The sequence below is a fragment of the Adiantum capillus-veneris genome, chromosome 9, assembly GCF_014529385.1.
Source record: "Adiantum capillus-veneris isolate H3 chromosome 9, ASM1452938v2, whole genome shotgun sequence".
Classification (NCBI taxonomy): Eukaryota; Viridiplantae; Streptophyta; class Polypodiopsida; order Polypodiales; family Pteridaceae; genus Adiantum; species Adiantum capillus-veneris.
Genome location: NC_140939.1, coordinates 97381018 through 97453106, shown reverse-complemented (window position 1 = coordinate 97453106; position 72089 = coordinate 97381018). Strand labels below are relative to the sequence as shown.

At 40.1% G+C, this 72089-nt stretch overlaps 2 protein-coding genes and 1 pseudogene across 2 annotated transcripts; 1 reads left to right on the top strand and 2 right to left on the bottom strand.

Moving 5' to 3' along the window:
• Positions 1-29509: 29509 nt before the first annotated feature.
• LOC147450859 (uncharacterized) lies at positions 29510-30949 on the bottom strand. The gene is made up of 4 exons (XM_086520820.1): positions 30883-30949; positions 30349-30377; positions 30224-30248; positions 29510-29694 (listed from the first exon to the last, which is right to left on the bottom strand). Exons 1-4 carry the CDS (start codon positions 30947-30949, stop codon positions 29510-29512), a joined length of 306 nt encoding a protein of 101 aa, XP_086376946.1.
• Positions 30950-35236: 4287 nt separating this feature from the next.
• LOC147450858 (uncharacterized) lies at positions 35237-36342 on the bottom strand. Its single transcript, XM_086520541.1, has 3 exons — positions 36143-36342; positions 35812-36056; positions 35237-35577 (listed from the first exon to the last, which is right to left on the bottom strand). The coding sequence occupies exons 1-3, from the start codon at positions 36340-36342 to the stop codon at positions 35237-35239; spliced, it is 786 nt and encodes a 261-aa protein (XP_086376667.1).
• An 8542-nt stretch (positions 36343-44884) lies between these two features.
• Positions 44885-58154, top strand: LOC147450857 (phospho-2-dehydro-3-deoxyheptonate aldolase 1, chloroplastic-like; annotated as a pseudogene).
• The last annotated feature ends 13935 nt before the right edge of the window (positions 58155-72089 follow it).

The window sequence follows — 72089 nt, the reverse complement described above, 5'->3', positions numbered from 1 at the left end:
TTTGGTGGTAACAAAAAAATGGACTTTTTACATCTCACGGACTGTTTTTTTTCTATGTAGATGTTTTCCCTTCTAGCTTTGTGGAGGAGCAACCACTCTCGTGCCTTTCAGGCACATTTGCGGCCATGCATGCAAGTCTTGGGGATATGCTCTTCTCTAACACAACTTCATCAAACCTTGCATGACAAAGGGTGTTCTTCTACACCCACAAGTACATTGTACCTACAGATGAGGAAGGCTACGGAGAGCTACAACCTTTGGAGGCTACACCCTTGCATAGCATGGAGTGGCCAAAGCCAGATGCATTCACTGTAATGTCTTTGAAAGTCAAGATTGTAGCTGATGTGAGAGCATCATTAAAATTTGGAAAAGTCTCGCGTTCCGTTGGGCTTGGATGGTGTTGTCCTGCTCATGTCTTCACTAGCATCTTTGGATCTTTGCTTTTCCATCATACAAATACTATGTATGTTTGCAAAGATCTACAATACGATACATTGGAAGCCATCCTTGGCGAGAAGTGGGGGTATCTTGAAGGACTTCACAACGGAGATCAATTTCGGTGTCAGGTTGGAAGTTTCGGCATTGCTATCTGTTTCATCAAGGTACGCTCCACCCTTTACGTGCGGTACTTCTATGAAAGATGGATGTGCAAGCTTGGTGAATGGATTCCATTGCAATCCACCGATGCTACAATTGAGGTATTTGATATTGCAATCAAATTGTCGAGTGGTGCCGTTGAAACCATCCAAGTGAACAAGCATTGGACATTGGCCAATGTGAGGGAGCACTTAGTGATAATGGGTTTAGAGCATGGAGAAGATACAAAGTTTTGCATCGGACGACGTAAGGTGAATGATTTTTCTCTCTTAATTATGTTATATTTATGTTCTTTTGATTATTCCTTGCTCTAAGTTGGGTATGCTATTTCTTTTTTTTTTTTTCTAGATTGGTAGCCGCATGGAGAGCACGATTCAAATTGAAAAGGCGCGGACGACGGAAGAGAATTTGATTTTATCATTAGAGTAGTTATGTTTTGTACTTAAATTTCTTATAATATCACAATTGTAAGTTCAAGCAGATGGTTGTATCAAATTTTGGCAATGCACGTTATCTTAAAGTCGTAGTGATGTGTTTTTAGAGTTAAATGATTGTAATTTAGTTTGTAAGTTTTTTATAACTTCTTGTTATTTGTGTTACTTTATGAAAATTGTTTAATATTTTAATTATTGTTATTATTATATTTTTTTTTGGGAGGGGGGGGACGAGTGCTATATAAAGCCTCCTAAACCCTACCATTTTCACACTCTTTGCCTGTTCACACTCTCATTTGAGCTCCAACACTCTTTGTATTCCTACCTTAAGAGCTAGCATTATGGCATCCTCCTCCACCCCTCCCAAAGCCACGGTGTTACAACGCTTCCAAGCGTTTTTACAAACAACCGAGTGAAAAAATCGTGACGATCTTCATAATTTCTTCACCCAATTCCCTGATGTGAACGCAACTATTCACCTAAACAACCAATCTTTTCAGCCTATCTTGGAATTTTTGAATTTTACATCGACAAGTATGCTGTACCAATTGTCGGACAAGGGGAATTGTGGATTCCATGCGATTTGCTTCGCTACATACACAAAGGCGATCGTCCTTTCACCCAGCGACTTCCGCGATTTTGTGTAATTGCGAGTGAGGGAGGTCAGTACATTGAAGATTCACATTTGAAAAAGAAGAAGGTCGGCACCCAGTTTCTAAGTCGCTTGGCGACTTTTGTGTTTCTTCTTGCGGAGGAGCCTGAAAGATCTCAGGTGAGTTTGCCTCATTTGCGCCTTGGGGGTGTCGTCAAGGACACAAAGGAGCCCATTATAGCGCCCTAGGATGCAAGCAAAGAGGGCAATATTCTTTCCCTAACCTACCCAGGAGGTGTCATGGATGCCGCCAAATCCATGGGTGATGAGGGTGCAGAAGCATCCTTTAAGCCCGCTGCAGATGCGCTGGAGGAGACATTAACTCCGGAGGTTTTTTTTGAACACCTCTCCCCAATTGTGATAAATGGGGAGGAATATTTGTTTTTACATGATCTTGAAAAGACTTTTGACATCCGCATGGATGAGTGTCTGTCCATCCTCTGTGCCACTTTAGAGTCCTCTGCCATTGACCCCTCTTCCGATCCTTTGGATCGAAGCCTCCTTCCCCTTGGAGAGAGTGTAGTAGATACAGTGGAGTTGGCAATGGTGGCGGTGACAGATGCACCGCACTCATCTGTGTCGAGCTACACGCGTATTGCTTGAAGCCCAATGCACTCCTATGCCTGTTCATATAGATGAACTTGAGAGTGTCGCTATGGCTCCCAATTCATCTATTTCTCTTGACAGCAAAGGCATAAACGATGAGGACGACGAAAAACAGGAGGTATTAATTAATTTTTGTATTGTGATTACGTTAATTCTCATTGTTGCATTCTGAAATCTTATTTACCTATTGATTTCTTTGTAGAATGTTGTGGAGCTAGATGAGCATGCAGGTCGGGGAGGAGATGGTAGGCTCCAAGCTTTTGGATGGCAGTCGTATCTTGCGCATTACCTTGGAAAGCTCCCCCAGGACAGCTTTGCGATATCCACAAGGAGTACACTCCTTGTGGTCAATTTTGGGTGTCAATGATGAAAGCAATGAGCCGCATCCTATGCCTGTCAACCATATCTCAAGCCTCCCAAGTTATATATCTTGTAAATAGATCTCTGGCCAGTGCTGCATTTGCGACACACATTCGTGGTCGTGTGCTTTGTAACGTGGCCTTAAGCCAAGCTGTAGGTCTAAGCAATGTGGAACAAATTGCTTGGGATGTGCTGCACAAACAGCTTCCCTGCGCCCAAGAGCGCCGAGAAAACATTGCTCGCCATATCTTAGATGGCTCAAGCACTCAATAGCTGCATAAATCTTTTAGTTAACTCCTTCAAATATGTAATGAGATATATCACATCTTTGTACTTTGTTATTTCAAAATTCGAAAAGGAATTGACTTTTAACTAGTACTTTCCAACTTTTGTATTGAGTTTATGGTACGATAGACAGTACGTGATTGGTTCTATCTCGTGATACGATTGTGCAATTCTCTGAATCAAAATATAGAGTTTTTTTAATATAAATAACATTAAAAAAGCATAATATCATAAAATTCTTATAGTTTTAGCCTAAAAAAGGTTTAAAAATGTTGTCTAGAAGCCTGCCACAAAGGCGCACGAGAAAGCAAAAGTAACTTCTACTTTTGCCTTCTCGCGCGTCTCTGCGGCGGCGGTAGGCCTCTAGACAACCTTTTTAAACCTTTTTTAGGCTAATATTATAAGAATACAATGCCTTTTTTGGTTATTCAATCAACCACACTTGGTTGATAGCTCTTCTATCCACATCTCTCTCTCTCTCTCTCTCTCTCTCTCTCTCTCTCTCTCTCTCTCTCTCTCTCTCTCTACTTAGTTTTTTTTATATCGCTTAAACCTCAAATGTACACGACTCGTTATATTTGAAAAAGCCACGACTCGTTATATTTCAAAAAGATATCTTTACATTGGCAAAATTGCATAAAAGTCAAATTCAATCTCTTTCTCCTCTGATTCGACGCGCAAGAGCTAAATCCTTGGGCATTATTGTCACCCGTTTTGCATGAATAGCACACAAGTTGGTGTTTTCAAAAATAGAAATTAGATGATATTCTGCCGCTTCTTGCAGAGCTTCTACGGCGATACCTTGAACTCGAAACGCCATTCGATAACTTTGCATGATCTCTTTCACCAAAGGTGCGAATGGTGCCTTGCGGATGAGAAGGTCTGAAGTTTTTTGATAGTGACAAATCTCTTGCAACGCCTTTGGAATGCGTCGCTTCACAGCACGAGCCCGTTGTTGAGGGATGGTAGGATCTGGGACATGGGCCTTGCGAGGACGAACCTTGAAAAACTTTTTCTTTTTACGAGAGGGCTTGCGAGGAGGAGCTTGCGTATCTTCAAGGATACCATGTGCTCTGACTGGCTCTTCAACTCCACCCTCCGCTCCAACTGGCTCGTCTGCTACATCCTCAAAATCCTCTTCATTTAGTAACCCATGATCACCTCTAGGCTGATCTGACGGCAGAGCGCCGAAGCCACTTGGCAACGTCTTCCCAGCCGGAGATGTCACTACCCGTTTCTTCTTGCGTGAAGGTTGTCCATCTTGTTGCTCTTCACCTGACCATTCTCTCTCCATCTCTTCTAAGAGCTCTTGTTCGTGTATCCAAGGTGGTTTTTGAGCACCTTGGACGGTTGAGTGAGGGTGAGAAAAAAAAGGTTGATCTTTTCTTGCTGTTTGCTTTGTGCGTGCCATGGTGTAAGAAGGGGCAAGATTGAAAATGAGACTCCCTCTTCTCTAAAAGCCCTCTATTTTTTTAAAAAAAGTCTCTTCACACTTAACCAGGCCACTTAAAAAAACTCTTAATATCATCAAAATATAAAAAACAAAAAATGGATAAATGGAGAAGTATTATATGCAACTCAACAAAGACATCTACAAACATAAACATTACATTGCATAGCATCATTTGTTTTACATGTTGGGTAACCAACGTTTGCCCACTCTATGGCGATTTTCACGCCACCTAGCATGATTAAGGGGTCCGGTGGAGTTTCTCCATTTCTCTTTAGCAGTAAGTCGAGATTGTCTCCTAACCTCCTTGGCAAGACTTGACTTTCGGGCTCGCTCTATGGCATGACATCTCCCCAAAGAACAACGAAAGAACCAATCAAACATCTCCTTCATGTAGTTGGATCTCGTAGTTCCACCACGGTGACATGTATTTTTAAAGTAAACACCTTTGGCTCGATAATGTGATTTTTTCATTCCTTGAGTGCTCCACATGTCTAATGAACCACATGTATTTTTAAAGTAAACACCTTTGGCTCGATAATGTGATTTTTTCATTCCTTGAGTGCTCCACATGTCTAATGAACCATATTTTGACATAAATAATGCTCCATGCGCATACAAAATATGATGCATAAAAAAAATGCTTAGATCAAATAAATATTTATGTATAGCATTAAAATTTGAACTGAACAAAGTAACTTACCATGTAGTGTGTGATATTTCTCTCTCCCCACGCTTGCAAAAATGCTTTACTGAAATTCGAAATGTGATCTTTAAACAAATTTTATTGCTCGCTCGTGGTTTGGGGTTTCCACATGATTTGAAGCACTAACTCCAAGTGGTGCCACACTTGCCTACGCAGATTTATAAGCACGGGATTTGAATCTTGATCGGTCGTACACTTGCAAAGCGCTTTCCATAGCTCCCATGGAGCATCCTCTTCACCCCTCTCCTTTCGCATCTCTGGTTTCTTGAAAAACCTACGTGCTTTCACACCATTCATAGATACTTTTTGTGGCACTTCATGCATATTTTCCACCTCACCGATGATAGAAACATTGCCACCATAATATCCAATCGAATTTAGAATTGTTTCAACTATTCCAATGGCTTCCACGGATCTGGAAAGTGGTTTCATTGTGAAAGCGTACTCTATGTGAAGCTTTAACAAGCGATCAAATATACGCATAAAGGCATGCAAAGTGCAAAAGTGTACATTTGTAAGTGGAAAATTGATAATGGGATGCCATGTTTTATCTTTTGTCGACCGATTGGGGACCTCCATGATAGGACACTTCAACAGTGAGCACACCCAATCCCTTGCATCATCATCCATTGACCCTGTTGCCTGACTTCCCTTGACATTTTTCTTTGAAGATGTGGAGCCACGAGTACTCTCCTTGTATCCTCGTACACAATATGGACAAGGAAGAAGTGATGAGGCACCTTGTTTACACCCAAGTATACATTTGATTGTTTTTAGATCACCTCCTAAGTGCCACTCGACATCAAATGTACCTACTCCATCTACTTCTAGCTTTTCTCCCTCTAGTTGTGCCTTAATAACCTCTGTGATCCACAGGATCATAGAGAAGACCCATCCAACACCTCATGAGTTTCTTTCGGAACTTCAAAAGCTCCTAACCACCATATTTATTTTTCTGATTGTACACTAAATGATGGTTTCTGAGAATGATCACCGATAGCATCGACTTTTGCAAAAAACATTGCCTCATTCATGAGTGTCACACTCATACATTCCAATCTCCGTCCTTTGACAATTTGACATTCATCTAACTTAAGAATAAATATGAGCTTCTCTCCAAGTACTGAAACAACATAGGAATTGAATTGTTATACTAAATGATATTCAATACAAATAAAAAATGACATTACAATTTGTATTACCTTGTGGAGACAAAGCATAAAATTTAACCATAGCTCGTTGTAGTCGTTTGAAGTCAACAAAAATATTGTTGAATTGATAATAACTAAAAGACTTTTCTCCATTAGGAATAGTATTGCCTCCCTTTATATTACCACGTGACTTGGCACTTGTGGAAGAGTACACCATGGATCCTTCAATGTGTTTTTATTCGCCAAGGGATTCCCGAACGAGATCATTGTTTGCTTTTTTTGCAAGTCGGACCCTATGTGGAATAGGAAATAAATTTTCGGTGATGCCTTGCTCTCGTAATGCATCTTTCATCAATCCATGAAGTGCATGGTATGCATTTGTGCTGATCCCAACCTCATTACAAGCTCTCTAGACATCATCCTCAGACATAAGGTTAGAGATCTTTTTTAGGATCTCCTTTGTGATGGCATCTTTCATGTGTTTGGCCTTTTCACAACCTATGATGTAAAGTATATCTTCCTTTGAGATTCATCCTAGGAGAAGATTGCAACGGTCCTCTTGTCTAAAACTTCCACACACATCTTGTATATATGTCCTATTTCAAAAGGTGAACCGAGTTACAAATTGAATAAAATTATTTGAGAGTTATGAACATTGTGAATTTAAAAACATACCTAGTTGCCGTGATCCGCTTCTTACGTACCCCTCCATTAGAGGCTAAGTTTTCATGGAAGAGAACTCCCTCTTACGCTCACGCATGCCAAATGGAGTGTCTTTAAGGTGCATCATTGCAATCTGTAGCTTAGTAACCTCTGTTTCTATAGCTTTCATCTCCTCTTTAAGATCTTTGAGTTGTTTCTCTGTGGAATGTAGTTGTTGTTGGAGATTTGTGGAATGAATGTGTAACACTTGACATTGTTGTCGAAAATATGCCGACGCACCTGCGTGATTGGAGTCCAATCTCTTACAATACCCAAGAAGACCATGTTCTCCTTCTCCCACATATTTGATTAAGCTTGGGAGTGTACGGAATGTCGGATGACATCCCACGAGCGGATCTTTTGGATACAACCCTCCATCAAGCCACAAGCCAACATTGGTTTCTCCTCGAAACCATCGTACGGATGCTGGTTGAGATTCTTTCTCGTCATTTTGTTTGTGGGAGAAAATTCGATCGGTAGACGCAGACTGACATTAGTTGACCTAGTAGATGACGACGCAGGTGATTCATTGGTTATGTCGCGAAGAGACATGGTGAAAAGTTATGATGGGGAAAAAATTTGATAAGATATACTTTTTAGGATAAACAGACAATTTTTGGGATAAAAAGACTTAAAAATATATTTTTTCATATATAGGTTCAATTTTTGAGCTCAAAGGAGGGAAATTTTTAAATTTTAAAAATTTCAATTTTTAGGCTTTATTAGATGGACGTTTTGATGATGTGGCATTATCTATTTATTCTTGGAGTTAATGTAGAGAGGGACCCAAGGAATTTTAGATTTGGAGCTTATAAAAGTTAGTACTGTTATATATATATATATATATATATATATATATATATATATAGGGACCTTTTGAAAGCTTAAAAGATCCATTTTGAAGATTTTATAAAAAATTCAATTTTTTGGGGTGAATTGATGCACGAACTGAAAAGTGGATTTTGTAATAACTACTTATTCTCTTTGTTTGGTGATAGGTAGAGAGAGAATGGTTCTTCTCTCTACTTTTACTCCTCTCTCTCTCTTTTTACTCCCCTCTCTCTCCTACTTTATCCCCCCTCTTCCTCCTACTTTACCACCCTCATTCCCTACTTTCCCCCCTTCTCCTATCTAGAGAGAAGTTAGAGAGAGAGCTACAAAAGTAGCCCTATTTATTGTCTTTGTTCCCTCCACCCCCTACAAAATTAGCTTTAATCCCTTAAAATTAGGAATCCTTACATGGCTCCAAGGGGGTCCAATTTTTTCCTTGTGTGTGTGTGTGTGTGTGTGTGTGTGAGAGAGAGAGAGAGAGAGAGAGAGAGAGAGAGAGAGAGAGAGAAGAAAAGAAGTTTTAGGAGCAATCTCGAGACCTCAAATATCTACCTAATGAGTTTTGAACTCAAGAACTATTATAATAACCTATATATATATATATATATATATATATAGAGAGAGAGAGAGAGAGAGAGAGAGAGAGTCGTGTTCATGCACAACATTATACTGGGGCGGTCCGGGGCGGGCAACAAGAGAGGCGACCTCTAAACACCCCTCAAGGCTCCCGTGCTGCTCAATTGGGGCCGGGGCAACCACAAGCACAACACAACAACAAACCCACAGCCAAACCAAAACAAGATAGGGGCACCACCTAGTTATGGTATGCGAACTAGGACGCAAGAGAGATTTTGGCACAACCAAGAAGATGCACCACACAACACACACAAACAACCTCACACCAAGACACACATGAAATGGACCAGAGAGAGCTAGAGTAAAGGGAAGAGAGAGAGGGAAGGATCTTGCGTAATACCTTATTTGTGACTTGCAAATGGAGATGGTTCGTTATGATGCTATCGTAGAACTTGTACAAAACTCACTCAATGCTTAGTGATTGCTAATCATTGCCAAAACACACACACACTGTCTTAGGGTGTGGGAGACCTCTCACCACAATACCCTCTTACAATGGACACAAAACTGGCAATGGAAAACACACTAAAACACTTTCTCAAATCAAGATCAACCGATAAAACTCAAAATACACAAGTCACCTTGAATTTACCAAACCGTATTGCACAAATGGAAGGACGAAGATTTAAACGTCGAATCACGCCTTTGATGCACCAAACCTCAATTTATTGATGATGAAGGAGCATGTAAAATAGTGGTTTTGAGATTTGTGGAACTCACGCTCTCTCACTTGCAATGTGTAGCTTGAAGGCTTCTCTCACACCAAGAGTGAAGCTCACAAGTGGTTGCTACACCTAAGTCTCTCCTCACGCATAGAGTGTTGGGGTGCTATGTGAGATGTTGGAGGTTGTTTTACAAGAAGGAGAGGGGCCTATTTATAGGTTGGAGACCCCTCATAAAGATTATTGGAAATCCTAATTTACAAGCTAACAAATCAGGATTATGAATTTTTTGAATATCAAAACATTGCGGGCCTTCTTTGTCTGCTTGAGTCATGGGTGTGGGCTCAAAAGAGAGCATTATTGATGGTAAATAAGGTGGAAGTCAGTAAGGAGAGAGAAAGAGAGAGAGAGAGTGTGTGTTACTATACACATGTCTTGAGGTGAGGTGTCTTTTATGGTTAGGTCAATGCTATTTTGTGTTAGCATGTTAGTCGTTAGTAATCACTAGAAAGTTAATGTTACATTTACAATGGGTAGAGTGATTTGATTTGATGAAGGAAGAGGGGTGAATTAAAAGAGAATCATTGAGATGGTGAAGCTTTGAAGAAGCTTGAACTCACCCTTGTGTAGATTGTGGAAAAAATGACCGCTGGTCTTCTTCTTCTTCTTCGCTTCTTTACGCCGCCGCTGCCAAGGTTGATCATCGTGATGAAAATGGTAATTCCGTTGATGAGATCTTTTGATTTGCAGAGGTTAAGCATGGTACACATGCTGAATTTATGTATATATATAAGGAGTAAGATGGAATTGTACTTTGGAGATAATAGAGAGAGGCATAGAGATGGTGTATGTACATGGAGAGCTCATATGAGAGCTATGGAAGTAAGTGGGGAGGTTAATGGTGAAGAAGGTGAGAGAAACCATTGAAGGTGCAGGTTTGAGTGAGGGATTGAGAGAAATGTGTGTGTGTGTGTGTGTGTGGAAGTGTGGAAAGAGGTGAGAGAAGACTAGGGGCTACTTGTGAAAAAAGTGGACAGACTGGGGTCCACTCAAAAAATCATAGCTCACCGCTGGTAGCTCCAAAAATCATGAAAAAATTTGAGGTGATTATTCAGAGCGTGGGCTACATTTTCTCTTTTGACCACTGCTCCAAATTCGGAGTGGAGATAGGTGCCAAAATTCTCACCAAAAAGCCTGTTTTTATGCTTGCAAAAGTCTTTTAGTGGACCCCTCCTTTGTTGAATTTGTACAATGCATCCAAGAGTGAGCCCCTCCTTTGTCATATCATAATACAAAGCATCCAAGTTGCCCTTGACACATGCATGGAGGAGGATTATTGGTGAATAAAGAAATATATACATGGTGGGACTAGTGTATGGACTATTCATGGACTTTAGCTCAATGAGCACATGGTGTTAGAATAATGAGTAAAAATAATAATAAAAATATGGAGGAGTTATGGATATGGAAAGATATTGGAATCATAAGATATGATCCCTCCTTGAATTATTTTGGGTGAAAGAGGAAAAGGTATGCAAGTAAATAATATAATAAAAGTAACCAATGAGTAGAAATCAATTTTTTGTTTTCACGAGGGTGAGGGTGAAAATGTGGGAGTGATTTGTATAAAGGAAAAATATGAGGTTAGAGTATGTACATATTGGCAAAAAATATAATTATGGTGTAAGAGGATGAAAGAAGGTGTACATAGGTTTAATAAAACACACACCTAAGTAGAAATATTTAAATAAAATACCAAAATAATTATAAAAAATCCCTATATTTAGGCCATATATACAATGAAATATTTACACACAAAGAGGCCATAATATACTTTTATTTTTTATTTTTTTTATTTTTTTTGGCTCACCTAGCCCAGTGACTAGCTAGCTGAGGGTTTTTTAAGAAAATATAGGAAAAGCCCCCTAACTCACACACGCCTATTTGCAGTGAAATGGTAGGGATAGCCATAGTGTTTGGGTGATTTTGGTAGGGTGGAGTAACTTAGTATAGCAATTATGGAGAGCCGAAAAACGGCTATCATTAGCCCTCCCCCAGGATGATGGTATATTCATGTACCATCATAGAGCATCTTTTCCAAAGAGAGTGCTTTAGAGTCCTTGACGAGATCTTCATTGTTTGGCCCCTCAGAATTTTGGCTGGAGTTACACTCATGCTTCATGTAACAATACTTACATGAGACAGAGGCCTTTGGACAGATCTTTGGTAGATCCTTTGGTAGAAGGCGACTCAAATAGGGCTTCAAGCGATACCCGTTTACCTTCCTGGAGTGCTCTTTACCATTCAAGTCCATAAGCTGATAGTAACTAGAATTGAAAGCCTTCTTGACTATGTATGGCCCTTGCCATCTAGTTTCAAACTTGGCATCAAAACGATTGTCAAGTCGATTGTCATACCTTAGCACAAGCTCTCCTTCCTTGATGCCTTTGTCCTTCAGTTTCTTGTCGTGCGATTCTTTCGCTTGTGTGGCTTTCCTCTTGTAGCACTCGTATGCTGCTTCTCTTTTCCACTCAAGCTCCACTAACGTAAGAAGTCGATCCATCCATACCTCTTGATCATCTTGTGCTCCTTTGCCATGAAGTCGCATTGTTGGAATGTTGAGCTCGATAGGCTGCAAAGCCTCTTGACCATAGACCAAGTGAAATGGTGTGAACTCCGTGGCTTCCCTATATGTGGTTCGATATGCCCACAAGGCACCATCCAAGAAGTCATCCCATAATTTTGTCTTGTTTTGCACCATCTTTCTAATGATTCCTGCAATGACACCATTAGCCTTCTCCACCAAACCATTTGACTGTGGGTAGTATGGTGTGCTATGACGATGTAGAATGTGAAGCTCTTCACAAACTTCTGTGAGCAAGCCCTTCCTAAACCCTGGGCCATTATCAGAAACAATCTCCAAAGGTGTGCCAAATCTGCAACAAATGTGAGTGTACACAAACTTGCTAACCGTCCTCTCATTCACTCTTGCCACACTTTGAGCTTCCACCCACCTAGTCATATAGTCTACAGCCACTAGAATGTAGAGTTTACCATTTTTTGTCCTAGGCAGAGGACCCATAGCATCAATGCCCCACTTTTCAAAGGGTCCATTTGCAAGCACTATTTGCCTCGGGCCATGCACCAACCTTCTATTTCCATTTATCTGACAATTGTGACAGCTTTTACACCAATGTTGAACATCCACATGCAAGCTTGGCCAAACATACCCCGCAAGCAAAATCTTCTTCACAGTTGATTCTTGGGCAAAATGACCACCACATGCCTCTTCATGCAAACCTTTTAGAATGGCTGGAATTTCCTCATTCGTTGGTACTCTTCTGCATACTTGATCCTTCCCTTTTTGATAGAGGGAGCCTTCTAGGAAGAGATATACGCTTGCCTTCTTCATGAGTCTCCTCTTCTGAGCTTTTGTGAAGTCTGGTGGAAACTCACCCTCCAAAATGTAGCCAATGATGGGAGCCAATGACTCCAATCCCTGGTACCTCGGTTGCTTCACAGCAGCCGCCACCATGATGACCTGCACTTCTTTCTTTACACATGCAACGGCTTGTTGTGCAAGTAAATCAGCATCTTCATTTTGTTTCCTAGGAATATGATATAGTTGCACTTCTTCAAATTGATTAAACAATCTACGAATGGCATGAACTTTTGTCCGTAAGCTCTCATTCTTGCATGCCCAAATGCCTAAAATCTGTTTAACAATGAGAAGTGCATCTCCCTTTACCATGAGGCGTTGTATCCCTTGGCCAATGCACATCTTCAAACCTTGAAGTAGAGTGTCATATTCTGCTTCATTGTTGCTAGCTGAACTTGGTAGATTGAACTTTTCTTTCATGACCACCTCTCCACTTGGGTTGAGCAACACTAGCCCTCCCCCTGCTTTTCCTGTGGCTCGTCGAAAAGCTCCATCAAAGAACAAGGTAAAAGCATTGGGAATACTTTTTGGTGGTGGCAATGGTAGGGTCTTTACTTGAGGCACCTTAATTTCCTTCTTATGTACCCTATAAGTGAGAATCCCTGCCAATTGTGCACGCACACTATCTTCTACCTTGAAAGAGTATTGGAACTCTTGCAACTCCATAATCCACTTTGAGATCCTAGTACTAAGATTCATTTGAGATGACACCCAAGGGAACAAATTTTCTGCAGTGAGAATTACAAAAGGTTTTGGTAGTAGGTAGGATCTAAACTTTCTCACCGCAAACATGAGAGAAAGCATCATGAGTTCTGCTTCTGTGTAGTCTCTCTCCAAAGCATTCATGACCCTACTAGCAAAGTAGATGGGTCGCATCCTTGTACTGTGGGGATCTTGTTGTAGCAACACAGCACCAATTGTTTCCCTTCCAACACTAGAGCTAACAAAGAATGTGTACTCCCAACAAGGAGGCATGAGTGTTGGTAGCTCTGACAAAATGACTTTAATGTTACAAAAATACTCTTCAAGCTCATCAGACCATGCAAATTCTACTTGTTGTGTCAACTTTTGCAAAGGATGAAGCAACTCCGAGGCTAAGTGAATGAAGCGTGACATATACTTCACCTTCTGAATGAAAGAGATGACCTCCTTAAGACTCTTCGGTGATGGGAGCTCAATAAGAGCCTTTTCCTTTGAAGGATCCACCTCAATGCCTTTATAGGAAACCTTGTGACCGAGCAAGATCACTTCATCCTCACCTATGTGGCACTTGTCGGGGTTGAGTTGACCTCCCATGTCGTAGAGCTTCTTTAAACCTTCTTCTACCCTTTGTAGATGCAATGATTCTGAGCTATAAATGCAAAAATCATCAATGAACACCCTAATTGACTTTCCAAAGAATGCTTGAAACACCATGTTCATGAAACGTTGGAATGTTGCAGGAGCATTTGTCAGACCAAATGGCATGACTCTAAAAGCATAACAACCCCAAGGAGTGATAAAGGTTGTTTTCAATTGATCTTCCAATGCGATACCTATTTGAAAGTAGCCTGAGTAGCCATCACACACAGTGTACTTCTCATGACCAGCTACTTCATTTAGTATCTCATCCTGAAATGGGAGGGGAAAGTGATCTCTTTTTGTTGCCTCATTGAGTGGACGGTAATCCACACACACCCTCCACTTTCCGTTCTTCTTAGGAGTGACAACAACAGGAGAGACCCACTCTGAATTCTCCACTGGATAAATGAACCCTGCTGCTAGAAGCTTTCTTACCTCCTTGAGTAAAGCCTGCTCCTTGATGACTCCTAGCCTTCGTAGCTTCTGAGCCTTAGGTGTGGCCTCTGGCTTCAACTCAATTTTGTGTTGAACAGCATCTACTCCACGCACATCGGTGTAGTCTTTAGCAAAAAGCCTAGGAAACTTCCTTAGCACACATTTGAACTCCTCTCTTTCATCCTTTGTAAGTGTTGTTGATAGCATACCTTCCAGCATCCCTTCATCTTGATATTCACCTTCGTTCTCTTGAGGACCTACCTCCTCCAAGCCTTGACAAGAGGTCTCTTGGTTGCTTGGCTTAAACCTTACCCCCATGACTTCGATGGAAGACTCCTCTTCAGTAATGCTGCCGCTACTTTCTTCTTCTGAAGTGCTATCGGTCCAACCTTCTTCCGTCTCACTTTGAGATGATTCTTCATGGAGCTCCTCTTGGCGTTGCTCCTTCATGTCAAAGACAACCTTCTTATGATTGTCATTCCTGCAAATTAATTTCCCACTTTCCCAATCGTGCAAAGCTCGCATTTTCATTAGCCATGGTCTCCCTAGGATAAATGGGTAACCATTTCCTTTGGTAGACATGACATAGAAATCCACTGCCTTCTTAATGCCAAAGGCCTCCACAAAAACATTTTTACAAATGCCTACGCACCTAGCCTTGCTATTGTTTGCCATCTTGACCTTAATTTCCGGTGTCTCATGGATGTGCATGCCTAGTTTTTGGATGAGTCCCTCTGTCATGATGCAAATTTGTGCACCCCCATCCACTAGACCTTTCCTAACCAATCTTCCTTTGATGTAACAGTCTAGCACCTGTGTAATGTCCTCATTCATTTCAGCTTGTGCAATTTTTACAACAGGCACACTCTCTTTTACCTTTCTCCTAGTGCTAACTGCCCTTGTTAAATCCCTCCTAACTTGTGGACATAATGCAAGAAATTGAGGCCATGAAATATCAGGACCCTTACCTCTCATGTCTTCCAACAAGTTGTACGGAGCCATACCATGTCCAAGAGGGAAGTCTTGGAGGTTGATACGACGTCGAGTCCTCTTGGTTTCCTTGGTTTCCTTTGCCTTCTTGCCTTGTCCATGGTCACTCTGTGATGTGACTCCTTCTTTCTCTTTACCTTTTCGTCGGCCACGCTTAATTCCATTGGCTTCCATGTCAACCTTATTTGAATTTGTCACCTCTACCACATGCACATTTGGATCTGGCAAAGGTGGAACTCCTTCTACCCCTTGTGGAGGTGGTCTTGGTCCATTTGGCCTTTGTAGAAGCCTTGGTTGTTGACCAGCTCCTTCTCCTGCATTCATCACTGGGTAATTCAAGCTAGGCCTCCCTGGCTCCCCACGGGGCCAAGGACAATTATACATCCCATGTCCAGACTCTCCGCAATTCCAACATTGCAAGACTCTCCTAGGTCGTGGATCTCGCTCTTCAGACTTCTTTGCTTGTCCCTTTGGACCTACAGCTTGTGCAAGGTGAATTGACAGGCTGCTTAAAGATTCGTTTAACTTCTCAATTACTTCCGCCGTTACCTCAGGAATCTCCCTCAATGTTGATGCTTGTGACTTACCTTTGGGTCTAAGACCTTCTATTGGAACCTCTCCCCTTAAGCACTTGAGTTTCCTATACTTCTCAGCAGCCCTAGTTTCAGCTGCATCAAAAGTAGCAGGTGCACCCGCCTCAACTTTTACCTTAAGGTCAGGAAAGAGTCCGGCTATGAACCTCTCCTTCTTTAAAAATTCTGCACCATCACCAGGGTTAGTAACATTTCGTATCCATAGAGCCCAAAGACGTAGAAACTCTTGCTTGTACAAGTAGTAGTCATCTAAGTCTTTTTGCTTTTGAGAAACAATGTCTTGCCATAGTTTTTGAGTGTTTTGGGGATCAAAGAAGTATCTCTTAAAACGATTTAAAACTTCTGTGTAATTCCCCTTAACTTCCTCAGGCAAAGAGTCAAACCAAGTACTAGCATCTTTCCTAAGGACCACCTCAAACATTTCTACACGTTCTTGATCAGTTACTATCCTCTTGATACGGCAAGACATCTTGAAATTCGCTAGAAATAATTCTGCATCCTCTCCAGGCTCTCCAAAGAAAAGAGGATATCCATACATTTGGCGTTGGCTCTCCATTGAATTAATTTCAAAGTGACGCGTTTTTGTTTTTTCTTTCTTTAAAAGATTTACACAATAATATTTTCTAAATTGCAATCTATTCTACAACAAAATAAAAATATTCACATCAAATGACCTATGATAATCAATAAGAGGTAGAATGACAGGGTTTGGTGATTCGAGAATTTCTCCTACTCTTTGGGCACCAAACATGAATACCATACGTTGTTGAAAATGGATTTTTCTACTAATTGCAATGTTTATTCTAATGTGTGGAGTGAAATGGAAGGGGAAAACCTCTATTCCTGGGCCATTATCCATGGTCTATGCATGACCTAATACTCAAAACAAAACAAAAATATAGACGTCCAAACTAAGGTCGTACCTAATCAGAGGCAAAATAAAAGGGTTTACTGAAGCGTTTATCTCGGCCAACCTAAGAGGACCTAAAATCCTACGAATTACTCGCTGAAATTGCAACTTAGTACTAACAATTATGTGTACCTTTTGCCTTGCAATGGGAATGAAAGGATCATACAAATTCTCGTGATTCATGCAACCTACTTGACTATGCTAAAGGTTGAACCTACACAAAAAGATACACAAGCCTTTCCTCAGTGGGGGCACCAAAATTGGGGCGGTCCGGGGCGGGCAACAAGAGAGGCGACCTCTAAACACCCCTCAAGGCTCCCGTGCTGCTCAATTGGGGCCGGGGCAACCACAAGCACAACACAACAACAAACCCACAGCCAAACCAAAACAAGATAGGGGCACCACCTAGTTATGGTATGCGAACTAGGACGCAAGAGAGATTTTGGCACAACCAAGAAGATGCACCACACAACACACACAAACAACCTCACACCAAGACACACATGAAATGGACCAGAGAGAGCTAGAGCAAAGGGAAGAGAGAGAGGGAAGGATCTTGCGTAATACCTTATTTGTGACTTGCAAATGGAGATGGTTCGTTATGATGCTATCGTAGAACTTGTACAAAACTCACTCAATGCTTAGTGATTGCTAATCATTGCCAAAACACACACACACTGTCTTAGGGTGTGGGAGACCTCTCACCACAATACCCTCTTACAATGGACACAAAACTGGCAATGGAAAACACACTAAAACACTTTCTCAAATCAAGATCAACCGATAAAACTCAAAATACACAAGTCACCTTGAATTTACCAAACCGTATTGCACAAATGGAAGGACGAAGATTTAAACGTCGAATCACGCCTTTGATGCACCAAACCTCAATTTATTGATGATGAAGGAGCATGTAAAATAGTGGTTTTGAGATTTGTGGAACTCACGCTCTCTCACTTGCAATGTGTAGCTTGAAGGCTTCTCTCACACCAAGAGTGAAGCTCACAAGTGGTTGCTACACCTAAGTCTCTCCTCACGCATAGAGTGTTGGGGTGCTATGTGAGATGTTGGAGGTTGTTTTACAAGAAGGAGAGGGGCCTATTTATAGGTTGGAGACCCCTCATAAAGATTATTGGAAATCCTAATTTACAAGCTAACAAATCAGGATTATGAATTTTTTGAATATCAAAACATTGCGGGCCTTCTTTGTCTGCTTGAGTCATGGGTGTGGGCTCAAAAGAGAGCATTATTGATGGTAAATAAGGTGGAAGTCAGTAAGGAGAGAGAAAGAGAGAGAGAGAGTGTGTGTTACTATACACATGTCTTGAGGTGAGGTGTCTTTTATGGTTAGGTCAATGCTATTTTGTGTTTGCATGTTAGTCGTTAGTAATCACTAGAAAGTTAATGTTACATTTACAATGGGTAGAGTGATTTGATTTGATGAAAGAAGAGGGGTGAATTAAAAGAGAATCATTGAGATGGTGAAGCTTTGAAGAAGCTTGAACTCACCCTTGTGTAGATTGTGGAAAAAATGACCGCTGGTCTTCTTCTTCTTCTTCGCTTCTTTACGCCGCCGCTGTCAAGGTTGATCATCGTGATGAAAATGGTAATTCCGTTGATGAGATCTTTTGATTTGCAGAGGTTAAGCATGGTACACATGCTGAATTTATGTATATATATAAGGAGTAAGATGGAATTGTACTTTGGAGATAATAGAGAGAGGCATAGAGATGGTGTATGTACATGGAGAGCTCATATGAGAGCTATGGAAGTAAGTGGGGAGGTTAATGGTGAAGAAGGTGAGAGAAACCATTGAAGGTGCAGGTTTGAGTGAGGGATTGAGAGAAATGTGTGTGTGTGTGTGTGTGTGGAAGTGTGGAAAGAGGTGAGAGAAGACTAGGGGCTACTTGTGAAAAAAGTGGGCAGACTGGGGTCCACTCAAAAAATCATAGCTCACCGCTGGTAGCTCCAAAAATCATGAAAAAATTTGAGGTGATTATTCAGAGCGTGGGCTACATTTTCTCTTTTGACCACTGCTCCAAATTCGGAGTGGAGATAGGTGCCAAAATTCTCACCAAAAAGCCTGTTTTTATGCTTGCAAAAGTCTTTTAGTGGACCCCTCCTTTGTTGAATTTGTACAATGCATCCAAGAGTGAGCCCCTCCTTTGTCATATCATAATACAAAGCATCCAAGTTGCCCTTGACACATGCATGGAGGAGGATTATTGGTGAATAAAGAAATATATACATGGTGGGACTAGTGTATGGACTATTCATGGACTTTAGCTCAATGAGCACATGTGTTAGAATAATGAGTAAAAATAATAATAAAAATATGGAGGAGTTATGGATATGGAAAGATATTGGAATCATATGATATGATCCCTCCTTGAATTATTCTGGGTGAAAGAGGAAAAGGTATGCAAGTAAATAATATAATAAAAGTAACCAATGAGTAGAAATCAATTTTTTGTTTTCACGAGGGTGAGGGTAAAAATGTGGGAGTGATTTGTATAAAGGAAAAATATGAGGTTAGAGTATGTACATATTGGCAAAAAATATAATTATGGTGTAAGAGGATGAAAGAAGGTGTACATAGGTTTAATAAAACACACACCTAAGTAGAAATATTTAAATAAAATACCAAAATAATTATAAAAAATCCCTATATTTAGGCCATATATACAATGAAATATTTACACACAAAGAGGCCATAATATACTTTTATTTTTTATTTTTTTTATTTTTTTTGGCTCACCTAGCCCAGTGACTAGCTGGCTGAGGGTTTTTTAAGAAAATATAGGAAAAGCCCCCTAACTCACACACGCCTATTTGCAGTGAAATGGTAGGGATAGCCATAGTGTTTGGGTGATTTTGGTAGGGTGGAGTAACTTAGTATAGCAATTATGGAGAGCCGAAAAACGGCTATCAATACCTAACTTATATTCTTTGCACTTGTGGCGTGAATTCAATGAGAGGGACTAGTATGTCGTACACATTCCAAACTAGTCTTGCTTGGTGGGCCTTACTATATAACATCTATAGAATATATCAGGACGTATGTAAATTGACATTTAGCATCTAGCACTGAAGGGAACAAGAGAATGACCAATTTGGCAAGTGTGGCACTGACTGAAAGGGATATAAATTTGAAAAATGCTACAATGTTTATGAAATGAGACAAAGTTAAGTGCATCAAATTTTAGAGATTATAAAGATGGTTACAATTGAGATTATATCCAAGCGAGGTTGTACTACTATGTCTACTAATGAATGTTTTTTCTAGTATACGTGATACATGTAAATTCTTGCAAACCAAAATATTTCAAAAAAAACAAATCATCGAGTGGTTGGTAGCACAGAATGTTGGCTCGCATTTTGAAGGTGGATGTCGAGTGTGTTTTCTCTTTCTTTTTTGTAGTTATTTGTCCTTTTTGTTCTTTTTTTTGTAGTTATTCTCAGTACAATGAATGAGAATAGTGATACAGCCCAACAATAATACAAAAGTGAGAGCAGCAGGAGTGTCTATTTTTATTTTTCTGTCAACCTTGTTCATTGCTATATATGTGAGGTATGCCGTCGTGCATGAGGGACATATTTTTAGATTGTGAGAAAAGATGTTACATCATGCTCCAATCTTTATACAATGCATGATGTGACATTGTATAAAGTTTCAAACCATGATCTAGCATATGGACGATAAGTTAGTTTCAAGCTGGCTGTAGTTTTCTCCCTAGCTTATGACGCTTGGACTATAATCTTCTAGGTCTTGAGAACTTCATACTGATACCTAGTAAGGGAGAAACAAGGTCATATATAGTATGGTATCAATTATTTAGACACCTAGTATGGTATCCACTTATTTAGAGCTAAAGTAAATGTGCACATGGTGAATTCATAATTGAGATACACCACATGCATTCACTACTTGTGTATTTACTATTGTAGTACATCACATGCATTGGCTAGAAATCATATGCAAAGAGTTGCATGTGTAACTAACATGTGCAGATGTTGATCGACATCAAGTGTATAGTTCTAAAAACGAGATCCAAATAAATCGAAGCAAAGGAAGTAATACCAAAATTCTATAACAAGCAAAGAGACAATGATGGATGAAATGCAACAATAGATGAAGTGCTTACTGACCTGAAATGTTGTACTGACGCTTTTTGATTGTCCAACCAACAGGCCGATATTTGAGTTAAGCTTCAAAAAACCAATCTGAATAGTTAAACATATCATCTTGCAATGAAACCACAGACTGAAAGTACAAAGTATACAATGCACATCATACAGAGGTGCCATACAAAAGTATGGTGGAGAGCTGGCACTGTGGTCTCTCCAAAAAATTATAAGAAACGGAAGCCGTGCCCTGCCCCGTAGTGGTTATGTGTTGCGCCAAGCAAACGCATGCGCATGGGAAATTGGATGCAGATAACAAACCTTGCAATGTTGTTGAGTTGGAGTCACGCTTGTGCAATTGGAACGTTCAGTGTTGTGAATATATGTCCTCCCTGCCATACACAAAACACGTAGATGTAACTTCATGTTCTATGGCCTCTGATCAATATTACCTTCTCTCTCTCTCTCTCTCTCTCTCTCTCTCTCTTTGTGTGTGTGTGTATCTCTTTGTATGTGTGTGTGTGTGTTGTAAGTTGCTTCGGTCATCAATTATGTCTTCTTGTCTCCTTGTTGATTAACTCGGCTTCCTAACTACACATGATAATAAGCATGTTGAGGTCGGCATCTCCATAGCGGAAGGCACTATATTTAGTCTGTTCATCAATAATCCGCATCTGGCAAACTACTATTACGTGACACTTATTACGGGTGGCATTCCACTCGATATCATTCACCTTCAAAATAGAGCCAAAAGGTGTACGTGGCAGGGACGTTCTCATTTTTAGCAGTATGAAGCCCATACTACCTTGCATTTAGCTGCCTACTAGGCGTTGTGGCAAGCTATGACCAACTAGGACTTGTAAATGCCCCACGTTATACTTCTCAACACATCAACATGCGGTTTAAGGCAACACTACGTCACATTTGTCGGTCCGTTTGACGTATGTTATTTCCAAGGGGTTTTAATCAAGGTCTCAATCCAGTAGAAATTTTCGTGAGGGTGTAATAAGTGTGTTTTTGTGGCCATAGAGACGGTATACTCAAGCTCAATAGCAACAACTGTAAAATATCTATTGATGCCTTTTTTTTTTCACCATCAGCACGGGGAAGGTAGTAGGTAGAAACTATACTGTAAAGTTTCTGCTATCCTACCCAATTGTTGAATGGCCAGCACTGAAGTGCTGCTAAGGCTAATAGGTATTGACATAATGGTAGGCATGTCTTCAAAAATTCCAGTACTCTGCAGTCAATGTTCTTCGTCTTCTCCAACATCAAATCTTTGTGTGGAAAAAGAATTAGCTCCCACTTCTGTGTAAAGAATGAGGATGCAAGAGAGCTACACAAGACAAGCACAAAGCACACAGAGATGGAAAGCTTCTTCTTCTTCTTTACAGAAAAGAGAGTACAAAATGACTAAGTGCTAAAGCTGAAAAGTAGCACATATGTACATGCGATCACTAAGTGTGAACTCGCTAGAAGCGTACTAGGCTGGCACTATAAGTGTAGTCCAGCTGTAGAATCACTGGCAGAGTTCCTCCGTGTCAGTCACCTAGCGCGCCAGTGAGTAAATGCCGTAAGCGGCCAAGACCCGTAGTGGATGCCAACTCAAGGCGTAGAGCTCGACATCTCAACACTCCCCCTCGAGCTCTGCATGTCGCAGAGTCCAAGCATAGTCCGGAAACGTCGAAGCTTCTCAGCTCCGAGGGCCTTAGTAAAGATATCAGCTATCTGCTCCTCTGTGCTGACGTAGACCAAGTCGATGTCGCCCGCCAACACTCGCTCTCGAACGTAGTGGTAATGGACCTCTATGTGTTTGGTCCTGGCATGGAACACTGGGTTCCTAGCCAACTACATGCTGCTGAGGTTGTCACAATGAATGACAATCTGCTGGTCCACCTGCACTCCCAAGTCCTCAAGTAATGTGCGTAGCCAAGCTACCTCGCACGCCGCAACTGCTGCACCTCTGTACTCGGCCTGTGTGCTCGATAAAGCAACCGTTGGCTGCTTTTTGCTGTTCCAAGTAACAGTAACACTCCCAAAAGAGAACATGAAGCCACTCGTAGATCTCCTATCAACAATGCTACTTGCCCAATCTGCATCTGTATACCCATACAATGCTAATGGTGCATCTGCTGCATAGAACAATGCGTAGTCAAGAGTACCTTGCACATACCTAAGTGTGCGTCGTACTCCATCCAAATGTGGCTTCCTCGGAAGCTGCATGAACTGACTCTCCAAGCCTACTGTGTAGCTCAAGTCTGGCCTCGTGATAGTCAAGTAGATTAGACTACCCACAATCTTCCTGTACATGTTGACATCCTCAACAACATCACCCTTCTCTGCACTCAGCTTTGCATTCACATCCAAGGGAATAGAAATTGGCTTACAATCATCCATACCATACTTTGATAACATGTCCAAAGCATACTGTCTCTGTGACAACCATACACCCTCTGGAGTCCTGATCACCTCAATGCCAAGAAAGTAGCGCAACTCGCCCAAATCTTTCATTTCAAACTCCTGTTTGAGAAGACCCTTCACATGGTCAATCTCCATAGCATTGTCACCCACAATAATAAGGTCATCTACATATATGGTAATGACCACAATCCCCACATCACTCTCACGTACATAGAGTGAATGATCAGCATGAGCTCTCCTAAAACCAATACTGACAAGATACTTGGCAATCCTGTCATACCATGCTCTAGAGCCCTGCTTCAAACCATACAAAGCTTTGAGAAGTCTGCATACATAATCTGGGTAACCTGGATCAACATAACCAGGTGGCTGATCCATATACACTTCCTCTTGCAACTCACCATTCAAGAAGGCATTCTTTACATTCATTTGATGCATAATCCATCCTCTAGATGCAGCCACTGCTATGACAGCTCTCACAGTCGTCATCTTTGCCACTGGAGCAAAGGTCTCCTCATAGTCTATGCCATACGTTTGTGCATAACCCTTTGCGACCAGCCTTGCCTTGTGACGCTCAATGTTACCATCAGCCTTATGCTTGGTTTTATACACCCATTTACAGCCAATAGCTTTCTTGCCACTTGGCAATGGCACCAACTCCCATGTGTCGTTTGCTTCCAATGCAGCCATCTCTTCATTCATTGCATCATCCCAATGCACATTTCCAACTGCATCCTCAAAACATGTGGGCTCCACATCCTGTATCACCTTAGCCATGTAGGCTTGGTGATGCGCTAGATACCCATCATAAGTCAATTTCTGAACTGGATTTTTGACTCTATTAGATCTACGTGGTCCTGGGTCACTCCTTTGCCCTCTAGCATCTTCTTGTACTTTCCTTACACCAGGTGTCCTGATAGCCGGAATTCCAAATTCCTCATCATTTGTTCAGAACCATCTGAATCCATGTCTACATGTGAAAAACCTGATGATGCATCAGCCATAAGATCAACCTTTTCCTTTCCTTTTCATGATACATTCCCTGTACCTGTTGGTGGAGTAACCAGCGTACATAGTCTACCATTCCATGGTTTCTCAACAGAGCCACGAGAAGAGGACTCTTGTGGTCCACTCAAAACCTGTGACTGTGGCCTCACATTTTGTACAACCACATCATCTTTTACATCAGCCCCAATAGTGCCATGTGCATTACTGTACCAGCTGCTCATCTCATCAAAGACTACATCTCTGCTCACTCGTAACTCTCGTGTAGTAGGACTGTAGCACCTGTACCCCTTTTGTTCAAGGGAATATCCCACAAGAATACATTTCTCTGCTTTAGGATCCAATTTCCTACGCAACTCGTCTGGTACATGCACGTAAGTTATGCAGCCAAACACTTTCAAGTGTGCCAAATCAGGCTCCAATTTCTTACGCAACTCGTCTGGTACATGCACGTAAGTTATGCAGCCAAACACTTTCAAGTGTGCCAAATCAGGCTTTGTACCTGTAAACTTTTCCTCAGGTGTTACATCATGCACCGCAGCTGTAGGTGTCCTGTTCATAATGTACACAACTGTATTTACGGCTTCAGCCCAGAAATGATGAGGCATGTTCTTCTCATTCATCAATGCACGTGCAACCTCTGCAATGTGCCTGTTTTTCCTTTCTGCGACCCCATTCTGCTGTGGAGTATATCTGCATGTAAACTGCCTGTGTATACCATGCATTCGCAGAAAATCTGAAAAATCATTGGAGAAGTACTCTCCCCCTCCATCTGACCTCAATGTCTTGATTTGCATATCTGTCTCCTTCTCAATCATGACTTTGAAGTCTTGAAAGTGACCAAACACTTCACTTTTGTTACGCATGAAGTAGACCCATACTTTCCTTGTATGGTCATCAATGAAAGAGACATAATACCTGCAACCATGTATACTTGCAGTATCGGTTGGACCCCAAACATCTGTGTGCACCACCTCAAGTGGCCTTTTACATACATTGCGCTCATGTGGAAATGAGCCCTTTGACTGTTTTCCAAACTGGCATGCTGCACACACTTTATGCATACCATCCACCTTGAATTTGGGCAAACCTTTTACAATCTGTTTTGATTGCATGCTGCGCAATCTCTGCTCATTGACATGGCCAATGCGTTTGTGACAAATGTCAACATCAGCCACAACACCTGTGCCCTATGCAAATAATGCAGCTTTTACCTCAAGCATGTCTACATTCAGCGTAAACATTCTGCCCACACATTTGCCCTCTGTGATCAGCTTACAGCCATTCTGGAAATCTTCTACATAACAGCCATTTCGATTGAAGCGAACCTGCAAACCCTGCTCAACCATTTGTCCAACAGAAACAAGATTCTTTGTAATGTTTGGGACATGAAGTACATCTGCTAAGTACTTTGATTTCCCACTCTTCGTATTTAGAGGTATGTCCCCTACATGAGCAATGGGGTGAGCTGTGTCATCTCCTGTCTGCACATAGCCTGACACATCTGGTTTGCGCATATCTCTAAACCACTCTCCACGAGACGTCATGTGATTAGAGGCACTTGAATCCACATACCAAACATCATCTTGGGTGGAATTCTCTGCAGTCATTGTATTCATTACATGCTGCATAACAAACATGCGCTCGTTTTTGCTGTCATTTGCATCTCTGCTAGTAGATGCATAGTTGCCCTGTTCTCTCTTTCTACTTGCTTTTCCCTTTGGACAGTCACGTGACATGTGACCTCTTTCACCACAAGTCCAACATTCTCTACTATCTGGAGTATGTTGCTGCCTGCTTGATCCTGCACCACGACCTCTTTGACTCCCCCTTCCTTGAGACTGGTTTCCCCTGCCACCTGTATTGTTTTGATTTGATTGCCATTCCAGAAATTGGCCCCTGCAACCCCTTGGGCCTCGACCACGACCTCTACCTCTACCTCTGTTGGAGTTAGAATAGAAGGCCTGTTCAGAATTAGTTTTGCCATGAGAAGAATATGTGTCAAGGTTCTTCTCCTCAAGAATAAGCATAGAAATCAAATCTTGGAACACGGGGATGTCGTCTCTTGTATTCATGGAAGACCTAAAATGTACATACTCATCTCCTATACCATCCAAGCATGCACGGACAATGTCATCGTCTTCCACTGAGACTTTAATAGATCCAAGAGCCTCAATGATACTCTTGATCTTCAAGGCATAATCATTGATTGAGAGGTTGTTCCTCTTAACCTGATTTAGCTCCGACTTTAGTTGAAGCTTCCTGGCCTTGGTGTTCACCTCGAACACTCTGCCTAAGTTTCTCCATGCAATGGCGAGGGTTTCAGCATCCTGTAGATAACCCATCATGCCATCTGTGATACTCATAGACAGCCAATACATCACTTTGCTCTAGCCTTGTTGCCAGTCCCTCAAAGCTTTCCTTTGTTCTGCTGTAGCATTTGCCTCGGGAATCTCTGGCTCCTTTCCATTGTCTCCTTCTACATAGTCCCAATAACCTTTTCCTTTTAGGAAATTTGTTATTCTGAACTTCCATGCAGGGTAGTTATTTTTCTCAAGCTTCTCAGTAACAATCTGACTGAAACCGTCAGACATCTTGAAGCACTAAGACAAAATAGCCTCAATCTGCAAAAACCTGCAAATCTGCTGAACCTGCTATCGTGGTACCTGTAACGCTTTCTACACTCAACGAGTGTCCACAATCAAGCGTACATACAACCACTGTACTTGTACAGTAAATCTCTGTATACTGCACTTTGGAGACCTGTTCAGAAACTTGGCATCTGGTCGTGGATTGCGAACGAAGGGATTGTGATGCTCTTGCTCTCTTAGCCTCTCTTGCCTGCACCAGGCTCTGATACCATGTAAAGAATGAGGATGCAAGAGAGCTACACAAGACAAGCACAAAGCACACAGAGATAGAAAGCTTCTTCTTCTTCTTTACAGAAAAGAGAGTACAAAATGGCTAAGTGCTAAAGCTGAAAAGTAGCACATATGTACATGCGATCACTAAGTGTGAACTCGCTAGAAGCGTACTAGGCTGGCACTATAAGTGTAGTCCAACTGTAGAATCACTGGCAGAGATCCTCCGTGTCGGTCACCTAACGCGCCAGTGAGTAAATGCCATAAGCGGCCAAGACCCGTAGTGGATGCCAACTCAAGGCGTAGAGCTCGACATCTCAACATTCTGCTCTTTGACTTTCTTTTGATCCTGGTTGGCAGTGTGGGTGCTGCATGATTGACTACTTGACTTTTGTTGCAATGCTGAGGCATCTCCTTGGAGCTACACATTAACCAACCCTCGCGAACACCATATTCTACGTTGAATTGATCATGAGAGATTTTTTTGATTTTTTGCAGATCGTTTTGAAATGATTGTCTCATCAAATTTTTGGATTGGCTATCGATAGAGCTAGATGAGGAGTGCGATTGAAGCCAACGGCTCATCAAATCATGACTTGCACTAGTGAGGATATTCCTCCATGCCTTTCTCTCGACATTGAGGTGTCTGCTATTAATCTCCTCACACTCTCTGCAAAAAGCCTAAGTAGCTAACCATCATAAGCTTGAGGATAACAATAATAAGATTTGTGTGTGATCGATCTTGCTAAGCTTTTATGCCCTCATGTCCACTTCGACGTTTACTCTTTCCTCTGCCGTCTGCATCGTCAACAACCATATAGCATCAATAGAAAAATGTGTTGAACGGGCCTGTGAAGGCAATGAGTTTTGGCGATCGACTCTAGATTAGGCCAACTAATCATCGATTGATATCTGACATCTTTTGTTTCAATATCACTAGAACAAACCTCTACCATGGGTTGATCACACGAAATATCTGATCTTTGAGAGTGCTCATCACCGCGGCAAGCATCCGAAGTACCCTCAAGCTTGATGGTTCACGAAATATAACTAGGATTTGAAAGCTCTACATTACTCTTTTTTGGTTCTTTCCGGATTGCTTTTGCACGAATAAACAACGCGGAAAAGAATTGGTGTGAATCTTGAGAATTAGGCATGGCTCATGGGGACTTGCTGCAATATATCTACATTGGAGGATGAATCCACATGAGCTATACTTGAAGCGACATATATAATGCTGGTCATAACTAGTTGCGCCTTCAGAAACGAGCAGAGTATATTAGTTGAAGCTGGACATACTGGGTCTTGGCCGATTCCAATATGCTACATCTCTCTCTCTCTCTCTCTCTCTCTCTCTCTCTCTCTCTCTCTCTCTCTCTCTCTCTTGAAAAGAGTGTACAAGGACAAACCTGCAGTCAAAGCTCCGAGCTGCTTCTTTGCGAACTGCGCCTTCTGAGGTAAATTAAGCAGCGCAGAGTGCTTTTTTTATTTTAATCACTTCGTAGCTTTTTACGCAGCGTTTTCTTTTCTTTAGAGCTTTCATGTTTTAAAAAATAAATAAATCTAATGCCACATGGTGGATTTTGCGTTCAGATACTAGAAAAAGAGCCTTTGGCTCACCAAGTAAAAACAATCTATTTATAGGAATCTACACAGCAGATACTCTTTCTGATGACGAGCGAAAAGAAGTATTTTGGGGGGGGGGGGGGGGTGGCTCTGGGATTGGTAAGTCATCCCTTCCGTCCATGATCACTGCAACCCTAAGAGAAGGCGAGTGGCTGGCCATGCCTGAATGCTCAGGAGTCAGAACGAGAGAGAGAGAGAGAGAGAGAGAGAGAGAGAGAGAGAGAGAGAGAGAGAGAGAGAGAGAGAGAGAGAGAGAGAGAGAGAGAGAGAGAGAGAGAGAGAGAGAGCTTACGAGAAGTTGAGTAGTGACAGCATCGGTGTGTGCATGTCTGATTTGGAGGCTTTGTGAACGAGAGCAAGATGAGCGATCGAGAGTTGGGAGGGGTTGCGCAGATATTCTATTTAATATCTAGGGGAATGAAGCTACAACATGAAAGCCTCTCGATGAGGCTCCATGGACCTCACTTTTGTGCGTCTGAGTTCAAACCGGGTTCGCGACCGAGGACTTTTGTTGCTTTCTGCGTCTCTGCAAGTAGATGCAAGATAGAATCTCGAAAGATTCTATCCAATAAAATATGAAAGTCACCAGTATCAAGAATTATTCTCAATTCCAACTAAGTCACGGTTGCCATGACTCGCAAGAGTAGTTATTGACAATTATTGATACACATTTCTTCTAAAAAATCAGGTTTTAGAAGGGGCAAGCAACAGTGCCTTGATCATCTTTGAGGTGAAGAGTGCAACCTGACGTATTAGGCTGGCAACTTTGCAAGACACAACAATTGGAATAGGCAGGTAATGTTTCTCCCGGGTTCGAGTCGCATGTCACGTATTCTGTGTTGTAAAACTCCAAAGTGCAAGTTGCACCATTGCAAGTTGTAATTGAGCATGCAATTTCTTCTTTTGGTGAGCATACATCTTATTATAACCACAACAAGTTTTGGACAGTGTCTCACAATAATTCTCACATTGTGACTTACCTCAACATCATGAGCTTCGGCGAGGGAGGCACCGCATACCTAGCTAGGTACGATTGGGGGCAGGGGACCCCTGGCCCGGTGGGGGGGGCGGGTGTCCCCTGCCCCCGATCATACCTAGCTAGGTATGCGGTGCCTCTCAAGCAGAAGCTCATGATGTTATGCATTGTATGAAAAACACCGAGAAAGACTCCGTTTTCCTACATGAGAAAATTTCTAAATCTTCTTGTGAACAACTTGGAAACTAGAGCACAAAGATTCATAGCAAAACTCTCCATTAATTAATGGTCAAAAGTGCTATGCTTGCACGAAGCGCTCTCTCTCTCTCACACACACACATAAAAGTATGTACTAGTGTGGGTGTGCATGCATGTGCTTGTTGTGGAGAGAGAGAGAGAGAGAGAGAGAGAGAGAGAGAGAGATGCTACCTTGCAGCATTCTTCTCATTCCTCCCTGCCACAAATATGATCCACATTTATAAGAACACATGCAAGTATAGACTATAAAAGCCTATAAAATTCAAAATGGAATTACAAAGGCTTCATGTACTCACAGATTCCGCCCCTGCATAAGCTATGGGACCTGTTTCATACACATGCCAAGTAAGATATTAGCAACATATGTGTGTGTGTGTGTGTGTGTGTGTGTGTGTGTGTGTGTGTGAGAGAGAGAGAGAGAGAGAGAGAGAGAGAGAGGAAAAGAGATGGGAAGCTTTTAACGTTGTAGGAACAACCCCAAGAGACCTCATAGATCCATCCGACGAGTCTTGAACTCAAGACCTGAACGACACTCCATAGGGAACTTGGATAACTAATCGACCATAGACGAGTGACAGAAAGGTTATTCCAATTTCCTCTCTCTCTTACACACACACACACACACACACACACACACACACACACACACAAGAAGATAAATTTTTAATGGCATGAGAACCCAAAGGTCTATCCGACAAGTCTTGAACTCCAAAGCTATGAGTATAGAAGTATAGTTGGCTAGTGTGAGCTGAAAATGTTGATTAAAAGGATTGATAATTCACAATATATGACATCCACCAATGAAATTAAGGATCAGGGTCATCACATACCTTGAAGAAAGGAGGTGGCAACAAGAGCCAATACCAAGAAGCTAATTACTCCTGTAGCCTTTGCCATTCTTCTCGTGTATGTGAGTGTATAGAGAGAAGGGTTAACATTTCCCCTCTCTCTCTCTCTCTCTCTCTCTCTCTCTCTCTCCCCCCAAAGAGATAATGCCAACACAATCCCACATTTCCTTCATTCTTGACTTTTAAAGGCCTTTTTTCACACACATTGGAGTTTGGCGCATGCCTTGCTTGGTCAAAAACGTGACCCATTGGACCACATCCCTTATTAGAGCGCTTACTTGTCCGACCCCATTACTCAGCAAGAACACTTTTTTTAGCCAATGGGAAAAACGACGAGTCGAAATTTCCTATGTAGTTTTTTAGCCAATGGGAAAAAAAAAAGAAAAAAGTCAAAATTCCCTATGTAATTTTTTGTCATTTTCAACAAAATATGCTAACATTTTGCCAAGCATGTTGCTCTGAGTAGCGAGATGTTTCAAGTCAAATTTAACAATGATGGTCGCTTATTTTTTCCTTTTTTTAAAAAGTGAACGTTGTCCGAGGATCTAGTCCTCGTCGATGCTTTGCTAAAACAAAAGTAAAATGTGCACCTTTCCTTTCCTAAACTAGAAAAGTTCTCAATGTGCTCACAGAAAACCGGTCTTTAGTGTATTTTTAAAGGACAAAACTTAAAATTATCGGCTAGTTTGGAGGGTTATCTTGATAGAAACCGGTATAATTTGGAGGATTTTAGTGTAAAAACTAGCAAAAACCCTAAAAATTTCACTAAAAACCAAGAGATTTCCAATGCTCTCCTTGTTTTCATTGGTTGCAAAAAAAGGTTTTGGTGAACATTGGTTCTCATATATTGTTGGTTTTTTCACGCATAGAAGCCTTGAACAAAAGCAAAGCAAACAACTCGACAAGTGAGTGATTACTACCTCAACGCTTGACACGTGCTGAATCGTGAATCTCCAAACTTTAACCTACTAGCTCGCGCGCCCCGCCTACCGGCAAGCCTTGCTCGCTCTTACCACCTCACTCTGTATGTGTTTGTGTGTGTGTGTGTGCATCTTTATACATCTCTCCATGACACTCACACGATCGACACTTTCTGTCTTTGGCCCCTTTAGACTAGGTACATTTAACCCCTTTTGCGCAGAGAGAGAGAGAGAGAGAGAGAGAGAGAGAGAGAGAGAGAGAGAGAGAGAGATTACATAAAAGCACATGACTAAAGAGTTATATTTCAAAATAAAAAATAGTTTACATTATTGCCAAAAAGGCTCATGAACATATCTGCATAGCACTTTTAGTCGTGCTATTTCAACAGGATCCAGATATTGAGCTGGAGCTCTACAAACTTCTCTTAAAACCCAGCTCAAGTAAATCTTGTAATGACGAATCAAACCAAGCTCTTGCTTTAAGAGCATGAGCCTAATGTTGGGAAATAAATAGGGATCAAGCAACTTGATGTAAATCATGTCCAATTCTTCATCTACATATGACCCCCAAACAGTGTAGTTTTTCTCAATCACTTCCCATGCCCATTGTCATCCCCGTTCAACAGGTAAGAAATTTTCTTCAAAAGCATCAATAATAAGATTTTTTACACTTGGAAAAATATTCACAATTTCGTGGGCCATTTAATTGGCTGCAAGAAAAGAAGACAACATTAGTACTCAAAGCTTAAAATTAGAGAGAGAGAGAGAGAGAGAGAGAGAGAGAGAGAGATGATCAACATGGCCACTTAAACACTTTAAAAAAGTATAAGCGCAATACGAACACTTCAGTTACTAATTGTCATGCCAAAAAGTGTCAAGAGGTTCATTAGGTCAAAGTATTTACAACAACCTCAATTATTTTGTTTACAACGACTCATATTCTACTCTATAATTGGACGGTTGAGGATCGCTCCAATACACCCCATTGATAAACTTCACAATTAATTTCAAACTTTCAAACTCTTCATCCGAAATGTAAGATTTGTGATTGTGATATATCTTTCGCAATTGAATATCACAACCACAAACATTGACATAATAAATATCAACCATATGTAGTTCTTGTAGGACTCTCATCAATTTTATTTCACTCAATATTTGTGACACTTTGCATAGTGAAATGCTTAACCATCCACAATTTCCATACCACCCATCAGCATATGAATACACCCAATGATGCCACCAACATCATGTACCATTTCCTTGACAAAATGTACTCTTCCTTAACTTTCAAATATATAATCATCCTTATATGTATTGGGAGAATAGCCAATACATCATGACCCATGTTAACATACATTAGCAATTCGCAAATCTCTCTCTCTCTCTCTCTCTCATTAACCTATGTAGTAGATAAAAACCCACTTCAATAAGCCAACAATAACTAAAAAAATATGGTACTTAGCATGCATAGACAATGGATCAAAGTGTTCGATCATCTAGAGAAGTTGAGCCTACGACACACTCTACTTGGAACTCTCAAGATCGAAGGTCCGACACGTTGAACATTGCAACCGAGGCGTTGAAGTGATTCACCCAAAGAATAGATTCTAAACATCCATTCATTCACTCCATAGGGACCGTATGAAAAGTTGCAATTGAGAGGCCGTTGCATACCTAACTCTCATATAGTGATTCGCATATCATCTATATCAAACTCTATGTGATAATAACCTACAACACTTCTAAAATATCGTGCTTCATATAATGCCAAGACAGAATGTCTGCAATAATATTGAAGCCTGCAATGAAAATTACAACCAACCATTTAGACATAAAAAGTAACAACACATTTAACGTCATATGGATTCAAGTTCAAGCTATATGCACAGAAGGATCTCAAATACAAACAATATCCTCAGCATGTGCAAGACCCCTCCACAATGGAGGATCTAGAAAAAATTTAGTACGTGTAAACATATAAAATAAAGGCCACAAAGTTCTCATTCATGGTAAAAGTAAGTAACAAAGATAAGATTTTACATTTACATACCTCTAATATAAGTAGGTACATCATTGAGGATATCTTCTCTAACAGCACAGATTTGGAAGTTTAAGAGGAACAAAGATGAAATAGAATAAAGAAGACTTTGATGATCATGCCATGAAAAACCATGTCCTTCTTTCTTTTGTTTTAGTGAAGGATTTGAGAGAGAGAGAGAGAGAGAGAGAGAGAGAGAGGAATGAAAGAAATTCAAAAGACTTTGAAACTTCACAACTTCACAAAGAGAGAATACAAAACAATTATTCAAAGTGTAGCCTTAGAGAGACCACATTAGGGATTCTATAAGTCCAAGGACCTATGTTGTATACATTTTGCAAGATATGGGGTGGTGTTTCAACTTGAGTAAAGGTCCTCAATCGATATGGTGTAGTGCGGTCTCCGGAAACCCCCACCTGTTGTGCATTGACTGGCCTCTCGTCATTCACAAACCAAATATTAACTTGAATTTGACGATGCTCGTGGTCCGAAGAAAAAAGGCAATATGGTAGTATCCAAGAACTTCCATAGACATATCTCTACCTAAGTATAGCATTTCATAAACACCTACGATGATAAAACCTCGATGGGAGTGATCTCTGCAAAGGCATCCATGAATTATGTAGAGCAATAAAAGCTTAAAACTACCAATATACCATATATAAAAAATAAAAACTCTTACAATATAATATGAGTTGTATCAAATAAGATCACCAAAAACATAGCAGGAACTCTTCCTCTCAATTGCGGTGGGTCTTCAACAGAGTAAGTCAATGTATAAGCCAATCTTCTCAAGAAAATAATAGGCTAAGTTAATAAGCTAATTCAAAAAAGAAGACAAATACCTCGAATGAATTCTGTGATGTGACCCACTACATAGGAGGCACTGCATCGAGGATCCATCTGTGGGCAATACTTTGATCTAAGAGATATGAATAAAATTTAACATCAAGTGTGTATGACTTTAAGTGAGAGCCACAATGTCAATTTGAACTTATTTTTATGAGCTCGCTAGTTGTAATACTTCCTTGAATACAATGTTTGGAGTGTATTAACACTCCGCTTGAGTGTTTTCAGTATTGACAACAATCCTCATAGAAGCTGCACTTCGTGCACGTGACATTGCAACATACAACTGTCCATGAGAGAAGATCGATGATGCAAGATATAGACCGAGAATTCCAAGTGTTTGCCCTTGTGCTTTGTTGATAGTCATCCCAAAAGCAAGTGTGATTGGAAAGTCACTACGCTTCATTTGAAATGGAAGCCCCTGATGGTTTCCATTAATAAAGTTAATCCTTGAAAGAAAAACTCTCTCTCCAATATTTGATCCTGTAACTATCTCTGCCTCAATTACCTTATGATGAAATTGCTTTCATATCAATCTGGTTCCGTTGCATAATCCACATCTTGGATCCAAATTTCGCAGCAACATGATAGGAGCATTTTCTTTCAGTACTAAAGCATGAGGTGGAAAACCGCCACCAAGAGTAAGGCTATTTAGATATTCAATTGTGTACAAATGTGTGTTTTCCTCTGACATACAAATTGAATTTGCACTCAGATACTCTTTGCAATTTCCATGCATTCTTTGCAATGCATAGTCATTAATTAAATCCACCTCCTTATTTCGCAGAGCAAGTATTGCTCGATCTCTGAAAAAAGTTGCATGATCTTGCACACGACACAAATCTCCATATGTAAAGCTTAGAAGATCTGCCAAACTATTTATTAGAAGCATCATGTGTGAAGGTATTTTGACTTTGTCTAAGTCTCCTCCATCATCCATAACCCCATTGCCAATATCAAGCACCCAACAGCAAAAACTTTGTGGAAGTGAATTTGAACCGCAATCAAGTATACGCATATTTCTGGTAAGCCTCAGTATCTTCGTATATTTTCATATGTGAGAATGACACAACGAAGCATTTACAATGTTTGTACGACTACCTTTTGGTACAACAGGTAGTATTTGTCGAAAGTCACCTCCAAGCAAAATGACTTTTCTACCAAACAAAGTATCTCGCTGCATAATATCTCTTAAAGTTCTATCCACTGCTTCAAATGCATAGCGATGTTTCATGGGAGCTTCATCCCATATAAGTAAAGCTGCATGCCTTAGAAGTTCTGTAGGTTGACTGTTTACCTTTATATTGCAAGTTGCTTCAGAGTGAAGCTCCAAAGGTATCTCAAACCTAGAATGAGCAGTTCTTCCATTACTCAAAAGCAAAGCTGCAATACCCGAGGATGCACATGCAAGAGCAACTCTACAATTCCTCACACTCGTGAAAGAAGTGCATTATATAAGTAAGTTTTTCCTGAGCCACCAAGACCATCTAGAAACAATACCTTCCCTGAATGTGTGTCAACAACTTGTAGCACTTGGTGGTAAGCATCTTGCTGATCCTCATTTAAGGAAGTCTCCATGCAATCTGCTATACTACACTGTTCATCAATGTTGAACATTGTTTCTTCAGCCATAACACCATTTTCACTTAAGGATACCATTGTTGAGTCTATTGCAGGCAACATATAATCGCAAAGCCTCTTGCCATGTTGTTGCAAAAAGCATTCTATATGAAGAAAAGCTTGATTTTTTGCCACATCAAATCGCACGCTTGCATCTAAAATACGCGTCCTTAGGACATAAACATAGTCCTCACAAAATTCGGTGCAAAACCTATCCCAAAGAGCAAATGGATAAAGTGGCTCACAAAAGACTAATATGATTGCAAACAGTTGTCTCAACTGCATTCCATTTTGAAAACAAGATGCCTCTTGGAGGCAAAGTGACCATTCTTCACCATCTTGCAATAATCCTCTAGCTATACATGCCTCCTTGTATATATAATAAATGTGACCATCATACATCCTCAAGTCTTCAAAAGACTTACATCCCTTGCAAATATTGAGAAGCATTCGTAGGTAATAAACCTCACTAGCAGTAGGGACAATATTATACATTCTTCCAATAGAAACACTCTGTTGTCATGGAGACCATGCCTTTCGACTTTTGTTCCATACCCAACCATTTGGAAAGTCATTATATGTGAAGCTATTTGCTTCTTGATAGTTTTGATTTTCAACAAACCATTCTGTCAAGGTAGTTTTTTATTTTGCTCATTATCTAGCAAATGCGATACATCATCACCATCTTGAAATGTAACCATATTCTACAATGGAAGGTGTACTTGCAATCATTGAATAGCTAGCCTTTCACTATGCATGTCGAAGCCAAATATTCTCCACATAGCCTTAGATGCATAACATAACGTGCATTGAGATAAATATTGATATCATCAGTAGCTCCTTCACAATCTTGAAGAACAATAGTGGCTCGATCATGTCCCTTGTAGACATACTTATAAAGATATTTCACAGCAGTGACAATTGAGCAGATCTCCACATTAATATGGGCTTAGTATCTTAGTGACAAGAGAGGGCTATAAGGTACAACCCAACAATTATCTAAATTATAATTTTTAGACGGAACAAACCTTCCATCATCTCGTCTCATATACACAGGATATCCACTTTCGTTTACATTTGTAGACGTAGAAAATGTTCGTGGAAACTTGAATCTACACTTTCTATCAACTATACATGGAGAACTTGGGTTCAAAGGACCACATGGCCCATGAACATTACAATGACTCACTACATCAAATAATTCTGGAAACACAATCTTGTCAGGGAGCTCTACATAAACCAACTTGTCATAGTGTAATGTATCTATGGGTTTATATTCAGATGCAAGTACCAACAATATATGAGCATGAGGAAGACCTCTCTTCTAAAACTCAATCCCTGAAAGATGTCCAATCACCTCCCCAAATACGGCTTGATTGATAAGTAAATGCATCATATCTTGGAACTTCTGATAAAATACTCGTATAGTCAGATCAGAACGATCAACAACACTTTGTCAAGGTAGTACTGCATCATCTATTTCCTTCCATTGTGGATTACATGTGAATGTGATGAAGAGATCTGGTTTACCCCTACCACAAACAATTGCCATTGCATCTTGAAATAGTTGGCACATATATCTTGGACCTCCAACAAAAGATGAAGGCAAACAATTCTACGGCCAACATTTTGACCTTCAGCCCTCTCTAAGCCATCTCTAGTCTCAACCATGTCAACCAATCCTTGGTACACTTCACCACGAAGTGTTTTATGGTTATTTCGCATCCACAAAAGTCGTGACTCCTCTAGAGTACTATAAGCATCCACGACATACTGTTGTAATAGGCTACCCCCTCGAAGAAGACACTCCAAGGTATCATCTCTTATTTGTAAGCGAAAGACATAATATTGCTTTTGACTCATTTTTTTTCCACTGGTAGTCTGTAAATAAAGATGCCACCCATCCTCTCCACTTGGAAATAATAAAACATACAATAAGGACATGTAAACTTGATGCATGCTGGAGATTCTTTTCAAGCCCATGTGTCAAAAAATTCAGTACAATGTTGAGATAGCCAATATTTCTATTGTCCCCTTGTCCTAACATAATTGCAGCAACCTCCGAACCCCTTGGAGCAAGATATTGCCAACTATCACAACGATGCTCCACAATAACCATCCTCATATTGGGTACAATAGTATCCCCAGACAAAGAAGCAGCAGATCGTAGAGCATTTGCATAGGGATTTACTCTATGCATCATCAATTGTAAACACTCTAGTATGCTACGATCTAAATTTGAAACATGATGCAGTCTATTGCTCAACTCATGTTCGGTATCAAAAAAAATATAATTGGGCAAAGTATGGAACTTCATTTTGTCCTTCAGCAGGCGCTAAAGAACTAATGCTATGATAGACAGAGCCATGAGCCTTAAAAGTGTATACACCTCTCCCACCATAATTAATAGTCTCATCGATATGGGTACCAAGAGACACAAATGCCAATGCATTATTATATCCCCGAATGTTTTGTAAGAACTATCTACTTCTTGTTGTGGTTGAGCTCATCAAATCTTTCAATTCATTTGGTGGCTCATTCAAAGGAAGTAATCGAACTCTTCCATCAGAGCAGCAATATTACCCACAAATGTTTGGATAGTCTTTCCTTCATCCTTCCATGCCTTTGCTCCACATTTGGAGCAAACAAAATCTAAGCTTCCTAAGTTGTGCAACACACACTTTTTGGATAGAATTGGTGCCATATATTTTTGATGTAAAAAGAGAGACGCTGGATATTCAAAGCGGATGGACAAACAATGCTTTTCTACTTTAGAATAGTTTCCCTCTACTATGTTCATTGTTGTCCCAGCATTCATGGCTTCAGAGTTTCCTTCATGTACATCATGCATGCTCTGCCTTTCATTGCACTCCAATAAAGTTCCAATAGTACTTTGTAGTGAATTCCTTGTTCTCTCTTGTGCTATTTTCCACCTCGGTTTTTGGGAATCATCACACAGTCGACTACGTCGTGCATGACCATGTGATAATATACGTGGTCCAGATACCATCTATGAAATCAAGTGCAAATAGATCTCATATTATAAATATAATATACTTGCTATAATTTTGATCAATCATTAAAAGGACATTCTTATGCATAAGAGAAAATCAATATAAAAGGAAACATCTAATTATATCCTCTAAAATAAATACTTTGACACATTGATAGTGACTCAATTAAAAAGTGCAGTTTGATGAAGATACCGCATAACATTACATATTTCTACCATTAGTAGGACTAAATACATTTGACACTGTTGATACTGAACTCAATTAAAAAGTACAATTTGATGAAGATACAACATAACATTACATATTTCTACCATTAGTAGGATTTGGTCGTTGAGAAACTTGACGCTACTTTGGTCGAACTAATCTAGCCAAAGCACTTAATTTATTTGAGGTAGCTCGGATATATGAAAGTATTGAACCTTGAACCTTTGTCAAAGCATCGAGCTTGTTGACGATACTTCTCGATCCTAGCATGATTTGTCGTAGATTATTGTCTTGGAGTCGTCCTTTTGATTCACGTTAACTCCACAAAGCCTCTTTTCGAAGATTCTCAACAGATGCCAATATCATCTTTTGAGTATCCTCAACTTTGGAAAGTTTCTCTCTCATGTATGCCTCACTCTCTAGTCTCTGCAATTTTAGTGCTTTTGTCTCTTCTTGCAATTTCCATAGTATCCCACTTTCAATCTCCAATGCAGAGCTTAAAGTTTCAACCACATCTGAGACATTGGTTTGCATTGTCTCCATCCTATTGCAGGAGGCTTTGATCTCTAGCAAGGTTTCAATAATTTGCTTCTTAGAATTCCACACGATATTTTGAGCTGCTCTCTTTGCCCATGCACATTTCGAATACGAAGAGATGAAAGTATCTCCCGTTCATTAGCAGATGCACTATTCCTCCCGACATTTCGAGCTGCTCTCTTTGCTGCACGCACATTGCGAATAGTAGGAAGAGATGATAGTATCTTCTCTTCACCCGCTGATGCACTTACAGCTATCCCAGAAGATATCAAGCCGTTGGTTGCAATAGCCAATGGAATGGCACAACTAATCTCCATTTTATTGTACACAAAAAACTATAGTGGTTGTAAAGAGAAATGTGACAACCAAAGAGAAGGTTTGAATGCTTGTAAATTAAAAAATAACCCTTGTAGAATATTCATTTTTTAAGTGCTTGCTATTTTAGAATAAAAAAAATACATCATCTCTATCTAGATGTGAAAAACAACAAAGGATTGCATGAGATATGGAAAACAAACCAAAAATTCTCATGAATCACTTTTGTTCATTAAATAAAAGTTTTTCTCAACACATGATCAACCCCATTTACATTTGAAAATGGGAAAAGAGCGTTTAGCACTGGGACGCTTGAAAATAGGCTCCTTATGATTCTCTATCTTCTCAGGTCCTACAATGCTCTTTAGCGCATAAACTTCAAATATAGAACAACAACCTAATTCAGAATCAAGGTAGAGGGCATCTGAGTATCCCATCTTTACTCGAATTTGCAAAAGGCGTAGGTTGCGAAACCATTGATGGGATCATTCTGGATTCTGACAAACACCTTGTGAAAGGGTGTCCCATCTCGAGTCATGGAAGTGCAGTCGTAAGTTCTCCAAGCTTCTTCTATAGTAACACCCAGAAAGAAACCACGAACAATGCTTTGAAAGAAGTCAGCTTTGTTTTCTGGAGAGTAGTGAATCATTATATGATCCATTACTATCTCCATCGCTTCCAATCCATGACCAAAACATTCAGCAGATACCCTAGGCTCCATAAAGTTCCTAAGAAAAAAAAGAGAGACATTGTAAGTGTAGTTGCTCTAGGATTTCATCCACAAAACTTGACTTTACAATTTATCTCTTTAAATAAGTCTGTTTCTAGGTCTATTTCCCATCCCTCTCTCTCCCTCTCCCTCTCCTCTCTCTCTCTCTCTCTCTCTCTCTCTCTCTCTCTCTCTCTCTCTCTCTCACTCTATATCTAAAATTTATAGGGTTCGAAAGCAGTACTGGATCTTTCAATCACACGTGTTATTCTCTCTATCCAACCCTTTTTGAAATCTATATTGATTTCATGTGATGTTCTATCCATGTGGTCACCTTTTGGTGATCAAACTATGGATTATTTTGAACAATCTACATCTTTGAATGGAATTTTTACTCACATTTAACTCTCCCTATTTCTCTCCCTCCCTCTCTCTCTCTTATCTTTAATCTAGTCTTGGGACACATGGATGTACTCCTTTGAGCACATTACCATTACTCATTTCATTGTTGTCTCTCTCTGTATCTCACTCACCTGTCTTTTTCTTCTCTCTGAGCACATTACCATTACTCATTTCATTGTTGTCTCTCTCTTTATCTCACTCACCTATAATTTTATTCACTTTGGTATTTTTCTTCTTTCTCTCCCTCCCTCCCTCTCTCTCTCTCTCTCTCTCTCTCTCTCTCTCTCTCTCTCTCTCTCTCTCTCTCTCTTTTTTTTTGTGTGTGTGGCTGTGTAGCACACACGCGTGTATGTGTGTAAATACCCTTCAAACTCAGTTCATTTTCAACTCTTTGTCTCTCTATGTGTGTTTGTGTGTTTGTTTTCTCCCTCTCTCTCTCTCTCTCTCTCTCTATCTATCTATCTATCTCCCTCTCTCTCTCTCTCTCTCTCTCTGCTTAGTTCATGCCTACCAGTTTAGGATCCCATAGTACTTTTATCTTATCATTTTATCATTTTATCATTTTGTCATTTCGTTTTGTTACTCTTACTTTGTATCAGATTCAACACATTGTAACCCTCTGGGCTCATAGGTCGACATTAATATAACATTTCATTTCATTTTATTTCTCTCTCGGTCAAGCACAGGAGCTATGGAGATCCACACGGCTATGTAGCTATGGGGCTACATAGCAGAGAGTACAACAGAGGATTTGAGCCATACTCTCTCGATATCTAGAGTGCAAATGAGGATGGATTCTAGTAGTAGTAGTAGTATTTTTGTTCTAGTCTTTTAGCACCCAGACATGGTATAAGAATCACAATTTTGTAACAGTTTGGACTCATAGGTTATTTTGGCCTTTTGACCTAATTTACCTAAGTTTAGGTCAAAACATTCACAATTTTGTAACAAATTGGTCTCATAGGTCATTTTGGCCTTTTGAAGACATTAATATAACATTTCATCTTACTTTATTTCTCTCTCGGTCAAGCACACGAGCTATGGAGATCCAGACGGTTATGTAGCTATGGGGCTACATAGCAGAGAGTACAACAGAGGATTTGAGCCATACTTTCTCGATATCTAGAGTGCAAATGAGGATGGATTCTAGAAGTAGTAGTAGTATTTTTGTTCTACTCTTTTATCAGCAAGACATGGTATTAGAATCACATTTTTGTAACAGCTTGGACTCATAGTTGATTTTGGCCTTTTGAAGACGTTAATATAACATCTCATTTCATTCGACTTTGTTCTCTCTCTCTCTCTCTCTCTCTCTCTCTCTCTCTCTCTCTCTCTCTCTCTCTCTCTCTCCCTCTCTATCTTCACAATTTTTGTAACACTTTGGTCTCATAGGTTATTTTGGTCTTTTGACCTAATTTACCTAAGTTTAGGTCAAAACATTCACAATTTTGTAACAAATTGGTCTCATAGATCATTTTGGCCTTATGAAAACATTAGTATATCATTTCATTTCATTTGATTTCTTTCTCTCTATCTTCACAATTATGTAACAGTTTGGTCTCATAGGACTTTTAGCCTTGTGAAGACGTTAATATCATTTCATTTCTTTCTCTCTATCTTGTAAATTTATGGATTATGGATTATTTTAATTTACCATTTTCGGTCACCTGACAACTCTCTCTCTCTCTCTCTCTCTCTCTCTCTTTGGTCTCATAGGTCATTTTGGCCTTTTAAAGATGTTAATATAACATTTCTGAGCCTTACTCTCCCGATATCTAGAGTGCAAATGAGGATGGATTCTAGTAGTAGTAGTAGTATTTTTGTTCTACTCTTTTAGCACCCAAACATGGTATGAGATTCACAATTTTGTAAAAGTTTGGACTCATAGTTGATTTTGGCCTTTTGAAGACGTTACTATAACATCTCATTTCATTCGACTTCTTTCTCTCTCTCTCTCTCTCTCTCTCTCTCTCTCTCTCTCTCTCTCTATCTTCACATTTTTTGTAACAGATTGGTCTCATAGGTTATTTTGGCCTTTTGACCTAATTTACCTAAGTTTAGGTTAAAACATTCAGAATTTTGTAACAAATTGGTCTCATAGATCATTTTGGCCTTTTGAAAACATTAGTATAACATTTCATTTCATTTCATTTCTTTCTCTCTATCTTCACAATTATGTAATAGTTTGGTCTCATACATTTCCGGTCACTTGACAACTCTCTCTCTCTCTCTCTCTCTCTCTCTCTCTCTCTCTCTTTGGTCTCATAGGTCATTTTGGCCTTTTAAAGACGTTAATATAACATTTCTGAGCCATACTCTCTTGATATCTAGAGTGCAAATGAGGATGGATTCTAGTAGTAGTAGTAGTATTTTTGTTCTAGTCTTTTAGCACCAAGACATGGTATCAGATTCAGAGGTTTATAACAGTTTGGACTCATAGTTGATTTTGGACTTTTGAAGACGTTAATATAGTATCTCATTTCATTCGACTTCTCTCTCTCTCTCTCTCTCTCTCTCTCTCTCTCTCTATCTTCACATTTTTTGTAACAGTTTGGTCTCATAGGTTATTTTGGCCTTTTGACCTAATTTAATTAAGTTTAGGTCAAAACATTCACAATTTTGTAACAAATTGGTCTCATAAATCATTTTGGCCTTTTGAAAACATTAGTATAACATTTCATTTAATTTCTTTTCTTTCTCTCTATCTTCACAATTATGTAACAGTTTGGTCTCAGAGGACTTTTAGCCTTTTGAAGACGTTAATATCATTTTTTTTCTTTCTCTCTATCTTGTATTTTTATGGATTATGGATTATTTTAATTTACCATTTCCGGTCACTTGACAACTCTCTCTCTCTCTTTCTCTCTCTCGTTGTGTGTGTGTGTCCACCTAAGCATCGTTCGAATGTAACTTAAAAATCTATATTTTTATTGTCCACAACACGACTCCACTCTCCTTAGCTTGCACACTTGCTGCCTACAATAAAAATATAGATTTTTAAGTTACATTCAAACGATGCTTAGGTGGAGAGAGAGAGAGAGAGAGAGAGAGAGAGAGAGAGAGAGTTTTGTTGCGATGTCGAGTGCATGGAAGCGCGAGGAACGGCTCACTGGACCCTAAACCTTTGGCGGGAGCTCCCGTCATGTAACGCGAGGAGACGTCGGCAGTCATTTTCGGCATGCAGCCTCTCAGGTCACACAGAGAGAGAGAGAGAGAGAGAGAGAGAGAGAGAGAGAGAGAGAGAGAGAGAGCTCTCTGCCATATTGCATGTGCCTCTCTAAAAAACGCACACACACACATGGAGTCGTCTAGTGGTGAAGAATACAAGGGCGGGTGCACCATAATATGCTGCCATGCAAATGGCCATGGCGCTATGGGTCATGTTTACCATGTGATAAGCCTGGCTCAGAGGTGGGTTTACCATGGAGGTGGCTACTCTCTGCAGCCTGCCCATGGCTCTGAAGGCAGTGGTGGAGCTCAACGTGCCCAACATGATCGCCCAAAAAGAACTGGACAGAGTCTCAACAGCAAGCTCTTCTTGCTCGTCGCTAGAAGTACAAAGATCATGTCCTCTCTCTCTCTCTCTCTCTCTCTCTCTCTCTCTCTCTCTCACACACACACACACACACACACACACACACACACACACACACACACACACACATAGTACCCTCACGTACATCCTTTGGTGAACGTAGGAGACACATACAAGTACACACACTTACAACAATCGCGGAGCCTTCAAGCCCTTAACAACTACAATAAGATTCTATGTTGTTGTAATTAGAACTTACCCTAGGACTTCACAGTGCGGGTCAATGAATGACTACACACGGTCCATGTCCACTGTCAAGCAAGCTTTCACACTAGCGTTCAACAATTGACCTTAGCAGCGAGTCTTGCCATAAAGCCATCTAGCTTGGATCTGGCAGGCCTGGGGCGACAGGAATGGACTCTGCTTGGGGCAAGCAAGCAAGCTTTGACACCAGCGTTCAACAACCGACCTTAGCAGCGAGTCTTGCCATAAAGCCATCTAGCTTGGGTCTGGCAGGCCTGGGGCGACGGGAATGGACTCTGCTTGGGGCAGGTAGGTGCGTGCTCTTGTTAGTTCTGCTTACCATCTAGCTGATAGCCAAGCATTTGCGCCACTGGAGAGACGTAGACAAAGCAGCATGCAAGAGCAGGAGAGACACTGCCGTGTGGACAATGGCGTCAAAGGGGGGGGGGAGGTAGTGAGAGATGCAAGCAAGCTTGGGGGGGGGGGGGGAGACAGACCTTCGAGCTTGGGTCTGGCAGGCCTGGGGCGACGGGAATGGACTCTACTTGGGGCAAGTAGGTGCGTGCTCTTGTCAGTTCTGCTTACCATCTAGCTAATAGCCAAGCATTTGCGCCACTGGAGAGACGCAGACAAAGCAGCATGCAAGAGCAGGAGAGACACTGCTGTGTGGACAGTGGCGTCAAGGGGGGGGGGGGGGGGGGGGGGGGGGGGGGGGGGAGGTAGTGAGAGACGCAAGCAAGCTTGGGGGGGGGGGGGGGGGGAGAGACAGACCTTCGAGCTCCTCTGCGTCTTCTTCTTCCTCTCTCTCTCTCTCTCTCTCTCTGTTGTACTTCACGGAGAGCAGGGAAGTGAGCAAGGAATATGAGGTGAGGTACGGAGGTTCCTTGTTGTACTTCAATGTGTACTTGAAATCATTGCAGAGCCATAGCCGCCACCAACGCAATTGAAAGATTTGCAAAGCCGCCATCCAACGCAAAGCGATAGCCAATTAATATTTTTTTTGTCCTTAATCAAAGCACACAAAAGTTGACATGTGGCGAAGGAAACCCGTCTGCCATATTATGTTAGTAGTTTAATATTTTTTTTTGTCCTTAGTCAAAGCACGCAAAAGTTGACACGTGGCGAAGGAAACCCATCCGCCATATTATGTTAGTAGATGGCAGTGGTTGCAAAAAGATCGTCTGTATGAAATGCTATTGTGCAAAGTATTCACCAAAAACCAAGGCTTAGTGTAGTTTCAACTAGGTAAAATTATAAAATGTTAACTAGATTTTGAGCTTGCCCTAAGAAAACAAGAAAAGTTTCACTAGCGAATGCTTCAAATCTTTTGCCTAGAAACCAGAAGCATTTTAGGCATGCTATTAGTTTCATCGGATAGGAAAAATGTTTCTAGCAAGCCATGAAGGTGAGGCGAACACTATCAATGCTCATAAACCCTTATACGTAGGGCTACATGAGGAAAAGACTGGCATTTGAAAAATGCGGTAGAGCGATTTGAGAGTGTGAAATTTGAGTAACCCTAGTCATAGCGATGGCCGGTTAAGTTGTCTCTTCACGGCCATCACTCAAGGGGAGGGACAATGTCAATTCCCCCCCCTCTCTCCTCGTCTCCCTCTCATGACTCCACCTAGCAACCATCCAAGGGTGGTTTCGCACAGGCTAAGGTTAACCCCCGCCAAGCATCAACAAAATTGTCGTTTTCTGTTAAAAGGATCTCAACGTGAATGCTTAGGCATTTTGTGAAGGCGGAGATCGAAGAGGGTCTTTTCCAACTCTGTCGAAATGTTGAAGTTTGAGGGCAGTGTTTGCTCACATCAAATAGCGGGGATAGAACGATGCCTGTGTGAACGCGCTCTGATCCCCTTTCCCACAGATCTCTCATACGAGGCAATAATCTTCACCCGCTGGATGATGGCCAGCCCCTCCTTCCCGCCGCCCTCTACAACGAGGTGGTGGACGCACTACTAGAATAGATCGTCCAAAAACTTTAGGCGGCCCTTCCATTCAACTTGGTCAACTTCAATGGCTGGGAAACGAGGTCGCAATATCCCTAAGGCCTTGTAGGTACAGACAAAGCTAATCCTTCACAAGCTCCCTCTAGAGAGAAGGATATATTGCCCAAAGACCTTTTCAGCGAGGAGAAAGCGAAAGCACTTCTGAAAAGTGCACTACAACAAATGGATCAAGTAAGCCCTCTGTGACCCTTCCTTTAGCTCAAGTTAGAAAAGTAAATAATGACCTAGAGGCCCCGGCCCTATTAGGCCTCTTAGCAGGTCCATGTCCTCCTACAGAGATTCTCCGGTCTTGGATAAGGACACATTGGGTCACCATCAAAGCCGAGGTCAAAATCATGCAGGCCCTTCCCAAAATCTATTACCTCTTTGTCTTCAAGAACCCATAAATGGCGCTTAGCATCATCATGTATGGATAATGGCTAATCATATCTTCCCCCCTTGGCTTGTTCAGGTGGAACAAAGATGTCAACCCCAAACACTCCGCCCTCATCAACTACCCTGTTTGGGTTGAGTTTCCAAACATGACCCTCCACTACCATACGCATCTGGATTCCATAGGCTCAAAGCTGGGAAAAGTTCTTGGCACCAAATTAATTTCCTTGTGGCACCCTTAGGTCTTCATCAAAATGGACATTTGAGTAGATCTATCAGTTGCCATGGACATCCACACAGCTGATGGAGAATATTTTGAGCAAACTCTACACCACAAGTACCTCCCCATAGCTTTTTTCCACTATGGAGCAAAAGGGCACTTTGTGAAAAATTGCCCAACCAAATTCCCTCAGATGTCCATCCCCCCCCTCGGCCCGCTTCGCAGTCGTCCCTCCCCTCAAGTCAACACTACTTCCCTCCTCAACAGAAACCCCTCTCCTCTGGCCAACAAGAGAAAGGACAACCCCAACGCCAAAGATCACCAACCCAACCGATATGCAGTCTTATCATCCATCCTCATTTACGAGGAAAGTGAAGTCTCTGAGTCCATAGCTTTAGAATCCAAGGAGAAGGAATCTCTTCCTTCCCCACTTGAAACCCAAGTCCACAATCTGGACGACAGCATGGGATCGATCTGAGCTAGTCCCCCCCTCCCCCCCCACCCCCCCCCCCCCCCCCCCCCCCCCCCCCCCCCCCCCCCCCCCCCCCCCCCCCCCCCCCCCCCCCCCCAACTAACAAAGAAAACATTCCTCCCTCGCCCAAAGCCCTCCCCATGGAGGTCCAAAAAGATAATAAATGCTCTCACGCAGTGGTCTCAAACACCCCTAACAAAGCCACCCCCAGCAAGAATAGGAAAGATAAGAAATCCCATAAATGAGCTCCTCTCACGGAACATAAAAGGGCACTCTCCGATCCCCTCAAAGCGTGCAAGATTTGGTCATGGATGGCAGACAATTCTGTCAACATCATCGCCCTATAGAAGGTCAAAATCTTAGACACAAAGCTTCGCCAATGCCTGGACACTATCTCCAAGAAACATAAGTGGATTATCTCCTGCCAATACAGAGGTTCGGGCGACATTGCAATTGGAATTCCACATCGGTTCCAGATGAATGAAGCAGCCTCTCTAGTTGGGCCAAACGTAGCCATCCCAATTTCCTAGCCTACTTGTTGCACAGTGGGTCTCCATCTATGCAGGCAGCTTAGTTCAATTAGAATGTCCCTTTGGGATCCCCTTCGTGCTCTTTAAGGGGAAGTCATAATGATGGGGGACTTCAACATGGTGGAATCCCTTGACTGTCGCACACCAAGCTAGATAAAGTTCTGGATGGATCTAGAAAAGGCCCCTAGGAATCCCTCAAGGCCCAACTTGACCTCTAAGATGCTGGGGGGGGGGAGATGGTTCAATCTCCTACCAGAATTACTCATTGGGCCCCCTCTCCAAAAAAGCTAGACTTGATAGATGCTGCATCTTATCCTCACTGGACGGATCCTTCAACCGACCAAAGTCCAAAGTACATTTCAACTCTTGCATCTCATATTACTACCCCTTAATCATCACCATCAACGACAATCCTAAGGAGGTCAAAAATCAGTGGTTTCACATTGATCCCCTGTTATTAAATTTGCAAGCTATCCAGGACATCATAAAGAACATCTAAATGTCCTAGTTCAGGAAGCACTCAAGCTCGGTCATTGCCTTGTCCAAAGCCACAAGAGCAACTCAGGTTGTCCTCATCAACTTCAAGAAAGAGTTCTCTAGCATCAGCAAAAGAGGAAGGGAAAAATATATCAAACCCTGGCAAAACTAAAATCCACTTCTTCTATAGAACCTGTTGTCAAAATCCAGATAGTTGAAAACAGAAGAGAGCTATAAAACAAGGAAGACCTTGCCACCAGACAAGCCTCCATGTTCTTCATGGAATGGTGGGCAGGTCAAATTGATAGGCCCTCCAAGAAAATGTTCAAAATTCTAAGGAAGAAACAAGACAAAGACTCTATCCCTCTCCTACTTACCCTCTAGGGAAAGACTTCATTAGAACAAGAAAATCTCGAGTATGTAAAAAATCACTTCTAGGTTCTCTCTCTTCTCCCCCCCCACCCCTTCGAAAGCATGACCCAAGAAATCCAGCTAGCCAAAGACCTTGTTTGGTCCCATAGGAAATCAATAGTCCCCCTCCCCGCCCCCGAGCTCCCTTTAGCTCCAGGATATTCATATCGCCATAGAGGGCCTTCAACCAAAGAAAAAGTCAAGCATCGATAGATTACCTGCTGAATCTTTATCAACCTTCAAGGAGACCTTGGCCCTAAAGCTCTTGTTGGTCTGGAATGAATCTCTCAATTTGAGGATCTTCCCATTTCATTGAACATACGCATCATCAAGTTTCTTCATAAACAAGGTAGCAAGGATGAAGTGAGCAATTGGAGACCCCTTACCACGCTCACCCACGAGGTACAAGACTTTTCCAAATCCATCGCCGACAAGATTGCCCTAGTACTTATGAAGTGGCTATGCTCTAAACAAAAAGGCTTCATCAAGGGCAAGATAATAGTTGAAGCAGTTATCTCCCTATGGGAAGAAATAGAGCGTGCAAAAGAAAAAGCTTTAGACAACATATTTGTCAAGATTGACTTTGATAAGGTGTATGATCTAGTGGAGTGGTCTTTCATCCTCCAAACTTACTAAAAGAATGGTTTTTGGGCCCAAACTTATCAAATATTTAGCCACCCTGTTCTGAAATGCAAGAGCTAGGGTCTCCCTCAATGGTGCTATGTCTCATTACTTTGAGGTCAATACATCTATGAGGCAAGGGTTCCCTTTAGCTTCTAGTCTCTTGTTTTTTTGGTGTTGATGGCCTCAACTTACTAATTAAAGACAAGCTAGAACAAGGTACAAGCAAAGAATTACCGTAAATGATATGGTGGCAACAGTGCCTCTCATAGTTTGCTAATGACACCAATACGCTCCTCACCAGCAATGCTTCCTCCCTCAAGTACTTTTGGGTATCCATGGAAAATTTCTATCTAGCTTCGGGCTCGAAAGTGAATCACAACAAAATGATTTTAATGTTGGACAGGACATTGCCAACACTATCTACACTGACAGTCAGAGCGCCTTGGTAGTTGCGGGGAACCAATATTTTTCATGCTCGCACATAGCACATTGAGGTGCATTACCACTTTGTTAGGGAGAGGTTCTCAGTACGTTCGAAGCTTTCTGCAAAGCTTTGGGCTTACTCCCCTTTGTGGACTGATCATGTCCTCAGGGCATGGCACTTCCCTAAACTCTATGTGCCATCTCTCGTTCACTGCATCATCCCAGGGGGGATTTGTTACTATATACATGTGGTAGTGTTTGTGTGTGAACACACTTAGGACCGTCAGGGCATATTTTCCCTCACTAGGAGGTTTTTTTTCCCCATGCATTGTATATACGCACATCACTCTAGGGCTATCTTATCTTTCCATTGCACACTAAGTAATACACTCTTTGTTGTGTGCCTTGAGCTTCCTTCGTCTTCTCCAAGCTGTGCCCTTGATAGTGGCAAAAGATTAAAGAATCATCGTACATAGTGTTAGAGATTGAATTTTGTCGGATCCTAACTTTTGCAGTTAAAATTTGGGCATCGTAGTTCTAACTTCTACATCCTGATAAGCAGTGCAGATTTTTGCATAAATCTTGATTCTCTAACTAGTTCCTTGCAATGCTCACATATCTTAATTTATATTGTACATTTCTCGATCAACTCTAAAAAATCTTGCTCGTGTTTCAATTGGACCTTCATTTTTAAGGATATTTTTTTGGGACATTTTTTTTCTAAATTTCCATTAATACCCTAGATTTTTTTTATATATCCTAGTTATCTAATTGACTTGTGAAAAAACAAAAATTGAAAAAAAAAAGTTTCAACGAGTGGTTTGTTGCTAGAAACGAAAGCTTTTAAAAATTTGATTTTATAAAGAGTATTTCTTGCAATCCTCTATATGTGTTCAAGGTCACTTTAAAATTCCCTAGTTTTGAGGCGTCGTCTTCGATGATAGCACCTCTCTCTCTCTCTCTCTCTCTCTCTCTCTCTCTCAAGACACCCTCAACAAAGCAATTGTGAAGCTCAATGAAATTCTTCAACCAGTTAACATAAGGACCAAAACCGTTTCTTGGATCAATGACACACATAGACAGGTGCCACCCAAAGATTGTATCCTGACTTTCAAGGATAAAGAGGAGCGGATGAAAGTGAACATCAATCCCATCTCCTTAAGGGGAAAAAGCTTTGGATTGCTCAAGAAGATGCATGAAGCCCGCAGACAAGGGAAATGGGCAATCTATCGAAGTGATAAATCCATCATCCAAGAATCTCGAACTCCCAAACTTGCTTCTCCTCCACTTGGCCGCCTTTAGGTTTTGTTCTTTTCTTTTACCCTTTCGATTGGCCGTCAATCCTTAACTAATATGTATCTAATGCCTCCATTAAAAATTTTTGTAATGTTTCGTGTTGGTCACATGGGTCATATCTGACCTCCGTGGATGATAATCCAATCTCTGTGTGTGTGTGTGTGTGTGTGTCCTCCTATGTCGTCGAGATACAAGGTTCACTTGTCGAAGCAAAAAGCTTTCGAGAAGTCTTAGGGATGCTTTTCTTCTTTTTGCTTTCTAAAAGAAACCTTAGTGTTGTGTTGGGTTAGGGAGACTTTCATTGTTTTCAGTGCATGATGGATAGAGACTTACTTTAAATGTTTATTTCACTTTCATTTCATAATACATATCTTCACATGCCTTGTCTTTTTTTGCATTCTATTGTTTTAAAATGTTAAAGTGAAACTTCACTTGCATAATTCTAGTAAATTCTATGGATACACACACACATATATATTAATGAGTTCTTTTAATTTCACACTTCATTTCAAAGCCTCGCATGGCTTGACTTTTCTTACATTCTATAACTTAATTCTAGTTAATATTCAGGAAAGTCTCTTTTATTAAGCGACTGTCAACTGAATCTCCTTCCCACAAAGAAGCTAACCGAAAATACTAGCATAAATTTAAAATTTGCAAGATTTTTGAACTATTTTCTCACATATTTCATCAATTTTTCTTCCCTTTACCATGGTTCGCAACCAGGTAGTCTCCATTTTCTACCGAGCCGAGGCAATCCTTTTTTAAACACTGATTCTACTTAAACTCAACCTAATGATTTTATCACATTCTAATTATTTTAGAAAGCCATCGTGATTCTTTCACTTGTTTATATATAGTATAAATTCAAAAGCTTGTGTTGAACCCATTTCAGTACACTTACATGAATTTAGACAAAATGAAATGATCAACGTTATGAGCTTTGGTAAATGTTAGGAGAGAGTGTTACTAACTCATCAACAATGTTTGGGAAAGGCCATTTGTGTGTGTGTGTGTGTGTGTGAGTGAGATCATTGGAACAATAGACACCCCTTGGGACTAAGTGGCATGAGCATGGGAGGGTGGGATCGACGACCGAGGAATTGTGGGTCGTAGATCTGGATTGCGGGTACCCTAAATTATTTTTGTAAAAAGTAATCTACAATATCCGTGTTTTGAAAGTAATCTCATTTGCGAACGAGGGTTTTGAACCCGTGACCTCACCCATGAGAGGCGCATATCCTAACCACGACGTCATGTGCGCGTTCTGAAACGTAGGGGCCTTAATTTACTTAAAACATGTATGCAAAAGGGCGACAGCTGAAAGGAATCTAGGGTACCCTAGATTACTTTTTATTACAAAAAATTATCTTGGGTATCCTAAATTACTTTTGGCATTGCCACTGGGATCTACGCCCGACAATCCCATTGTCGTAGATCCCACCCTCCTATGCCTATGCCACTTAGTCCTGAGGCTAGACACCCCACCCCACCCCACCCCACCCCAGGGCGTGCCAAAATAAGGGCACATTTTTTCTAATGGAAGAAAATAAGGGCACACATAAAAAATGTGAAGCATTTGCTGGTATTTGTACTAAAATATGCCGGTTTTCTTCAAAGGAAGCCAAAAATCTAGCTAGGATTTTGTAATTTTAACCTTGGGTTTTTTGTGGACACTGCCTACCCTTTTCTTGAACACAGCTCATGAGAGTAACAAATTGACAAATTTGTTGAAGATCCTTATTAAAGTTGACAGATTCTTACTCGAATTTTGTCAGACCCTAACTTCTGAGGTTGAAATTTTGGCATCTAGCTCTAACTTCTACATCCCGATAAGCAGTGTAATTTTTTGCATAAATCTTGATCCTCTAACTAGTTTGGTGCAATGCTCACATATGATAAGCAATGTAAGTTTTTGCATAAATCTTGATCCTCTAACTAGTTTGGTGCAATGCTCACATATCCCGATTTGGAAGAAACATTTCAATCTCTCTTTTCGTGTGGAAGTAAGAAGGCTTGAAATTGAAGCGTATCTCATCGTATAAGCCCTTTTCTAGTCAAGTAATCAACAAACAAGTCCACAAGGAAAATTTTATAGACCCCACTCTGTGCTTTGTCAAAGAGAAAGTTGAAACTTCTCGGTAAACTTTGGCATTATCTATACTATATATGAAGCAGCTTAAATTTTTCAAGGAAGGAGAGACACTCCATGTGTCACTCACTGCTTCACTTAGAGTTTTACCAAACACTGAGCAAAGTTTTCCAAGCAACCTATAGTCCGAGCGAGTCTGTTAATTGGTGAGCCTCCTATATAACATCATAATGCTTTTACACTTCCCATCAGCCTATGTAAACATTTTGTTGGTAAATTCACATAAGACCTCCCTCTATGTCCCGCCTCTTGCAACATTTGTAGTTCATGACGTCTTACCTTTGGAAGATTGTGAGCTACAATTAGTCCTACACATCTACACATTGTTAACAAAAAATTGAGATGTTTGTATTTCTAACAAGCTAAAATTGAGAAATCCAAAGGCTAGATTTTGGGCTTAATTTAGATTTTGGTCATCTAATGCTTTAAATTTAACCTTAAATTGGGAGGATTTCAAACATATTTATAAAAGCTGGTGGTCTACTTACTTTTAATGGCCTCAATTGAGAAATCCCGGCTCCACTTGAGCTTGCCCTTGAGAAAAGTGCTAAAAATGTACGAGTTTTAGTGTAAAAATAAGAAAATGCTTCAAATTTTAACTTACAACTTGGAGCTTTTCAAGAGTGCCTTTTCTATGTCAATGGGGAACGTGCCTTCTTTTGACCCTACAATTTTGAAGTATGCCCATTTTCACATTGGTTCATTTTTTCTTTTGGAAATTTTCTAGAACCGACGCGCTCTGCTAGAGTGAGAGCACGTGATAGAGAGAGACATAGAGAGAGGGAGGGAGAAAGGGAGTGTGTGTGTGATAATTTCAACATGACTCGAAAAAAGCTAGGTCTAGTTTATCCAAAGCCTCCTCAAACGTGCTTGAGGGGGGGGGGGGGGGGGGGGGAGGGGGGAGGATCTCAAAAATAAGGGAGAAGGTTAGTGAAACCTTCTCCAAATTTTCCCCAGAGGCTTTAACCGTGTTCACTTCAATTGCAAAAGGGAAAAGAATAAGCTCTATTTACCTTGAGCATGCTTATATATATATATATATATATAAGAGGAGTGCAAGACTCAACGAGACTCCATATTCAAATGTTTTTTCAAAGTAATTGTCGAAAAAAGTAATTGTCCAATGGCAAGAGGCTGGACAAATTAGAATGCTTTAGAATCCTTCAATCTAGATAACATGCACTCTGTGTGTGCATGTGTGTTTTCTCATGTGCCTCGAGAGGCGTTCACAAGATGCACCGGCAACAAATCTGCACACTAACAACTTCGACAGAACATGAGGCGATGTCCCCCTCACAAAAAAAACAACTTTTCCAAGTTCCATCCTCTAGTTTGAATAAACCTGCTTGTGTCAAGGTGTGTGGCTTTATTTCTATTAGTTTTTGTCCTCGAACCTTAATTCAAAAACATTATTTTATTCTTTTATGCTAGGCGTATTGAGTTACTACGGCCCCTGTGTGAATAGGAGAGTGGAATGTAGTGTTCGAGAAAATTTTACCTCAGCTTAGCCTTATAATAGAGAATGAGAAAATCCACTTGAAAAGTTTAAGAAAATAGAGTTAAATTGCAAAACATATAGGTTAAGTTTACTCAATGGATCTACCCGAACACTGGTGGAATGCAAGGATAGGGAACCTTGTCTGAAAGTGGCTCTCCTTGGACTCAGCTTTGGCGGCCTCCACATGCGTTGCCAACTTTCCAACACACCCGTGTTGTAGCTCATCTTCGCTAGCGATTTGTATTCGGTAGCGTTTCTGTCGCGACACATGGATGCCATCTAAACTGCCTTCAAGGGTGGACGCTGGCATGTGTGTGTGTGCGTGTGGGGAGAGAGAGAGAGAGAGAGAGAGAGAGAGACTCTCATCCCTGATGGTTTGTATTCAGCAGCGTTTCTATTGTGACACCTACCTGCCATCTAACTGCCTTCAACGGTGCACGTCGATGTGTGGTGCTATAGAGAGAGAGAGAGAGAGAGAGAGAGAGAGAGAGAGAGAGAGAGTCTCACGACGGTTTGTGTATTCGGCAACGATTTTTCCACAAAACCTGGTTGCCATCTAAATTGCATTCAAGAATGCACATCGGCGTGCAACGGTAGAGAGAGAGAAAGAGCGGAGGAGGCGACATTGGGCAAGCAGAAGCAGAAGAAATGGAGCAAGGGAAAGCAAAAGGAGAAGGTCCACAATATTATGGTTTTGTTTGATGAAGTTACTTATGATAAGCTTCTTTTTGAGGTTCTGAAGTACAAATTTATTATCCCATCCATCCTTTCAGATTGACTAAGGATGAATGGGTCACTTTCTTGCAAAGCTATTAGGGACTTGATGGCCATAGGCACCATATTTACGCTTGTAGTTGCTCATCAGTGTTCAAGAAAAATCATTTTTTGAAACATACAAAATTCCTTTCCTTGAATTTGCCAAGAGATTTTAGAAAATTAGGTTATCTTTTTGGGTTTTGCACTGTCTTTCTCTATTTTAAGGCGGAATTTCTCCTTGTCCTCTTGCTCTCAACTGGCATTTTTGAATTTGAAAACGGCACGATATTAAGCTGAGACACATTTTTCTGAATCAACAAGGAGAGTTGAACTCAAGACCTTTTATTCAAGAGGGAAATTGCATAACCAATCTATCACTCTTGGGTGATTGAAATGCTAAAAAGAAGAGAATTTTAATGTCGTAGGAAAGTATCCCAAGAGACCTTAAGACGAGGAGACTTGAATCTGCGATTTTGCATTGAACTGCCATAAAGTGAGAGAGAGAGAGAGAGAGAGAGAGAGAGAGAACTTTCCCTTGAACTACCGAAAAGAGCGCGCGCCGGTGCGCGGTCCTAGAGAGTGAGAAAGCACGTGATGGAGATTAAGTCTTGCTGACAGCGACGGTGCAGAGCAGGTTGTAGATCAGCCCACGCAATCTCATTTTCCCTTTTCCCTTTTGACTTTTGCAGGACGTACGGCCCTTTGCTTCTCTTGGGTCTTCCTACGCAATGAATGGCTGATGTTCGGTGGCCAATTGCCTGTGATCAAGGTAAGAATACTAACTACATTGGCCTTATGATGAATGGACATCATTAATTGGGAGGCTTATAAGATTTACTTGATATGCTCTGTAACAGGTTGGGGAGAATTTAATAATGTCCTTGAATGATATCATTACATGGGTTCTAAATCCGTACGTGCATTGACATGGTGTAGGTAAGGCGGGTGGCTGGACAATTTGCAAAGCCGAGATCAGAGGACCTGGAAGAAAAAGATGGGGTGAATCTGCCAAGCTACAAAGGGGACATTGTCAATGGAGATGATTTTGATGAGAAGTCCAAGTACCCGGACCCAGATCGTATGATCAGAGCCTACAGTCAGGCAGATGCATCACTCAATTTCCTTCAGTCTTTCGCAATTGGTGGCTATGCTGCCATGCAAAGAGTGACCCATTAGAACCTTGATTTCACCTCTCATAGTGAGCAAGGCAACAAGTCATCACCTAAAATTTCAATGACTGTTGCTGCATTCCTATTACCTATATTTTGAGCTCATCAGCAAATGTTCTCTCTCTCTCTCTCTCTCTCTCTCTCTCTCTCTCTCTCTCTCTCTCTCTCTCTCTCTCTCTCTCTCTCTCTCTCTCTCTCTCTCTCTCTCTCTCTCAATTTGTATCTGCTTGCAGGTACTGGGAAGTGCCGAAGTGGGTGGACGAGGCCCTGGGCTTCATGAGGGTGGTCGGTGGGCTAACGCTGGACCACCTGCTCATGACCAGCACTGACTTTTGGATGTCGCACAAGTGCTTGCTGCTTCCCTTTGAGCAGGCACTAATGCGACTGGACTCCACGACGGGTCGATGCTACGATTGCTCTTTCCACCTTCACTTGCTTTTTCAAGTCTAACTCTCTGAGGACCTCCCGTTCGATAGTTTGCCACCTGCAGCCAACGAGTATGATTCAGATTGGTAGTATAGATACGTTGATGGATCTCATTAATCTGGCATCAAACATGAGGGTCTGATAAACAAAAGCATATGCTGCTTATTTACCAGGCAATACAGAATAAAGAAGTGCATTCAAGCCAGGATTAAGCTTTTGCACTTGGTTGTAGAGCCAATGGTGGGGACATGCAGCTGGACACTAATAGTGCATCGATAATTGACTGAGATCCCTCATGAGTCACGAGTCACCGAGATCAAGAAATTGCACAGCTAATTTTTAGGGTCAATCTCTTCGTGAGCCATCTCAAGCATGCACGTGTTCTGTGTGTCACTAGGCACATGTCCCTTGAATTTAGAGGGATCTCTCTCTCTCTCTCTCTCTCTCTCTCTCTCTCTCTCTCTCTCTCACACACACACACACACACACACACACATTCATGACCTACTCCTGCAAATATGAAGAAGGCATCAAACAAAAGCTCGATTCAGATCAAAGATTGTTTACCCACTCTACACGCATGGTCAAGTTGTGCATCTTGAGCAATTTATCAATCTCCAAATTGGAGGAAAGTTTAAGCTAAAAGTAGACACCTACGAGTTGGAATTACAACATTCTAACTAGATTTTGAGCATGGTTTGAAGAATAAGAGAACTAGGAAATGCTTCAAATTTTGACCTAACAGTCTATTAGTTTTTAGTATGCCCTTATTTTGCTCAATTACAAAAGTGTGTTTTTGGCAAGCCCTGGCTGGGACACCATCTGAAAACATTGTTACTAGTATGTGTCCATGCGATTTTATTTGAGAGGGTCATGTTCAAGAAAGTACATTATTCTCTTTTCCCTAAACCATTGAGCTTCCTCCTTGTAAACATGCAAACCAGAAGTACAAGTGAAAATTTACAAATTTGTAGGATTTTTTAACTATTTTTGATATATTTTCTCGATTTGTATTCCCTTTTCAAATTTTTGTAGTCCAGTAATCTTGATCTTCAATCGCCCAAGGTTAAGCTGAGGCAGACCTTTCCCAAACATGGACCCAATAGAGGTGTGACATTGGAGGTAGGAGGACTACCGTCATTTGTAGACTTCGCACAAAAATGCACGGCCTAGCTAAGTTTACAAACGGATGGCATTTGTGTACGAGGGCTACAAAGGCTGATAGTCTCCCGACCTCCAGTGTCAAACCTAGCTAGCCAAGCAAAGACAAGACAATAGAAGCACATGAGGTTGCCATACTTCACAATGTGGGAATAAAGGGGGGAGGAAATGATGGCTTCTTGTGACAAAATTACTCACCCTATTAGTTGAGGAAACAATCTTGCACCCATACCAAACCTAGTTGTGTCAATCCAGTAGAATGTTATGATGTTGAACAAAATAGAAAAACCAAGAGAATAAGGAGCTCTTTTACAAGAGAATTTGTCAAAACCGTTTTGTTTTTGTTAGTGTGGATCTAGCCTTTTGTTCTAATACAAATTTTTTTCTTTATAGCTATTTTCCATGGGCCCGACATTTTTAACCACACCTAAAATAGGAAAAGCTATTCTTTTTTATGGGAGCGTTCTACCACTACTGTGAGAAAGGGGTTTTTAGCTTTACACAATTCGAATTGGTCTAAAATTGAGAAAGAGGTCTCTAGAATGGACAAAATTATAAGTGTTTATAAAACTCATGCTTGTGCAAAATTGCTAGTATCTTTATAATTGTTTATTTTAGTCTTTATGCTATTATAGTCCATAGTAAATTTTTCTATTTTACGACCATCACTAGCTCATTATACTTGCATATTAGAGGACTTGGAACTCATAGACAGTCGTCCTGCAGTTGCATACATTGTAATAGCACTATATATCTTTCTATTGACATGTCACAAAATTTCAATTTTGAGCATTGCTAGCTTAGTGTGTACTTTTTAGTGATTGTGTGTATATATATATATATATATATATATATATATATATATATATATATATATATATATAATATATATATATATATATATAAGCTACAACAAAATATTGAAATCATGTGAAAAGCTCCCTTGGTTTGTGTACTGAAAATTAAGAGAGCTCCTTGCTTTTTTATTATTGTAGCTTGCTCTTTTGCTCGGTTTAGAAATTTCTCGGAAAATCTTGCTCGGAGTTCGGAATCCCTCCACTTAAAAGAGAACCTCTCTAAAATGTAAAAGAGAGAGTAAGATTGTAAGAAATAACAAGCAGCTTTTCAGCCTTTGTCAGAATGTAAAATCAAAAGAATTTACTTTTCTTTAGTAGTAGAAAGTGTTTTAGTAATAAAAATTCAAAGACTTTCTACTTTACATAGAATAATGTATTGATTTATATGCACATACCAAAAAGGAGATAAATTTAGTGGATATTTTATTATTTAATGAGAATTTAAATTTTGAAGATATATTTGGCTTTATCTTTTCAAGAGGTTTTTTTATCAAGACTAATATTGATATTTAAAAAAAATAAAAAGTTTTTATTTCTTTAAAGATATTGAAAAAAAAGGAAAAAAGCTCATGTGGTGTCGACTTGGGGTAGTTTCACTTTGAGAAAATGCATGCAAATGAAGGAGTAGTTATCCATGTTATTGAGAGAGAGAGAGAGAGAGAGAGAGAGAGACAGAGAGAGAGAGATATTTTCCTTTTGAGCTCATAGGAGTCCATCTCACCAAGGACACCCTTCAAGCCCTTCAAATTTCTCGGCGGGGGGGGGGGTTCACTTAATATTTTGCGATTATCACGTGAGTACATCAGAAGGGGTTATTATTATTTATTTCTCACATACAAAAGGGTACCATAAAATGTAATTGAAAAAAATCTTTACAGATTGAATTATTTGTCAAAAATTCACAGAGAAGGAGTTTAAAGATAGTCCTTGAACGCACATGATATAAAAAATTTATATATAGTGACCCCCCAGCCATATTTTCAAGATAATCTGGTTTTCTTTGAGTAATAGTGTATTTTGAAACGGTAGCTAACGTTTTCACCATATAAAATAAATAAAATTCCCAACAAAAATCAACCCTCACATTGGCACCCCAAATAGGGAGAGAGGTTGCCCAATTAAAACATATCTTTTACCAGTTCTTTAATATTTAGTCCTTTTTATTTTTAAGAGCTAAACCATGGGCCATGCTTAAAATTCAATAAATTCTCTAAGATAATCAAAGGTGCCTATAAAAAATCAAACACCCCCCCCCCCCCCCCCCACACACACATATAGGAAAATGTTTTAGCGTCCAATGAATGATGCAGCAAGCACAAGGGAGTAGAGGAGAAAGAGAGAATAAAATGTTTAAGGGTGAAAGAACAATTTAAAAAGACGTTAAAGTTACACAACAAGTATTTAACATTTGAATAACTATGGGAAGGGGGGGGGAGAGAGAGAGAGAGAGAGAGAGAGAGAGAGAGAGAGAGAGAGAGAAGAAGAAGAAGAATAATAAAATTTTTAATCCCATAGGAACAATCCCAGAAGATATATTTGGCAACTTGGGTGAGAATAAAGTTATTTTTGTTTCATCTTCTAACGCTCTCTCTCTCTCTCTCTCTCTCTCTCTCTCTCTCTCTCTCACACACACACACACACACACACACACACACACACACACACACACATACGTGCGCGCGCGCGTCTTGAAAAAGGAAGAATTTAAAATGTTGCAGGAGCAATCCAATGAGATCTCAAAGATGTATTTGATGGTCTCAAGTTCAAGATGTTTGAGAGAGAGAGAGAGAGAGAGAGAGAGAGAGAGAGAGAGAGAGAGAGAGAGAGAGAAGGTTTGGGGGGCGGGGGGGAGCATATAAGTCTAGAATGTCATAGTTATTGTACTATAACAACAACAAGAGGATTCAAGACCTATGTGACAAATCTTTGATATAAGAATATACATACATACATATATATGTGTGTGTGTGTGTGTATACATACATACATACATATATACATATATGTACACACACACATGTGTATATATATGTATGTACATATCTTTATACATATATGTATATGTGTGTGTGTGTGTTTTTTGTTTTTTTCTTCCTAAGTGTACTAAAGTAGGGTATGATACTTATATTCTCAAATTTTCAAGGAACCTAATGTGTACACAAAAAGAGGTTGTCCTACATTGCCTCAATGTCCAATCGCACATTTAGCACAACAACAATTAATCCAAATGGTTGTTATGGTATAGATTGTGCGCAAGGAATTAGGCTCAAGCTGTTTGAATACAATATGCTCTCTCAAAGAGGAATAGGCTTTTGTAATTAGAGGGTAGAGATAGATAGAGATCAATGGTATGCATGATTTTAGTCATCAAAGCCTCAATTTTACACCACGTTCTTTAGTTTAACATAATGGCCAAAACTCCTACAAAAATAAATAATTGAGCAACCTTACTTTGCTTTCATTTCTATCACATTTTAAGATGCAAATGATGTGAAAGTGTACATGAACAAATAGTGTGCACCTTATCATGCTAAGATCCTTATGTATTTTTGTGATCAGGTGATGACGTAAACCATTACCATGCTTGTGAACATAGATAGAGATCCAAGAGAAGCATCTAGAGAGCAACACATATGTAATCACATTCTTAATATTAAAAAAACGTCAGCTCATCTCTTTGAAACTTGAAGCTTTTCTGGTACATTGAAAACTATGAGCCCTTATATTTTCACAACTCTACTCTTAGACATGAAAAGTTTTATAATTACACACTGTAGCAATTATGGGTCTTCATCTTTAAACACTTGCTGGCTTATCCAGTTTTTACTTCTCCACTTGGTAGCACTTTTGTCAACTCTAGGTAGACCAAGGGAAATATGGCCTTCTTGCCATATAGAAAGTTATGATATACACTTCTACCTTGTCTTGCTCATAAGAAAGATGCAAGGATAGAAGTAAGTAAGAGAGTGGAGTAGAGACATTGAATTTCATTGTGTTCCTATTGTTGAAACCAATCCTAGAACCCACTCCATTTTCATAAAACGCTTTATTGTTTCATTGATTTCAGACAGCTTTCATCTTTTCACACCATGCTAACTTACCTAATCTGTATAATCAACATTGGTAGCACTGCTAAACCAAGATACACCAAAAGGAGGAGACTCTCTCTCTCTCTCTCTCTCTCTCTCTCTCTCTCTCTCTCTCTCTCTCTCTCCACCACAATAGAAGTAGAGCACTCCTACGTTTGAACAAGGGCTAGCACCTCATGAAAAACAATGTCTATGAGAATCTCCCAAGCTTGGTATCAAAGAATGCTTTGTAGAATCTTACATATATTTATGTTTGTTAGAATCTTCAAGAGGTTGTGTAATGCATTACTTTTAGAAATGCAATAGAATATACATGTAGGAATAGGGTATTGATAGTGTTTCACTTGGAAGAGAAGATATTCCTACAAGAATAGAAGCGATGTTTCTTTGGCCGCAGAAACGTGAGGGTTACATACTAGTTTAGAATGAACTCTGATGAAATGTGTTCAAAAACCAAAGTAAGCTTGGATTTGTCCTTTCTTCCATTGCCTCCGAAAATTGTTGTGAGGCATCTTTTGATGATAATGGAAACCATATATGATGGTTTGAAAGTCACATATGTACGCAAACCAAGCTTGTAGAAAGTGAACATCGATGCTTTGAAAACCATTTTTTGGCCTTGATTTTTAGGTCAAGCTAATGAAACAACCATTATTTATGCCAAAAATTAAGGTATTTATCATGGTTTATGAATAAATAACAAAATTTTGACCTTGAAAATTTTAATCCAAGGAAATTATAGTTGAGAATTTTCATATTCAATCGAGAAATTATGCTCAAATTGGGATACCAAGCACTAGTGTAAGCAAAGTAGGATCTAGGAGTAAATGTGAGTAGAGAAACCTTGCAAATTAAACAATCAAGAGAATTTAAAAATTTTGATTTTCTTGACACAATGTGTTGGCATTGTCTACCCCATGCCGCCCCTGGTCATCGACCATCGTCTACACTAGCTATCAACCATTAACAAACTGACCATCATCTGACACTGATTGGCCAATTGCTAATAAAAAGTATACACATGATATAACATCTGAGAGTGTGGGAAATACAGCTGTATGAATGCATGCAAAGATGTTGAAGATGAAGGAGAAGCTCAAGATTACACAACATAGGAAATAGTATCACTGAGTGCGCTAATCCAAAGATAAGGTTTACCCTACCATAATGGACATATATACAAGCCAAGAAACCTCCTAACAAGGAAAAAGTGTCATGGCGGTCCTAAGTGTGCTCCAATACATCATTACCATAATATGGTAAGAAATATTGCTTGGGAATGATGCAGTCAACACAAGCAGACACTCATGTATAGGGAAGTGTTATACCCTATGTGATCATCCACAAAAGGCAGTAAGTCCAAAGGTATGCACCATCCATCTTGGAATACCTCTAGCTTGCTCATTTTTAGTCCAATCCTTACCAATTATATCTTGTAAATCTGCATCATAGAATGTTTGACCTGCAATATCATTTGAAACCTACATAAGCTGCACATGGAATTCATGTACAAGGAAGTGTTACACCCTGTATGATCATTCCACAAATGGAATTAATCCCAAACGTTATTACCAACCATTTTGCTCATTTTTGGTCCTATCTTTATCATCAATTCTGCATTAGAAATTGGTTGATCTTTAATATCATTTGAAACCTACATAGGCTACACATGTGCATCATTAGGACTTACATTTGTACTCCCACCATTGAATGGAGACCATATACATTTTGTGAGTTCATATTTTTTTTCTTGGTACATGCTAACAAGTGTTGAACTATATATCATATACATTTTGTGAGCTCATATATGTCTCCTTGATTCATGCTAACAAGTCTTGAACTATATCTTCCACATAAACAACATCTCGAGTCATCAAGATACAATTCATTTGCAAATGATACAATCTCTAACCTTTGCTTTCTAGAATGTAGCCAATTTTTTGCGTTCTTGTTCAAGCACCAAAGATAAGCCAAGCAACTAAGCACATGCAAGTGAAAAATGGATGACTCCTTGCCATGTGAAGCCTCATACCTCGCCTCGTACGGACTAATAAACATCAATACATTAATGAGACACCAATTTTGTATATATGCAACACATATGAAAACATCAAGCCAAAGTCCATAGCCCTTTCCAAGAGTAGATATGGATAGAGCTCAACATTGCAAAGCTATAGTGTGTGTATCCTTTACCAAAATAGACATACTAGATTTAGCCTATTGTCCCATATTATTTTTGCATTTGACATTAATTTGATGGATTTGATATCCTGGGGGTATCCTCAATGATCTTGTCTATCATCGTGGCAATTTTGGTTACAATCAGACACCATTTGCTAAGTGAAATGCATAAATTAGATTAGTGGTTGTAGACTAGTTTTAGTGATCTGGGTATCATTTGAGACCAAAATTTGATTCTAGCATGTTTTGATTAGGTTTTCTGAGAGTCTGACAGCCTCTCATAGCCTCCATTCACTAGTTAGGTCAACTAGGTCCCTTGGATTGACAATTATGTATGAGGTTTTTTTGTTATCTTATTGCAATAAGATTAGCAGAGTTGGGGAACTGTGTAACTTTTAATACAGGTGTTTAGGATGACATAACCTAAAATAGATAAAAGTTCCATGTACTTAATTTCATTATCTGTAAATTCCTGTAGATCGCTCTAGAGTAGTCACCTTATTTTCTTTTTAGCACCTAGTTAGTAATTGGTTTCTCTAACTCTGTTAAGGACTTTGGGAGCATCGGGGTACTTGTTGGAAACCTCTTCAGTGTGTTTATATTAAATCTGGGCCAATGGGATATTCTTTGGGCTTTTGGATAAGTTTGGAAGGTATTTACCGAGTTGGAGATTGATTTGTGTTTTTTTTCTTATTTTTCACATTTTGTACATTTTCTAGCTTTCATTGGAGTAGGGTAAGTAGGACACATCATTGAAGATGTGAACAAATCCATAAATTCATTCAAAATTAGCAAAATTATATGTTAGAGAATTATTCTAAGATTGTGGCTTGAAGAAAACTGAAAGTTTTCATGAAAAGTTGATGCTAGAAAGAGTTGCTAAACCACTATATGCTTGCATAGAACCCATCAAAATGAGAAATTTAAAAAATTGACACTATTGTTCAATATTTTTATTTTGTACTTTTTTGTCAAAACTTGAGTTTGACATTGCACTTGGCTTATGCATGTTATGAATGTGTTGCATATTGAGTTTGGGGTAATTTGGAGTTAAAAATAGGAACCAATAAAGCCGATTTGGAGTCAAAAAATGCAAATAGACCAAAAACTAGTGAAGATTGCTTGAAAGCAATTTCGAACTGACTAGAAGAGACATCATTGGACTCATCAAGCATAGAACTATCACTTTGAAATGAAAGTCTTTTGGGCACTTCTTGGTACACAGTAAAACTAAAAATTGGGCACTTGGTCAAGTTATAAAAGTGTTGCAAACTTAACCAAAATTTTCTAGGGGACTTAAACTTGATATTGGGAACAATTGTATCAAGTCGAGCCTTCACTAGAAGTCCTTAGCTCTAGTATGATACTAGAAATTTATTTATAGTGGGGGTATGTGACTTGACCGTCTTGTAGATATAATTGATTACATCTTAGATTTTAGTTTGAGAAAATTTGAATCCCTAAAGTGAGACCAACATAAAAAATCTATAGAAACACTCAAAGAGACCAAGAATCTGAGAAAACTGCTTCAAACAAGCTCCAAATTTTTAAATAAGGGTACCATTTAGTTCTTCTTGTTTTTATTGGACAATCAGTGAATCTACAAGTTTGGTCAAAAACTGAACCAAAAGTTAACTATTGAAATACTCAACTTTTGGGCCATAAGTGGGAATTTTTTGTAAAATTTAAGTATGCATTATCCTAAATAGAGTCCCTAGGTGATGGTTGATAAAATTTGGTGCTTCATATAATCTCTAAGGGCCAGAACTAGAAACAAATAGTCTTATGTACTGAATACTAAAATTTTTGGCAAATATAAGATATCAAAATCCAGCCAGAAAAAAAATATTCAAGGTGTATAACTCATCAATATGAAAAATTCTATGTAGTCAAAGATTTTGCAAAGCTAAAAAAAGTCTAGTAAAAACCAATTTAGGAATTCTGAAATTTTTTTCAATAATCTATATCTATACTATATATAATGCAGCTTAAAATTTTCAGGGAAGGAGAAACCCTCCATGTGTCATTCACTGCTTCACTTCAAAGAAAACGTTACAAAATGTCTCATTTTTCAAAAGCTTGGAATCTCGGTACATGTGAACCTTTTCAATCTTCAATTTTTAACAGTTTAAAGTTAAAAAGTTTGACTATACTTTTTCAACTTCAACTTTACTTTTCCTTAATTGAAGGGTGGCTCCTCTTTGCTTTTGGAAAGCCAATAGCCATAAAATTTCAAAATTTAAGAAGTTGTTCGTATGTACACTAGCACAAATTTGCCGGTTTACTTCAAGGCAAATTTGGAATTTAGCTAGGACTTTTTAATTAATACACTAAACTCCAATTTTAGTCGAACGTTGGTCTTGAATAACCCCAAAATGGAAGGGCATGTGTGTGTGTGTGTGTGTGTGTGTGTGTGTGAGAGAGAGAGAGAGAGAGAGAGACAGAGAGGTCTCAAAGAGAGTGCAAAACAAAAAATTCTTAATCGAAATAATTTTAAAGTAAATCTATCTATACTATTCTTTATTGAGCTTGAGGAATTTTTAAGCGATAGCCTTATCATCCAATTTTTTGCATTCCGTTTGTGGCACCAAAGCATATGCCAAATAGCCAAAAACACGCATGTCAATAGAAGGTTTTCTATCATGCCATGCTTCATATGGAGTGATAGGCTACAAAGATTTTGTAGGACACTTATTAAGTACATAAGTGGCATACATGCTGGGCTCAAGCCAAACTGAATGCGGCAAAGCTTGACTTTTAAACATACATCGTGCCATTTCTGTAAGTACTCTATTTTTTCTCTCAGCAACACCATTTTGCTGAGGTATATAAGGCACTGTACATTGGTGCCTTATACCACGACTAGCCAAAAATGCATTATATTCATGAGATATATACCCCTCCCCTCGTTCGAAACGGAGGGTGCCCATAGTGAATTTCAAAACATTTTTAGCCATGGCCAAGAAAAAATGGAAACACATAAATACTTAGGACTTTGATTTAAGCGGACATACCCATGCATACGAGTAATCATCAATAAAAGTCACAAAGTAAAGGTAATTGCCCAAGGATGTAGTTTGCATGGGCCCACAAACATCACTATGCACAAGCTGCAACCTGCATGTGGCCCTAATTGAACTACCTTTTGGAAACTTACTGCATCTTACCCAAAATACAGCCTTCACAAACATGTTTGACAGGTGCTTCAAGAGGTGGTAAAGAAGCAACCATATAAGATTCTGCAAACGAAGTAAACTGGCAAAATTCAGATGACCAAAACGTGCATGCCAAAGTTTTGCATCTGAAATAGCCCTTGAATCCGCAACAGCATTTGCAAAATTTTGTCCACACTTGTCATACAAAGTGAGCTTATATAGCCCACGACATAAAATGCTAGATGCAACACTTTCATCAATCGAAATTGAGATCATGTAGTATACCTTAGTCATCCACAAATTTGGCTACAAGTCTAAGTCTAGCAAGTGTGGATATAGACAAAATATTCTTCTTGATCCTAGGCACATAAAGTGCATCAACAAGTGTGAAAGAACTGCCATTTGCAACAGTAAGCACAATCTTCTAGCTCCATTGACCGGATAAGAGGCATTGTTGGCACAAGTGACTGAATTCCCATGAGGGACATCCTTGAGAGAGGTAAACAAGTCACGATGAGAGGTAATGTGATTTGTAGCACCACTATCAAGGTACCAAACCTGAGCATTTGTAGCAATTGACAAACATGCATCATGGATAGCAGGATCATAAGTGCACTCTGCACTAAAATCCCATTTTGCATCAACATCAGCATCACAGTCTTCTTTCACGGAAGACTCAAATATCTGCATTTGTAGTGGAACCAACCTCTTTCTTCTTAGCCTCTCTGGCCTTCAACTGAGGACACTGCTTGATCAAATGATCATTAGCTTTACAATAATGGTACCACATCTTTTTTTTTGCCCTTTTCACGAGAATTCTTAGACAAAATGCTGCCAGCAAAAGCATTAGAAATAGGTGCTTTACCACTAGTAGAAGAACCATGAGAAGAGGCTACTTTGTTTTTGCCACCTTTTCTTTGAGTAGCAAATACACTGTCTAGTCCTGTTTTTTCTGGAAAGTGACTCTTTCAATAGTAGCAATGTGCATAATGCATCAAACTTGACAATTTCAGGATTTCCTTGGGTCATAAGTCTCCAAGTACTAGCAAAAGTCTGGTAAGAATCTGGCAAGGCATCAGGAACAGTCTGCATAAGGGAACAATCTAAAATGACTTCACCTACAAAAATAAGTTGCTCATTGATATCCTTGACACCACCAAGGAAAGTGTCTGTGTCATCTTCCTCATGCATAATCTTTGACTCCAACTCTTTACGCATCAACGCAATTTTTTCCTCATTGCGACTTGCATAACGACCATCCAAAACATCCCAAGCCTGTTTTGCAAATTTTGTTGAACGAATGTGAGGAGTAATAGTTTGCTTCACAGATAATGCAATCAATGCATGAGCTTGCACATTTTTTACATCCCAACGAGCTTGCTCAGTCGTAGGCAAAACAGCTCTGGCAGCAGCAATTCACCACCAGAACCTGCAACATCCTCAACATCGCCTACATCCTCAGAACCCTGATGTACATCAATGCCCTCCATAATGTTCCAAATTCCCTTTGACACAAGGACATGTTGCATCATGTAAGCCCACATAGGGTAATTATCCCCATCCAATCTATCCTCAGTAGCCAACATCTTGAACACATCTGTGTTGTTCTCAACCATGGCGAATGTTGCACTTGATGTGAAAATTGCCCAAAAAGAGGAGAAACAAGGTGGGAACAACAAATGCTATATAGCACAAACAATAGAAGACTTTACGGGACCTGTTATGCAAAAAACAACACTCACAAAAAATTTGCACAAAATGACAAAATTGCTTGTGGAGTACTGCCTATAGTGGAAACAGAGGCCGAAATGAGCCCAAATAAAAAATATGATCAGACTGAGCTCTAGGACCTCCCCCAAAGTATTTGTCATCCTATTGACGGTCACCAAAGCTTAGAGAAATCGGAGTTAAGTAAGCAAGCATGTATTGGAGTTGCTGGCGACTAAGCCGGAGAGGATGCAACCTACTCTGATAGTAGTTGTTGGAATTAGGGCTACAAGATAACACACACAACTAGGAGAAGATGAAGGAAGCTTAAGGCACACAATAGAGAGTGTATTACTTAGTGATCAATGGAAAGATAAGATAGCCCTAGAGTGATGGGCATATATACAATGCACGAGGAAAAAAATCTCCTGGTAAGGGAAAAAAGCCCCGGCGGTCCTAAGTGTGTTCACACACATCACTACCACATGTATATGGTAACACAAAGAAAATAAGGATACATTTAAAACTCTTTTGATTCTTTTTGGGACTATAGTAGCAGTGAATGGAAAGGATTGGACCAACTAGCCTCCCAATTCAATCTCAATGGGGCTGAGAGATTGTTGGTAAATAGAGTCTTAAAACAGCTTGATAGTTGTTGCCTATCAACCTCTGAGTCTATGTTTGATTAGAAATCATGGCAGTGGCCCATAGATAGAAACTTACATAAACCACACACCAAGGAGGTGTACAACATCCTCATGGTCTTGCTAGATTGGTTCTCCCCCCTGAACAAGCAATGGGGCAAGCAATGGCCGGAGGCAAGATGGGTGACAATTGTAAAGACCATTTGATGCCCACAATGGCCGCTTAGGATGAAGGTATTTGTATAAAAGGTACTCGGCGGAGCCTTGCCAACTGGGGTGAAGGTCCTAGCTAGAGATATTGGTCTAGTTAGATGCCTACAATGTACATCAGCAAGTGAGAACCTTCCCCACCTTTTCAAGGACTGCCCAGGAATCTGTGGCCTGGCAGAAAAGACATGCAAGTGGGTTCAAAATACATGGAAGGTTGGGTTCTGCAAGAATGATCTCTTCTTGGGTGGGAAGGTGTTCATGAGCCAACCAATTCTAATCGCTACACAAATTGTCAAGTTATGTTACTTTAAACACATCTAGAAGGCCAAGAACTATTGACTTTTTGAGAACATTCAAGAAAGCAAGGAAGCGATTATTTCCATTGGGAAACGGAGGAACTCTAAAGAGTGGAACAAGAGACTACAACAATATCAGAACTGCATGAGTAAGAGTCTAATACTTAGCCAACCAAGTGTTCTCCCTTTGCCGTGAGGTGGTCCCGCTATTAGCTGATGTACTGATGTTTTCTGGAAGATGTCATGGCTCGGCATGAGCATGACTAGTAATTGTACTTCTGTTGGGTTCCTAATATAATCCACTCACAATTGTAAGTTTTGCCAAAAATAAAATAAAATGTTTTGATTCTTCGGACAAAATTTGAAGCACTTGGTAGGTGTTTGCTCTCGTGAGGTTGAGAATGTCAAAATGGCTTGTTGTTCCTTCAATGTGAGACAACAAAGCTCGTCATCTTTTTGTAATAGCTTGTCCCCATTTTCTTGATCAACATCAAGATGTTTATGCAGTTGTAAATGTATATGGTTTTTCTGAGTTGGAAGCAACACATCATGCTTTATGCTCTTTAAGGAACACTTCCAAGGAAGAGTCAATGCATACTCTCATGAGCCGTGTTCAAGAAAAGGATAGGGTTGCTGCTTATACATTCCACTTAATGTTT

Coding starts and splice junctions, on each gene's coding strand:
- LOC147450858 (XM_086520541.1), bottom strand. CDS start 36,342: ATGGCTGAAGAAACAATGTTCAACATTGATGAACAGTGTAGTATAGCA. Junction 36,057..36,142: donor AATGCACTTCTTTCACGAGT/GTGAGGAATTGT, acceptor TGCTCATTCTAG/GTTTGAGATACCTTTGGAGC. Junction 35,578..35,811: donor ACTACCTGTTGTACCAAAAG/GTAGTCGTACAA, acceptor ATAGTTTGGCAG/ATCTTCTAAGCTTTACATAT.
- LOC147450859 (XM_086520820.1), bottom strand. CDS start 30,949: ATGGCAAAGGCTACAGGAGTAATTAGCTTCTTGGTATTGGCTCTTGTT. Junction 30,378..30,882: donor TGCCACCTCCTTTCTTCAAG/GTATGTGATGAC, acceptor TGTATGAAACAG/GTCCCATAGCTTATGCAGGG. Junction 29,695..30,223: donor AATGAGAAGAATGCTGCAAG/GTAGCATCTCTC, acceptor GCTCAATTACAA/CTTGCAATGGTGCAACTTGC.